This window comes from Arachis hypogaea, chromosome 5 (genome assembly GCF_003086295.3).
Source record: "Arachis hypogaea cultivar Tifrunner chromosome 5, arahy.Tifrunner.gnm2.J5K5, whole genome shotgun sequence".
NCBI lineage: Eukaryota > Viridiplantae > Streptophyta > Magnoliopsida > Fabales > Fabaceae > Arachis > Arachis hypogaea.
In genome coordinates, this window is record NC_092040.1 from 25,268,196 (window position 1) to 25,340,284 (window position 72,089).

Below are 72,089 nucleotides of genomic sequence, written 5' to 3' on the forward strand. Positions count from 1 at the left end.
CCCTTAACACTTGGTGATGCACCCTTAGTGGTGGGATGTGCATCAAGCCACCGAATCCCAAATCCCTCACAATTGTTTTTTTTTTCTCACTCATGTTTCTGAATTTATCACTTAAGAGATGTGTTGCACACTTAAGGTCTTTTGTTTGCTGTAAACAAAAATAAAATTATAGTCAGATATAATTCTATTATATAAAACTGATTTCATGTAAGACATATATTTGTTCTTACATTTCTTCTAGGTTGGTTTCTCGCTGCCATTTTCTCTGAAATGAAAAATACACCCAAAGATATCAGTAAGATACACCCATATATATAAGTCAGATACACCAATTGATAACAGTAAGATACACCCATAGATATGATTCAGATACACCCATATATATCAGTCAGATACACCCATAGATATGAATCAGATACACCCAACAATTTATGCCATATACACCTAACAAGTTACTCCATATACACCCACTAAATTATGCAATATACACCCAAGAACAACCAATATTTCAAGGACAAGAAATATCAGAATAGTTGCAACAATTGATTATATTACACTATATCAGTTCAGAAATTTACATCCAACAAATTATGCCATATACACCCAACAAATTACGCAATATACTCCTAAAAATCAGTTACGAGAAAAACTAGAACAAGAAGATCAGTAAAGCGTAGAATAACTAAGAAGAACAATAAAACCTAGAAGAACGTAGAAGAACATTAAAACGTAGAACAAGAAGAATATTAAAAACAGTAAAATGAGAGATAGAACAAGAATAACAGTAAAACCTAGAAGAACGTAGAAGAACAGTAAAACCTAGTTCTTCGATTTCGAAATGTGAAAAATCTATAAGATGAGTAAAAATAGTAACGTACCTTGAGTAATATTTCTTCGTTTTCTGTTGAAATTGTTGATTGAGAGTTCTATCTTTTGTTGAAGGTTTCTACTAATCTCTGCGACGAGTTCTATTTTTTCGGTTTGGAATGTTGCTCGAAGTTTGAAGGTTTGTGTTTTGTTCGAAGGAGAAGTGGAAGAGTGCGCCATAACGAGTGCCTTTTGCGAAGCGTAACGGTTGAGTTATGCGCGTGGCACTGACGCTCCATTCAAAGGGAGTGAGTGCGCGTGTCTTTATCTTGGGCTGGGCCAACTTGTAATACTTGTAAGCTTTTTTTGCTTGTATGTGTAGCATTTCTCAATTGTTTAAACCAACAAATTTGTTAAAAATATAAAAATTAAAATCTTCTATAGACAAGTAAAGTTTTATACGTTTAATATTGTTAAAAATTTTAAAATTAATTTATATTACAAATTTTAAAGACATTTATTAGCAAAATCTTAAAAATAACTATAAATATATAAAGTGTTGAAGGCAAAATCTTATTTGGGTTGACATAGACCGTTAAAAATGGTAACTGCCTTAATAAAGCCTCAACCAAGTCCAACTCAAACCTTTGTCGCTTCAACTTCTACAACTTCCTCACTCACTGGCCCCACTTTCCTTCCCAAAGAACTCGGATATTCTCTGCGGCTATTGCCTTAAAACGACGTCGCACTCCACTGCAATACCAATAGCCTCTTCTTTGTGTGCCACAAATGTAATGGGAAGTCCTACGTGGGAACTTGGCTTCTTAACATTTTCCACGCTCTTTCCGCTCGCGTCCTCTTCCTCACATTACTAGCCATTAGCCAACTAACCAACTAATTTTCCTAAATCCTGATATTTTTTGTTTCATAAAAAATGATCAGTTTTATATATTCAAATATTCAATTAAATAAAATAATAAATTCCCATAAATAAATAAATAACTATTTCGAGTGGTTCGGACTTTTTCTTACAAGTTTAGTTCAATTATTTAATTTTTTTTTTATGTAATAATCTTCTTAAACATACAAATTTGAAAAGTGCATTATACGCTCCGGGTTGCGGGGGCGCGAAGGAGGAAAGGGAATAAATAATCTAGCACGAACGCGAGATCTCCGAAGACATAAAAAACGCAGAAGGGTAAAAATGGAAACCGGAAAATTTCGTGGAGGTTGAATTGAATTGAAATCGAATAAAATGACTCGTTTTCCGTTTCAGTCCTCCGAAATTCACGAAGGTGTAAAAAAAAGCGCGTGAAATCGGAAAACGAGGAACGGAGCGGTTGAGGTAGGTCTCAACCACCGTCACCGTCATCGTCGTCGCCGCCGTCACCAACAAGGTCTTCGTTGTCTGCTTCACTCTTTAACAGATCGAGTTACGGAATGAGTCAGCCCGAGCGAATTCCGTCGTCTCGGACGGTTCGACTCGGAAGAGTTCAGCCGCAGTCGCCGGGTCACCGCACCATATACTGCAACGATCGCGAGGCCAATCTTCCTGTTCGATTCAAGGTTTTCCTTCTTCGTTTACTTAACTTGCTTTTTATGCACTGTGTTTTGCGATTATGCTATCTTGTTCCATTTCCACTGATTTTAGATTCAGGAACTTTGAGTGACTTCGTTTTTGGCTGTTTGTACTTGTTTTAGTTCAGATATTTGCTTTCTTTGTTCTTTCGAATAATCAAGCCATAGTAGTGTGCGCTAGAAATTTGTCACTTGTTGATTGAGTAGAAGTAAGGGATAATTTACTGTTTTTTTTTTTTATTTGGAGCAATTTTGCTGGAGCTGTGCTGTTAATATTTGCTTTATTTATGCTGATTGATCTATAGATATTTTGGTTTCAAACTGTGCTTCGCAACACAATTGATACGGCAATATTTGGGTTGCAACTGCATCACTGCGGCATGTTTCGAACTAGAATTTAAGGAGAATGGAACCAGGGAAACGGATGTGAATAATATTTTGAGAGAATTTACTTATAGTAATCTCAAAGATTACAATTCATTTTCCCCTATAGAAATTCAAATGACACTCTTCCCCAATTTGTAGTTGTGGCAAATATGTATCGTGGCAATTGCTGCCTGCTTCAACTACATTTTCCGTGGATTTAGCATAGGTAGCAGTAAGATGAAGTACATTATATGGAATGTTTGTTTTGTAAGGTATGTATAAACTTGAAACTTCGAAGTGAAAATTGGAGATAACAAGATTCAACAAGTCACGGAAATTAAGTATTTTGCTCCATTATCCAAAAAATAATGGGGGATAGTGGAAGACATAAATCATAATATTCAAGCTGGTTGCTGAAAATGAAGGAGTGTTCCAGATTTCTTTGCTGTAAAATGTACAACTAAAGTTTAGGGTTAAATTTGCTGCATTGTTATTTTAGAATGGTAATGTTGCAACTTGTATGAGACTACATGTTGACTATTAAAACCAATAGGGACATAAGTTTAATGTTATGAAGATGAAGATGCATAAATGGATGAGTGGGCTCGTTAGACTAGATATAATTACAAATTAATTGATTAGAGAGAGAGAGTCGAGGTAGCGCCAATCATAAGAAAGATATATGGCATGTTCGGAGAAGGCGCATATATGAATATTTTTTTTAAGTAATTTTCTTTTTGTTGCGTAGGAGTTCCGTGAGGTATGCAATTTCAGTTCAATTTAATATAAAAGACGGAGATGCCTGCATACAAACTAGTTTCTTTTGTCGAAGTGAAATATAATAGGAAGAAAAAGAAATAGGGGGATGATTTGAGTTTTACTTGCTTGTTCCTCTTGAAAGGAACGATCATAATAATATATTAATCTTCATTGAGATGAGATAAGGTTGTGGCTGAATTGCTGCTGTTGCCATTATTTTGTCTTAAATTTTATAAATGAATACAAATACAAAGGAAATTAGTGAACCTTATTCAAAAGGGTGGTAACCGACTAGAACTAGAAAGCTGATGCTGATGTCTTTTTTTTATAACGAGTTATATATAAGGAGTGTGCTTCCAATGTTATAGTTGGAATCAAACTAAGATTACTCAGGTGCAGGAGTGGTGCATTGGTATGCTGAGATGTTGGAATCTCGTGTAACATTAAATATTTAGCTTATTCATCCCACCTGTTTGAATCTTTTCTATCATCTAAGTTCAAGACTAAGAGCTTTATAGGAAAGATTTGTGATGTTTGACTCTGAAATGCCATACTTTTATAGGCCAGAACATGTTTAAATTGAAAAGTTAAGCTATAAATATTTCCCCCGTTTTATAAGTTTTCTTAAAGTAGCTATGGGTGTTAGTTGACCTGCGGTAAACTAAGCCATCATGTAGTTCCATCAACTGTTACTTTTTTGTGTGAACTGTAAACTCAAATTTAATCTTATTTCTGTGTTATGGTCACACCTTGAAACCAATTCTTTAGTGTTCTGTTTTTTCCCTCAACTTCCAGAAATTACGGATTTCTTTGCCTTGTCTGATATTGTATTACTGTAGTATATTTCACATTTCTTGATTTAAGGTTTTTGACTAATTAATATGTATCATATTAGGGGAATTCAATATCGACTACAAAGTACAACTTCTTCACTTTTTTGCCAAAAGGATTGTTTGAACAGGTAAGTACTCCAAGCTTTTCGCTTATTGAGACTGTGCACTGTGGAATGCATATGATTTATACTTTTTCAAATATTCTAAGTTTTGCCTACCACTATATGGGATTTTTAATGTATTTTCTCTAAAGAATATAAGGGTCTTGATTCTTGATTTAAAGTATGTGAAATGAATTTAGTATGCGCTCAAAATGGTTGATTTTTACCTTTTTTCTCTTTTTAAAACTAATATACTGCTTATTGAAGGTAAATAATATTTGTATTCTGTCGAAAGAAAAAAAGAGTTTGTAGATGATGATGCCAATCTGTTTCCTTCTAATCAATGTTTTCACTTAACTGAAGCTAAAAATACATGTCTTCGTTGCAGTTCAGGCGGGTTGCTAATCTCTACTTCCTTACAATCTCAATTTTGTCTACCACGCCAATCAGGTTTGCAAATGCTAGATAAATTTACGATCAAACCAGTTAGGTATTGTTTTACTACTATCAACCATAGCTTTGAAAAATAAGATCGTACCTACTGAAGAATAGTAACATTTTATTTCTTTAGTTTACTTGCTAACGACATGATATAGGTGGTAGCATTTTCAATCTAGGTATTTTTATTAGAAAGAATCATCATATGATATTAAGAAGTTTTATCTTTACATTCGGTTTTCTAGATGTTAATGCAGCCTGTGTCATTGGTTGTTATTAGTATTATTGTTGTTTTGATAAAATAAGAATATTGTTATGATGGAGAGAAGAATAATACAAGGAGATGGGCATCAAGAGGTCCTCCATACAATAGCAAACAACAATCAGAAGGACAGCTATCTATAAAGCATTGGTTTCTAATGTCTCAAAATATTTGAGAGGAAAAGTCCTTGAAAAAATCCACGGGCTTTACACTAAATAGATACCAAACTTCTGATTTCCTATAAAACTTGTTTGCCAGAAAATCTCTATTTAACTGTGTCAGTGGATTTTGTTACTTTGCTCTCATGTTTGATTGTTCCTTTTTGGATGGTTTTGAGTTTCCAATTTTATTTACAGATGCCTACATGTGTTTTAGCTGACAAATTGTTAATCCAACTACCTGATAACCTGAAATGGTCTATATGAAGCTTTGTTTGGTGTCATAGATTTTTCTTTGTTTTGATTATCGTTTGCTTATTGAGTTTATAGTATTTTGTTTCTTATTAGCAATGATTTGTTATTTTGATCTGTTATTCTTCAACTTTGCATTATGCTTCTCTGTCCTGATTTAATATGTGAAGGTGATTATCAGTAATATATACTTGAGCTGCAGATTTCTTCCTTTTATATGCTCTTTTCACCAGTTTTTAGTTTTATTGAGTCACAACTTGTCTAATCAGTAATTAGATATTTTCTGAAACTGCAGCCCGGTGTCTCCAATAACTAATGTGATTCCTCTATCTTTGGTGCTGCTCCTCTCACTTATTAAGGAAGCTTTTGAGGACTGGGTTAGATTTTTATTTACTCTTGAATTCTTGTACATTACTTCCTTGATTGTTTTTCCTATTCATGTTTTCTGGTAGTACTGCAATGTCAAATAAGGACCTATTAGAAAAAGTTGGCTAGATAAATATTTAGAATAAGCATATTATTATGCATTTTACTTATAAGCCTGTGAAAGATTGAGTGGGTTTTCTTAATAAATTGGCAACTGTGCTGATTTCATGTTCATTTTTTTTTCCGTTTTTCCCCCCTAGTTGAAAATTTCAACATCTTAGAATTGATTATGCCAGTGTGACTAATGTATTATTTGCATTGGTTTATCTTGTTAATTTTACAGAAGCGTTTTCAGAATGATATGTCCATAAACAATAATATGATAGATGTTTTACAAGACCAAAAGTGGGTGTCTATTCCATGGAAAAAGTTGCAAGTTGGTGATGTCATCAAGGTGAGAGTGGTTTATATCTGCATTTAATGTTGACATACTTTTATTTTAAACTGGTACTTATTTGGGTATTTCTTATAGGAATAACAATATTCTCTTAAATCTTATATTGGTTATCATGTTTTTGGCTGCATATCTTTTATCTGTGATGAAGTTTCTCAGTTCTATTATCTTTTAGGAGAAGCCCCCTTGTTATCATCACTTACCCCTTTTTGGTAGCAATTGTTATTCCTTATTTTCATAATCACTTGAGGAGTTTGACCATGCCTAATTCTCACTTGTGCCTGGTTTATCTCTGTTCAACTTCTCAGTATTGCTGACCAATTTATTCCAATGTGTAATGAGTTTGCGAACCTATTCCTATTTATCTTACATGACGATAGTTTAAGATGTATGCTTCTTCTTTTCCAATACATGTCTTGTTATAATAGATGTGCTTCATTCTCTATGAAACTTGCTTGCTGATTCCTCCCTTTATGCACTTGCTTATGTGTGGCTGCAGCAGTGTTAAGGTTTCATAGAGCAATGTGGTTGTAACTCTTGGTAATTTGTTGTATTCTTCTGGATTTTGAAAGTGGCTTTTGTTCTAAACATATTTTTCCATGCTGACTTCTCTTTTTTAATTGGAGATTCTAACTATAGTTATTAGTTTGGGTTGCGGATACCTATAGTCTGGAGACCACTAGGATTTTTAGTTTGCGGAGCCGGTAGTGCTGCTTCGATTGCTGGCTTCATTTTACAATGCTTGTTTCTTGTTTGTAGGTTAAGCAGGATGGATTCTTTCCTGCAGATCTGCTTTTTCTAGCTAGTACAAATGCGGACGGTGTTTGCTACATTGAGGTTGGTTTATTTGTTTTAATCTGAAAATAAGAGGTGCTTGACATTTCTTAGCCATACATTAATCATTGTTTGGATGACAGACTGCTAATTTGGATGGGGAAACCAATTTGAAGATCAGGAAAGCATTGGAAAAAACATGGGATTACTTGACTCCGGAGAAGGCATCTGAGTTCAAAGGTTTTGATTTTTTCATTGATTGACCCTCATTTCTTTAGCACTTTCTTCCTTTCTTATTGCAGTGAATGCACCATTGATTTGTTATTGAAGTTCTACTTTACTTGGTGACAACCTGTCGACAAATATTTTATCTCAGATGCATTTTATGTGATACATCTGTGGTTACTAGATAGATTTTTCTAATGTCAATGTTCTTTGGCTAATTTATGTGAGCACCTGATGCCTAAAAGCTTGGATTGGTTCTGCTGAGCAATTCAATATGTATGTCTACAGATTACAGAAATGTGCAGCCTCCTTTTTAGTTTCATCCTCTTGTTTTGTGTTTTTTTTCTTCTCCCTTCATGTGCTTATTGTATCATTCAGATCAATAATACTAGAATGGAAGAAGGGACAAAATTACACCTGAAAGTTCATACGCTGGACACAAATACACATAAATCATTTAATGAGTCATGCGTGTACAGTAATTATACACTCCGGCGGACACAATTACCATTCCGGCCATCAGCGTGTGGCGTGGTTAGTTTGAGTGGACACGCAATTCACTCCTTGCTGGCACGTTCAGATTGAGTGAGCTGACCATTTAGTGCCAACTCATAAATTACAATTTATTTTAAAAAAGAAAAAAGAATAAAAAGACATCCTTAACATGCAGCCCAAAGCGAAGCCATTGTTGTGTTGTGTTGTGTTGTATCATCTTCTCTCTCTTTCACCTCTTCATTGATTCACACCAAAAGCTTGAAACTTTGATTGATGGGGTACCTCAGTTTCTTTTGCAGAGCTGAATCCACAGTTTCAACCTCCAATTCTCTCACACCATCACCTTCTTTTTCTTCTTCTTCCACCACCACCACCTCAAAGAAACAGAACAACAAAGAAAAAGAAAAACCCATCAAGATCCAACACTTCCATTACAGTGACCTTGAAGCTGCCACCAATGGCTTCTCAGAGCGCAAGCTCCTCGGCGAAGGAAGCCATGGTTATGTCTATAAAGCTGTAATGGTTTCTTCTTCTTCTTCCTTTGCATCTGCACCAGAGTTCATCATCAGCAACAACGAGGTTGATAACGAGATCGATATCTTGTCCAAAATCCAGAGCAATAACAGCAAGCTTCCAAATTGGGGAAGAAGGGTTCGTTTGGCATTGCAAACTGCAAAGGAAATTGATACCCTTCATTCATCAACACCACCTGTGATCCACAGAGATATTAAATCAGCAAATGTTCTGATTGATAGAAACTTCAATGCAAGGTTAGGTGATCAATAATGCCCAAAAACCCAACTCCAAACAAATGCCCATAACCATATTCTTAATACACTTTATTTCACCCTTAATCATATTAACTGTCTTCTGTAACTGTTGCACATCTTCCAATTTGGTGGCACACTCTGTAAGCTCATTCATCTTCTGGTATGATTGTTTCAATGACCTTTCTTCAGATACAACCTTTGTCCCCACATTTCTTGTTTTTCCTTCTACTTCGTCCAGCCAAACAAAATACTCACAACGATCTGTCTGGATTCCACTCTGTTCTAGACTTGAGTACCACAGCTTCAATTCCGTACAAACACTTGCCATTGTTGTACTCAAACTTCTTCTTCTTCTTCTTGTTCTTCAACAACGAAGATCTGCCACCAACAGCGCTGCCACAATTTAGGGATAAAGAGCTCGATTTTTTCTGGAGTGAGCCCATATTCTTAGTTATTGGTTAAGGTGTTAGGGTTTCAACACATAGCATCTTCTTTCTAAAGATAAAAGAGAACGAAGGGTTTATTTTAATTAATCATTAAAATAAATTGTAATTTCTGAGTTGGCACTAAATGGCCAGCTCACTCAATCTGAACGTGCCAGCAAGGAGTGAATAGAGGCACATGTCCACTCAAACTAACCACGCCACACGCTGATAACCGGAATGGTGATTGTGTCCGCCGGAGTGTATAATTACTGTGCACGCGTGACTCATTAAATAATTTATGTGTATTTGTGTCCAGCGTATAAACTTTCAGGTGTAATTTTGTCCCTTCTTCCTACTAGAATATTCAGATCTCTCTTTATTCTCTCTATTTTGTCTCTAAATTCTCTCACGCTAATAGGATATTATCATCAATTATGCTTTAAATATTCGAATATACTGTCAACTGTAACAATAACGATTACTGATTCTTAGATACTGATTGTGATGTTAGACATTGGATGAACTTCTAATTAGCTCCTTTATTGACTACTATTACATAAAAATCATAGTTGGATGTTCAACCTGGAATATTTCTCTTGCATTATTTTCTACATTATACAGGGTATCCCCATCATAAGTGACCCAAGCCTGTTCATATCTTTTTGCCAACTTAAACTAGAACTTTTCTCCATGGTGTCTGTTTCTTGTGATTCTCTCCTTCCAATTGTCTGAATAGTTCTCTGGCTTCTGGGATCCTAGTTTTTCACATATTACTTATGCATTGACATGTTTATTTTTCTGTTTAATTACTCCTTTCTTTTAGTTACAAACTCTTGAATTGTGATTTTATGTAAAGGCAAATAGCTTTTCATGTATGATTGCTTTCCTTCCAATCTCCTTAGAATATTAATACTCACTCCATGTAATGGACAATCAATAACATTTTGATTAGTGTCCACTTTTGTGGTATGTGTGAAATTTGATCTGTGGCTTGTTTATCTTTTGTTATGACTGTCTTTTTTTTTCCCCTGCTACTTGCAGCTGAAGTTCAGTGTGAGCAGCCAAACAATTCATTGTATACCTTCACTGGCAATCTTATACTTCAAAATCAAACACTGCCTGTCAGCCCAAATCAACTTTTATTGCGAGTATGTTATGATTTCCTGTCTCTCGTTTGGCTCTTGTGAGCTCCATCGCCATTCATAAAATAGTCATAATTCTTGAGTTGATGGGATGTGTGAACTTTTGTTTTAATCATAGATTTATTAGACAGATATTGATCTATGGGTCACTCCTCTTTTGGGAAACTTACACTGGCCTTGACAGATTGAAATTTCCTACCTTTCAGGGTTGCAGTCTCAGGAATACAGAGTATATTGTTGGGGTGGTCATTTTTACTGGACATGAAACAAAGGTTTATTACCATAAAGTGATGCCTAATTATGATTCATGCATATGTCTTTCAACTTAACAATCCTTTGTGTTTCATGTAGCCTAACACAATTAAATATGTAAATTGTAGGCGTAGCAATGCATTGATTATTAAATGTGCTACCGGCACACAGTTCTTTTATTATTTACTAGTTTGATTTCATCATTATTATTGTTATTCATTAGCATTTATATTTTTAATTCTTGTGGGGTGGTATGATATGAAATGCTTGTGGATCTTCCCCCTTTTTTTCTGCAGCAGGGGCGGTGGTGGATGGGGATGGGGTGTCCAGGGAAGGAAGAAAAAGACCTGAAAATAAACTTTGATGTTGTGATGCTTGTGCTTGATTCTTATATTTATGGCTACTTCAAAAGTAGTACCCAACACATGCAGTGTTATTTTACTTAATTACGTGTCCATTTATTGGTGTTGATTTGTATTATTTTTGTTTGAGTTCTCCTTTTGGAAGCTTGGATTAGCTTAGGCTTGTGATTGAGTTGCACGGAGTTTCTTTCTGGCTGTAAATGCTTTTCTGAATGTTCTTTTCCTTATTATCACTGCATGTTTTCCTTTTGCATTTGTTCATGTTATCCAACACATTGCAGGTGATGATGAATGCTATGAATGTTCCTTCCAAAAGAAGTACATTAGAGAGGAAGCTTGACAAGCTCATTCTCACTCTTTTCGCAACTCTTTTTGTGATGTGTTTTATTGGAGCTGTTGGCAGGTTTGTGGGTAACACATTTAGTTTTCTTGCACATCATTGCTTTTGGCTAATGCTTTGGGAGCTTTATAATTGCTTGTCCTGGTACTGCTGGGAAGGGAAGGGTTTAGCTTTATTTCCACTCACAATGGATGTACTCTTCTTTGTTATTACTGTTATTAATTATTAATTAATTAACTATTAATGTAGAATTTTCTTGGATTTATGTAAATTGTAGTGCTGTCTTTGTAAACAAGAAGTATTTCTACCTACATCTTGAATCATCAGAGGAGGGCGGAGCACAGTTTGACCCAAGAAACAGATTTTTGGTACTAAATATTTCAATGTTAAGCTGGATGACTATCTCAACATAATTCTTTTTTAATTAACTTAATTCTGTTCTGCTTCTCATGTTTTCAGGTTTTCCTTCTGACTATGTTTACCCTCATCACGTTATACTCAACTATCATCCCAATTTCACTTTATGTGTCCATAGAGGTATGTTTGAGTCATTTATATAACCAAGAAAATGCCATTTTCATGAAAGGGGCGAAATTTATTTTTGGTTTATGTATCAGATGATTAAATTTATTCAATCCACTCAATTTATCAACAAGGACCTGCACATGTACCATCTTGAAACCAATACCCCGGCATTGGCCCGAACTTCCAATCTGAATGAAGAACTTGGGCAGGTAAGGTGATAACGCATTTTTTTTTACCTGACAAAACATTATTATTGACAAGGAAGACAGAAAGTGCAAGAGAGAACAAGACATGCTAGCATAAATTCAAGTCAGATCTTTTTTGTGTACAACAACAACAACAACAACAAAGCCTTGTCCCACTAAGTGGGGTCGGCTACATGAATCAAGCGACGCCATTGTGCTCTGTCATGTATCATGTCTACAGAGAGACCGTTTACATGTAGATCTCGTTTGACCACCTCATGGATGGTCTTCTTAGGTCTTCCTCTGCCTTTCGCCCTTTGTCCATCTTCCATCTCATCCACCCTCCTGACTGGATGTTCTATCGGTCTTCTTCTCACATGTCCAAACCACTTGAGACGCGATTCAACCATCTTTTCCACAATGGGTGCTACTCCAACTTTCTCCCTTATATCTTCATTCCTTATTTTATCCAATCGCGTATGACCACTCATCCATCTCAACATCTTCATCTCTGCCACACTCAGCTTATGTTCGTGCTCCCCTTTAGCCGCCCAACACTCCGTACCATACAGCATAGCCGGTCTTATAGCGGTGCGATAGAATTTACCTTTAAGTTTTAAAGGCACTTTTTTGTCGCATATAAAACCAGATGCACTCCGCCATTTTGACCAACCTGCTTGGATCCTATGATTTACATCATGTTCAATCTCTCCATTATCCTGTATGATGCACCCAAGATACTTAAAACTTGTAACTTTTCGTAGGATGTTCTCTCCAATTTTCACCTCTATATTTGAGTTTTCCCTTCTCAAACTGAACTTACATTCCATATATTCCGTCTTGCTACGGCTTATGCGCAGACCATACACTTCTAGCGCTTCTCTCCATAACTCCAACTTCTTATTTAAGTCTTCCCTTGACTCTCCCATAAGAACGATATCATCGGCAAAAAGCATGCACCATGGCACAGGCTTTTGGATGTGCTCTGTGAGTACTTCCAAGACTAATGTGAAAAGGTATGGACTTAAGGATGATCCCTGGTGTAATCCTATACCAATAGGGAATTCCTCTGTCACACCACCTTGAGTCTTCACACTAGTTGTGGCCCCATCATACATGTCTTTAATTGCCCGAATATATGCGATCCTTACTCTCCTCTTTTCTAAAATCTTCCATAAGACCTCCCTTGGTACCCTATCATACGCTTTTTCCAAATCAATAAACACCATGTGTAGATCCCTTTTATTACTACGATACCTCTCCATCATCCTTCTTAATAGGTATATCGCTTCAGTGGTAGATCTGCCTGGCATAAATCCAAATTGGTTCTTTGTTACTTGTGTCTCTTTTCTCAACTTCCGTTCTATCACCCTTTCCCATAACTTCATAGTATGACTCATAAGCTTAATCCCCCTATAATTTTCGCAACTTTGTATATCCCCCTTATTCTTGTAGATAGGTACCAAGGTGCTCTTTCTCCACTCATCAGGCATCTTCTTTGACCTTAAAATCTCATTAAAAAGCTTGGTTAACCAGTTGATGCCTTTTCCTCCAAGACCCTTCCAAACCTCAATCGGGATATTATCAGGTCCTACTGCCCTGCCATTTTTCATCTGCTTTAGAGCCTCTTTTACCTCGAAGTCTCGAATCCTTCGATAGTAGTCAAAGTTTTGATCTTCTTCCCTTGTGCACAATCGACCAAGGCTCGGAAGAGTCTTCTGTCCCTCATTAAATAACTCGTAGAAGTAGCTCTTCCACCTTTCATTAATCTTCTCCTCTTGAGCCAACACCTCTCCATCCTTATCCTTTATGCACTTAACCTGATCCAAATCTCTCATTCTTCTTTCCCGGCTCTTTGCAATTCTATATATACCTTTTTCTCCTTCTTTCGTGCCCAAAGACTGGTAGAGACCCTCATATGCTCTTGTTCTTGCTTCACTTACAGCCACTTTTGTCTCTTTCTTAGCCGCCTTATATTTTTCCCAGTTATCTGCATTGCGGCATAAAGACCACTCTTTAAAGCATTCCCTTTTTATCTTTATCTTTTCTTGTATACTCGCATTCCACCACTAGGACTCCTTGTCTCTTGGTCCTATTCCTTTAGATTCACCAAAACTTTCTTTTGCTGTTTTTCTAATAACTTCTGCCATCTCCCTCCACATCTCTTCCGCGCTTCCATTCCCATCCCACTTTGCCTCTTCTCCTACCCGTCTTAGGAAGCTTCTTTGTTCCTCACCTTTCATCCGCCACCACCTCGTCCTTGGGTTCTTCGTATGATGTCTTTTCCTCAACTTTTGCTCAACGCGAAAATCCATGACGAGCACCCTATGTTGTGTTGTCAAACTCTCTCCCGGGATAATTTTACAGTTAATGCAAAATTTCCGGTCGACTCTCCTCAACAAGAAGAAGTCGATTTGAGAGCTTGTCATGCCACTCTTATAGGTTATAAGATGCTCGTCTCTCTTTTTAAAACATGTATTTGCGATGAGAAGATCAAAAGTTGAGGAAAAGTCCAAAATAGTTTTACCCTCGGCATTGATCACCCCGAAACCATGGCCTCCGTGAATACTCCCATATCCAGTCACTTCTCTCCCAACATGGCCATTTAAATCTCCTCCTAAGAAAATCTTATCTCCCATAGGTATGCCTTGAACCAAACTCTCTAGATCCTCCCAAAACCTTATCTTGTGTTGTTCGTCCAAACCCACTTGCGGTGCATAGGCGCTAATCACATGGAAAGCACCTCCCTCCACCACAAGTTTGATAGAGATGATCCGATCTCCCACCCTCTTGACATCAACTACGTCCTTCTTCCACTGCTTATCCACAATTATTCCAACTCCATTCCTATTCTTCACTTTTCCTGTATACCAAAGTTTGAAACCAGAAGAATCCAACTCCCTAGCCTTTGCACCAACCCATTTCGTTTCTTGTAGGCACATAATGTTAATCTTCCTCCTTGTCATGGTGTCCACCACCTCCATGGACTTTCCTGTTAGAGTGCCTATGTTCCATGTCCCAAATCTCAACCTTTTGTCGCTTCGACCTTTACCTTTTCCTTTGTGAACTAGCTTATTTACCCTCGTCCGTTCACGAAAACGCGAGAACCCTTGCTCATTTAACACTACATCCGGGCACCGATGCAGCGGCTCTTGCTTTGACACCGTACTCGAGCCATACGGCGCGTTGCTTCCGGGCAACGACCTAGCTTTAGCGCAATAATGTCTTTGATTCATGTCATGGGGGTTCGGCTATATTTTTACGTTGGTTGCCGAAGACCTAACACAACCCTCCTCCTTTATCCGGGCTTGGGACCGGCTATGTACCGTACGTGTAACTTTTTTGTGTAGTGAATAGTAATTCCTCTGCCAAGAACAACCATCAAACTTACTCAAAGATTCATGTTCTGAAAACAATGAACAACCACCACCAAGTGTGTGGTGAAAACCTATTAACAAAATCCATCCTCAGTACCTGGATACTGTGAAAATATATTTTTTTCCCTTCCTGTGTTACCTAGATGGAAGGGGAGCCTTCGAGCAACGGTGGAGTTGTCACTGTGTCATCTCAAGGTCACGGGTTCAAGCCGTAGAAACAGCCACTGATGTGATGTAATTATTAGGTTAGCTGCGTATATCACACCCTTTGAGTGTTGCCCTTCCCCGAACCTTGTGTTAACATGGGATGCTTATGCACCGGGCTTCCCTTTTGTTTTATTGTGTTACCTAGATGCTCTAATAATTAGCAAGAGCAAATTTCACTTAGAAGATGTTTCCTTGAGGGTAGTAACCATGAATCGAGATGTGAGTTTGCATATTGATTTCATTGATTCATGGAACAAGAGATACGATTTCTTCCCTCCTAGACCGTGTCATACTTAAATAGATATATTGTCATGATTTATAGTCATGCCATTATCTCTTTGCTTCAAACTGTCCTTTACTTCAACCAGTCAATTCTACCATAGAAACTAAAATTTCGGTTCTCCTCGTGTATTCACCATATCATACTATGGAAGAGTCACATATCCTTCATTATATATCCTGTTCCATGACCAGAGTCTTGCCCTCCCATCCTTGATGCATGTCACCTGGTCTAAATATTGTCTCTTTCTCTCCATTTTGCGAAATTGTTAATACCTCTTTCCCCCGCTTTTTTGCCAAAAGTTTATACAACCCTTTGAGCACTAGTTCTTGGTTCGGTCACTGCCTTTTCTCCCTGTTTGTTGTCTTATACTTTTCCAAGTTTTCAGCGTTTAGCTATAATGACTGCTCTTTGAAACAGGTTATTTACCTTCTCTTGAACTTGGGTGTTACACCACCAAGATTCTTTACCTTTTAATTCTAAAACATCTTGATTCTGCATAATCTTCAAGTGTTTTTCTGGCTGCGTTACTAATCCCTTTTGTCATCTCATACCACATTTCATTTGCACATCTCTTTGCTTTTCACTAGCCATATGCCCCCACTTAATCCTCGAACTCTTGCATTTTTCTTCTGACGTTTCTCTCAACTCATATCTCTCCTTAACTAGGATATATGTTGGGTAGTCAAATTGTCTCCGGGGATAACATTTCAGTTTGCATTAAAAAAAAAAAGACACTAACACTTTGCAGCTTGTGCTAAGTTTTCTTTCCAATTATTTTCCAGAAGAAATTGATATATGGGCTTCTCGGTAGATGCTATTGAAATTGAAATATTTATAGTTCACAAGTGTACTTGCTGATTTGATTAGGTGGAATACATCTTCTCTGACAAAACTGGGACTCTAACAAGAAACTTAATGGAGTTCTTCAAGTGTTCAATTGGAGGAGAAGTCTATGGAACTGGTGTGACTGAAATTGAAAGGGGAATTGCTGAGCGTAGTGGCAAAAAAATTGAGGTAATACAGGTGTGCATTAAACTGAAGTAGCCAGATATCAGGGTCAAGAATAATGATTATACCTTGTCCACAGGAAAATATCTCATCCAATGCAGTGCGAGAGAAGGGTTTTAATTTTGATGATCCTAGGCTTATGAGAGGAGCTTGGAGGAATGAGCCTAATCCTGATAACTGCAAGGTAAGTCATTTAGCATAGCGTGAATTGGGTTATTATGCTTTTAATATGCCTTGGGTCTGTAAGATCATATTGTTGATGCTGACTTAGAAGGATTTTATCATATATACCCATGCAGTTCTCTTAACATATCTTTTTTAGTAATGTAAATTAATTGGATTTTACCCTTTGTTGTCTCATAATAGTTATTACGTAATATTAAGGGTTGTTCTATAAATGTATTTTATGAAATGGCAAAAATTACTTTACTGTTGCCAAGTGTTGTGAATTGCAGGCAAGATTTTAATATCTGGGCTGTTTATACATTGGAATTTTGCACTTCATGTAATGGTCCTTATCTAGAATATAGGCGCTTATGACTTTAATATCTGCATAATATATTATTGATACTAGCATTTTTGAATGGTTCTTTTTAGCATCAGTTTGCAATTTGAGTTTCCATATGTTCATGAAACATTGCATATTCCTCTTACTACTCTACATAGAAAATTTCTTATTCTATGATTTTCACTAGAAAAGGATCTAGACAGTTGTGCTGAATGATATGACTTGCCTGCCAATGTATTGCAGATGTTACTTTTCCTTCAATTTCATGGTTACCACTTATCAGTGAACTAATTTTTTTGAACTTCTTTAATCTTTAGAAAAAATATAAAATGCCTGATTGCTTAGAAGTAATTGCATCTTCTGTTTATTTGCAACTATATGAGTTTGCATAGCCTGGATAGAGGGCGATCCAGCTATGTCAATTTCTTACTTTCTCAAAGAAAATTTGATTGGTTTTGTTTGCCCACATTTCTCATAAGCTTTGTTCTCTTGTTTCTTTTGGTTAAGCACTTACAATTGTGTTTTCTGTATGCTTATACCATGATATAATAATAGTTCTCATCTTGTATTATGGTTATGGTATATATATATATATATATATATATATATATATATATTGGTTCTGTATGCTTACACCATGAAATAATAGTTCTCATCCTGTACCACAGCTTAGGTTGATATATATGTTGTTCTGTAGGAATTCTTTAGGTGCCTTGCTATCTGCCATACTGTGCTTCCTGAGGGTGATGAGTCCCCCGAGAAGATTAAATATCAAGCTGCTTCACCTGATGAGGCTGCTCTGGTTATTGCTGCAAAGAACTTCGGTTTCTTCTTTTATAGGTTCAAACAACTTCACTGTTTTCTACTGTATAGTTTATTGTATAATTGTTGTCTTGTTTTGCCTTACCTTTGTATGTTGCACACAACTCATCAAATTTTGTTGGGTATTTTGAAGTTCTAACTACACCACTCACATATAAATTGAATGTAGGCACACTATCCCTATTTTGTGTCACTCGTCCTATAAGTGATTGGTTGCCATGTGTACTGAGTTATCCTATCCTGAGTCATTTAAATTTGATTCAATCCAAATGCACCTTTGCTGTAGACTTAGGTCTAGCTTTCTGTGCTTAAACCAGCAGAAATGTGAGCAAATTTATGTTATGCTATACTTTATTCATGTAATTCATTGAAGGGAATGAGATCTAAAATTACCAAGTTATTGAGTTTCAAATTAGAAATGAAAATTTTCACCTTTTTTGTATTAATGGTGATAGCAGATCCCACTTAGTGTGACATGGTTTAGTTGTGAATTTGAGTCAATAGAAGGAAATGAGTGAGAGATACAGCTAAGAAGCCTCTGGACTCATTCGGGCTGACAATCTGATGGTGTCTTGATATTGGGTGAACCATGAATATGTGTGAAATTCTCACTTCCCTCTGTAGTTTTTGCATTTTCTCAGACAGAAGTTCTTCCAATGTTAAAAAAAAGGAGGGGTAAATCTTTCTTATCCTTCAAAAGCTGTGACTGATTTGAGCCTTCATTTGAAAAGCTCTGTGGCAACGTACTCCTTTTAATCTAAAATATGACCTTCTATTCTTGGATCTACTACTAGTTATTGGAGCTGCTAGGTTTTAGAGGCACCATTCTAGTTTGATCTGACCTAATAAATACTGTTGTTTCTCAGGCGAACACCAACAATGATATATGTCCGCGAATCACATGTTGAGAAGATGGGTAAAATTCAAGATGTTCCATATGAGATTTTGAATGTGCTTGAGTTTAATAGGTAACCATTTCTCCCTCTTAATGGGCACATAGTTTTAGACATTTTGGACAAAACTAGTAATCTTTGTTCCATTAATAGTACAAGGAAGCGCCAGTCTGTTGTATGTCGCTATCCTGATGGAAGGCTTGTATTGTACTGTAAGGTAATAATCTCTTTCAGTTTCAATACAATATTTATACTGCATGAATTTTTTTCTAGTAAGATAAATCTTTCAAGGAACTTGCTTTTCACAGGGTGCTGATACTGTAATCTATGAGAGGTTAGCTGATGGTAATAATGATATTAAGAAAGTGACTAGGGAGCATTTAGAACAGTTTGGATCATCTGGGCTACGTACATTATGCCTGGCTTACAAAGAATTGCATCCTGATGTTTATGAAAGCTGGAATGAGAAGTTTATTCAGGCGAAATCTTCTCTGCGTGATCGTGAAAGGAAGTTAGATGAGGTAAATTTGATTTGACTATGGTAGATGTTATGTTCTGTGGAACAGTTTGTGTTAGTTTAAGGTTTAGCTTCTTTAGAATCTACAATTTTTTATTGATTGTGGTCACACCCCAATGTTTTTGCCTGGTATCACTGCAAAGTGTGTCAGTTACATCAGTATCTCTAGCTAAGTTTGGTCAAGTGCATGCACCCCCTTTTTATCAGTGTTGTTCCGTCAAGTCCAAATGTGCATTTGCTTCCTCAAGGAACTTGTGAATCTCTCTCTCTCTCTCTCTCTCTCTCTCTCTCTCTCTCTCTCAAAACTTGCATCTCCTTCCCCATCCTTTTTTCCCCTGGTTTTAGCTGTATGATATAACTTTTTATTTGAAACTTAAAACTTTTTATTTGAATGATGTCCTTTCTTGTATAGTTCCAAATTCATGCATAGTTTTGTACGTGTAATTATTGTGTTCATTTTTATGCCTGAGAAATTAATACAGGTGGCAGAACTTATAGAGCATGATCTCATCTTGATTGGTAGTACTGCCATAGAAGACAAGCTCCAAGAAGGAGTACCAGCTTGCATAGAGACTCTTAAAAGAGCTGGCATTAAAATATGGGTACTTACAGGGGACAAGATTGAAACAGCTATTAATATTGGCTATGGTTAGTCTGCTTGATATTTCTGTGGCCAATAAATAAAATATAGTAGCTATTAACTTAATATTTTCTTTCCACTGTTTGGCTACAGCATGCAATTTAATAAACAATGAGATGAAGCAATTCATTATCAGCTCTGAAACTGATGCAATTAGAGAGGTTGAAGAAAGGGTAAGCCTCACCTGTAACTTTATGTTTAAATGCATAACTTTTAATATTTCTGATTTAGAATTTTATACCCTTTTAGTTAATTGCTTTGTAACCTTTTCTAGGGGGACCAAATAGAAATTGCACGGTTTATGAAAGAAGAAGTTAAAAAAGAACTGAAGAGCTGCCTTGAGGAGGCCCAAAGCTACTTTAGCTCTCTCTCTGGTCCTAAATTAGCACTTGTTATTGATGGAAAATGTCTAATGTATGCACTGGATCCAAGTTTGAGAGTCATGCTGCTGAATTTGAGTTTGAATTGTCATGCTGTTGTGTGCTGCCGAGTATCTCCTCTACAGAAAGCACAGGTAAACTTATTCCTGAAGGCAATTAAAGTCATTTTGCAATCCTTATTTTCGTTATGCAGAGAGCTTTTGTTTAGCATGATAGTCAATTTTGGATCAGTAAATTTGGGTCTAGTTAGTAGGAACTGGTCGGGGTAACATGCCTCAGTAGGATTGGTGGTGTTTGGATTTCAATTACGGTGCTTTACAGGTCACTAGTTTGGTCAAGAAAGGTGCTCAGAAAATAACACTTAGTATTGGTGATGGGGCCAATGATGTTAGCATGATTCAAGCTGCTCATGTTGGTGTTGGCATAAGTGGCTTGGAGGGGATGCAAGCTGTGATGGCCAGTGATTTTGCTATTGCCCAGTTTCGATATCTTGCCGACTTGCTTCTTGTTCATGGCCGGTGGTCATATCTTCGAATATGCAAGGTGTTATATTTTTGCTAATTATACAGTTGTTTGTGTGACTTTTTTCTCCCTGTTTCAGTGTTTGTAACACCCGTTAATTTGGTTGTTTCAGGTGGTGACATACTTCTTTTACAAGAATCTCACATTCACTCTAACCCAATTTTGGTTTACATTTCAAGCTGGGTTTTCTGGCCAGAGATTCTATGATGATTGGTTTCAGTCATTATATAATGTCATATTCACAGCACTGCCTGTGATCATTGTTGGACTATTTGACAAGGTGGCATATTATCTCCCTCATTACTTCTGATAACAACTTAACTTTCAGGAATAGAATTTTAGTAGCACTGTTTAGTGTAGAAACACACACCATTTGCTTGTTCCCATTGCCTAAACCTGTAATTTCATGCTTTGATTATTTACTTGTACCTTTGCCAGGATGTCAGCGCTTCTCTGTCCAAGAAGTATCCTGAACTATACATGGAGGGAATAAGAAACGTGTTTTTTAAGTGGAGAGTTGTGGCTATATGGGCCTTTTTTTCTCTCTACCAGTCTCTAATATTCTATTACTTTGTGAGTTCATCGAGTTTAAGTGGTAAAAATTCAGCAGGCAAAACATTTGGACTCTGGGATGTCAGTACAATGGCCTTCACATGTGTTGTAGTAACTGTCAACTTGCGACTTCTCATGATTTGTAATTCAATTACAAGATGGCACTATATTAGTGTTGGTGGAAGTATTTTAGCATGGTTTATTTTTATTTTCTTATATTCTGGGATCAGCACTCCTTATGATCGACAGGTGAGCTTTTCTCTGCATTCAGAAGCTGGTAATCTAATTATTCCCCGTTAGAAACATGGCTAACTCAAGCTTTATTCCAATTGCAGGAGAATATGTATTTTGTCATATATGTCTTGATGAGTACATTATATTTCTACCTCACACTACTACTTGTTCCTGTTGCTGCACTTTTCTGTGACTTTATTTACCAAGGGTAACGTCTGATTTGAAGAACACTCGGTTCATATCTTGTCTATGCATGCTATTTGTGGGAGATATCATTCCTCCATTGGGGATGCATGACTAGTTTACATAAGGTTGCATCACTTTGGCGTGAAGCATTACATACATTGATAGTCACAAAAAAGAGACCTTTAATCAAAATATCGATTTTATTACCAATTTCCACTTTCAAGAACGATATACATTTTACTATGGATGTTTAATTCGTGATAGTCTTTGCTGCATTTGCTTTAATGATAATCATGTAGTAAAAAATTAAGCACCTTCACAACATAACCTTTTTTATTTTCTTTTGTTTTTTCTTTTTGTCCTTTTTTCATTAATGGGCACTTGCATCTATGGTATGAATGGACTAAGAAGGAAGCCGACAACTGAAATTATTCATATAACTATATTACTATATCCCAGTGGTTTCTATGTCTATCCTGTCACCTATTTTTTGGGGTTTCTCCTTTATTTACTTTTTTTCCTTTTCATATTGTTACAGGGTTCAGAGATGGTTCTTCCCATATGATTATCAGATTATTCAAGAGATGCATAGACATGATGATACTGATACCAGCAGGGCACACCTGTTAGAAATAGGGAACAACCTTACACCAGCTGAGGCCAGGAGCCATGCCATATCTCAACTCCCACGTGAGATATCAAAGCACACTGGGTTTGCTTTCGACTCCCCTGGTTACGAGTCATTTTTTGCCGCACAGCTTGGTGTATTTGCTCCAACAAAGGCATGGGATGTTGCAAGACGTGCTAGCATGAAATCTCGGCCAAAGATTGGACATAAGTAATCAGACAACAAAGAAACTTGGAGGAAGATGTTTGTACATTGACCGTAGTTTTGCTTTTTCATTGAGAGGCAGCCTAGGAGATTTGTAACATCACCATGTACCATATTAAATATTCAGCGGTTTCATTTAGGTATATTTTGTGCTCTCTATCTCCCTAGCTTGGGGGGAAGTAGAGCAGATCTTTTAGTTTTAGGATTGTTACAGATGTATATTCCACTATTTTAGTTACTCACGTCCATATTTTCTCCCCCTAGAAAAAGAAAAGTGTGAATCAATTTTCATTTACGAAGTGTTCAATATTTTTCATTGTGTTTTTGACATATCTGGATATAGTATCATTTTTCAAATGCCAAGTGTTCAATATTTTTCTTTTCTTTTAGTGTTTTTTGCATATCTGGACATGGGTTGTATTGTATCATTGACAAAGAATGTACCTCATATACGTGTTTAATGTTTAGGTTTGCTTTTCTTTTCAAGTCAATACATCTAGGGTTCAAAAAACATGAGAAGATATGCCATAAGCAGATCAAAATTGGAAAGAATTCTTCAACATTCTTCAAAAATTGAGGTATCTTAAGTATAAATAGCTCAAAGCACACAAAAATGTCGCACTAAAAAGGATGGAACGAAGCCATGGGTCTGGAACTGTGCTTCTTGTTATACTCCTCCCGATCTCAAGTGGTTCATTTGACGTACTTGTATTCACATGCAAATGCGATCTCGGGCAATAACAAGAGTTGAAGAACTTGGCTAATTTTTGTGACACCGAATATTGGCTTTCATCTAGTGATTCTTCATCTCCTTCATAGTCATCATCACCTTCGAAGACCAAATGAATTCCGCAGCTCTTCAGCTTCAACTCCTGAACAAAGGGTGCATTCCGCTTTGTCAAATGCAAGGTGTATTTATCTTTCAACTGGTGAACCAATGAAGTATGAGCTCCAAATCTGTGCAAGAAGATGTGGTCTTCATTTGTCCTAGGTACACCTAACAGGCGAAACGTAGTGCTATATACATTATCAGTCAAATTGAAGACTTTTGCCTGAACATCCACTAACTGCAAGGCATCTCTTTGGTTTTCAGGTATACCGTCGAAAGAGAGTACACCGGCACAAATAATACCTTTAAGCTCACGGTTCCTTCTCTTGGAAAAGATAATTGATTCTCCTGAAATCCAATCTGGAATATCTTTGCTTCCAGGCATAATCAAAATCCGTAAATTTTTAAGCAGATCCTGTGACAAAAGTTATGCTTAGTATTAATATAACAAAAGAAAACATAAACTTGGTATTAAAGATGAGGTTGGAAAGGTCAGGTTGGAAGAATATATGAGTAATGATTTATCAGTCTAAACTCCTTATTAATTATCCTTCTCTTAATTCCAAAACAAGGAAAGTACCATATTCATTCAATATCACATAAGGCGGCATAAACACATTTTTTTTAACTTGGTGGAAATTAGAGATCTGATTAAGAGAAGAAATAACCATACAAACCTTGGAAAATCTTCTCATCGCAGCATGGGAGCATCCAATGCATCCACTCATGTACAATCTTCTCAAGGACTTTAAGTGCTCAATACCTGGTATGTCTTCCAGCTTTTCACAATTTGTAAGGTTCAACTCCTCTATGTTATCTAAGTTTGAAATATCAGATATGCGCTCTAATGCAATACAGTTCGCAACATCGACCTCTACTAAGCTAGAGGGAAGAGATGGCAGAAAAATGAGCTGAGTGCAATTTGACAACAAAAGCTTTTTTAGACAGGAAAGGCCTCTCATGCTGGCTGGAAGGCTGATAATATTATTGTGGCATAAATTTAGAGTTTCTAGTGATGACAACTTTTCAAAATCATCTGGGATTTTTCCAGCTATTCTCCATCCATGTGCATTTAGCTCTTGCAACAAGGTTAGTTTACAAAAACTTCTTAAGATTCCAACTGAATTGGGTTCTTCAGTATTCTTGTCTCCAACCATATTGAGGTAATACCTTCTTTCCATGTCTAATTTTACCAATCTTGAAAGCATCCCAAAGCTATCAGGTAGCTGTGTAACTGCTGTTTCCTTCATCTGTAACCAGCATAGAGATTTCAAATTTCCCAAGGATTTTGGAAGCCTTTTGAGCTCTTTGCACATGTCTATCCTCAAATGAATAAGATTTTCCAACATTCCAATTGACTCTGGCAATTCAGTAATATTAGTGTTATACATGTCCAAGGCAGTAAGGGCCGACATGTCTCCGATCGATGCAGGTAGAAACTTGAGATCTTTACAATTCGCCATCTCAAGCTTTTGTAGCATTTTCATGGCCCCTATATGTTCAGGCAAAATATTAATTGGTGTCTTATCTAAATGAAGCTCAACAAGAGAGAATAATGCCTTTATTGACATAGGCAATTCACCAAGAGAAGTGCAGCCACTAACAGACAATTGCCTTAGATATGATAAAGAACCAATAGAATCAGGCAACTCTTTGATTCCACTGACATCCAAAAACAAATGTGTCAATGAAATTAGTGTCCCTACAGAATCTGGAATAATAGAGAGGGACTTACACCCAACCAAACCAAGTTTCTCAAGATTCTGCAAACATCCAATAGAATCAGGTAATTCATCCAAAGCTGTATGGTTTAGTGATAATTCTCGCAGAGAACAGAGTTTCCCAATGCTGGTGGGTATCCTTCTCAAAAGACGGCAACCACTGCAACTCAACTTTTCCAGTTTGGTGAGGTGGAAGATGGAATCAGGTAACACAGTTATGGCAGTCTCATCAATGAGAAGCTTTCTTAAAGAGACCAAGCAGCTTAGGTCCTTTGGTAATGCTTTCAATTTCCAACATCCAGAAAGAATCAAGTCCTCGAGATGTTTCAACCCAGAGACATCACTAGGTAACTCAACAAGGTTATAGCATGTGCCTAAGTTCAAGTGAACCAGGGTACTTAAATTTCCAAGTGATTCATGAATCCTAGTTAAAGCAGTGCAGTTCTCCAATACAATCTTTTTTAGACAATGGTAACCAGTTAAATCCGGAATTGCAACTAAATGGTGGCAACTGGAGAGGTTTAAAACCATCAGGCACTCAGCTACCTGGAAAAAAAAAATCGTAGTTTCTTACAGTCATACTCATTAATAAAGACAAAGATGATAAAGATAGTAAATGAGTTTTTTTTTTTTCTCCCGTAAAGGCCTAAAAAATGACATCTCTTTAGCTTTCTCAAAAATTTGTTTATGTATTCCAATTTTCCTGAAAGTTTATAGTAATTTAATTTGGCAATCTTAGAAAATAATATTAGTGTACTCCATTAATCTCAAGCCAAAGAAAAAATTTAGTCAATAAATCTGATTGTCCAAATTTCGGAATAAAAGATTGATTGATCTAAACAATATTTAGAAAAACTAACTCATTATAGATTTTCAAGAGATGGCTTTGGAATAATAGTTAAGATGGATCCTTCATCTTCAGAGATCTCAATTGTGAAGTCATCAATAAGAGACTTATCCTGATAGGCCATATATTTTAAATAACATGGCAATCAAGGGAACATGATCTATTATTCCATGATTCATATTTGTTGAATCCTTTTTCACGTGAAAGAAATTCCGATGGATCTGACCTATTTTCTTGGGAATTCTTTTATGGAAAAAAGGTTTTTACAACTATAAATCTTAAAAGAATAGACCAGATTCCCTTGATTTTTTTTTTGGGTCACCAGATTCCCTTGATTGTCATATTCAAATTCTGAAAATGGCCCTATCAAAATAAGTCGTATTAATAATTGAGGAAGTATAGGGAGCTAATAGAGTATTTATACAATGTGTACAATGGGAATATATGGATGTTCGATTCAGTAGGATATCAGATGTTTATTATCCTGGTACGCAGATGATTATTCTGGATAGTATGGATGTATTGTGTTTGAGAAATTAGTAGTATTTTATTATGAATGTTCATTCTTTAATTCATAGGCCAAATAAATAGCCATTGTACATATTGTACAAATACTCCATTGACTCTCTAGCGGGATTCTTAATAATTTTAGTTGAGATATTAGTTTCTAACTTTCTATTTAAAATCATGAAACAATACACAGAAATAAACACTCTTTAAAGCTATTTTTATATGATATAAATAAAGGCCGGCGAATGAAATACCAAAAGTGAATGTTAAATCAATTAAAAGCAACATAATTAAATTTAGAATTACAGCCAATTCTTCAAAGATTTAATCAAATAGTTGGAAAAAAGAATCTTGGTGTCTGTTTTTTTGGAGTGAAAGAAACTTGGTCTTTTAAAAATAAAAAGACTAAAAGAACAATGTTAGCCAAAAACCTCAATAAAACAAATATCAAAATAATATATTTTGTTTTTAAATTACTCTTATACTTTTTTTTTACTTTTTTTTTTCATTCCTCTCAACACCACAATTTCATCCATTACCACTAGCCACCTACTATCACCGCCGACCATACCATCCTACCACCACCATCGATCATTGCTTGCCATCTGTTGCCGGTTACTCTCAATTCTAAACTCTAAATTTTAAATTAGATTTATTTTATTTCTTTTTTAGATATTTTTTTAGTTGAAATTTGGATGTTTTCATTTTTTTTTAATTTTAAATATTTCTTTTTAATGATGAATTATTGTCTATTTTATTAGTTGAAAAAAATTAGCTCCTAATACTTTCTCATACTAAAATAATGCCAATATATCAGTCCATGACGTGAAAAGAAAATTATTATTATTATTATTATTATTATTATTATTATTATTATTATTATTATTATTATTGTTAATGTAGCTAATAAAATCTTATTTTCATATGATATCTTGTCATAAAACAATCATTTTAAGGTGGTTTTTTTCAGTTATGAAATGACTTTAAAAAAAAATTAGAAAAGAGGGGGACTTAAATAGCATCAAAATTCAAAACAGTAGTATTCCTTTCATGTCAAAATTATCCCAACCAAATTTTACTTATAGGGACTTCAATAAAAAAATATAAGGCAAGCTAAGAACAAAAGTAAAATCTCAAAACACACGTGGAGATGAAAAATAAAAAATAAAAAGGATTCCATCAGTCAGTTCATCAGCTAACAAGAAATCAAACCTTGTTATGATGCTTTCCCCCCAGTGTTTCAATCTTGCTTTCCGAGAGATCAAGCACGGCAAGTTCCAATGGATAATAGGAAGAAGACATGTTCTTTAGAGGACATTGTTTCCATTGTAACCACTTTACTCCTTGAGGCAGAAATTTGCCCTGTCCTTCAAGTCTTGAATAATTAATTTGAAGCAACCTTAAGGAAACCATAGGTTGGAAGTCCTTTGTATCAAGTGTAAATTTTTTTGCTTTCTCTCCTCTATGCTCCACATAGTTCTTATACTTTGCCTTCATGTATGCTGATGCTGTTTTGTAACCTGGCATTTGTCGAAAATTGTCCCAGGTAATCTCTTCAGCAGTACGGTCTCTAGGTTTAGCCAGACTCCTCTTTACACAATCAAGGACAATACCTTCAACTTTTCTTGTTCCCTATAGATATTAGCTGCATTGTTAGATTTTCATTCTCAAAAAAATTGAATTGAATGAAAGGACTTCAACAACAACAATAACAAAGTTGTCTCGCAAGATAAAGGGTGTTATGTGATTAGTTTGATGCTGATAAGGCCCCATATTTAAAGATGGTGGTAGACAAGGTTTCACTAGGTTTTCTACAAATACTGATTATTTAGAGCTTATTAGTTATTATAATTCAATTCATATGTATTTTTTTAAACCTTAAATACTAAATCTAATTCATGTGTATGTAAACCCACTAAAAGATAGATAAGCTATTTAAAATAAGTTCATTGCAACTATTTTGAAGGAAAATATGTTTATACCCAACCCCCAAATAAAATGTAGACACCCATCAACTTCTAGGAGAAGTGCTGGAGAGAGTTCATAGAAGAAGTTGTGTTTTAGGAGTAATTAAAACCTTTAAAATTAGGTATTTATGAGATGTTTAAGATAGAAAAAAATGTTCGAGTATAGAATAAAATCACACTAGAATTTTAAAGATGGTAAAATGGATGTCGGACACAAAATACGATATTTAACTGTTTAGAAACCATTTTTTTAACAATAAAAAAAGTAACTTGGTAAACCATTAGAGTATTAGACATATACCAGACACCAAAGTTAAATAGCTGCAAGAGAGTAATTATTGTTTGATTCTTGAAAGAGTAGGGTTTTTTATTTCTTAATTAAAGGTTTTGCTTTTGCCGTTTTGGACTTAAATTTCTTTTAGAAAAAATATCATTAGGAGATTCTTATCCTTTCTAAAGACTTCATAAAGTTGAGTCAGATTAACTGTATTTTTAGTAAAAGACACGAATATTGTAATTCCACTTCCCATCAAAACTAAATAGCCAATAGGTAAACTAGGAGGGAAGTTCCAAAAATGCTATTCGTACAATTAGCCATTAAAATCAGCCACTAATATATTTGTGTATAAATTTTAAAGTGTATTTGTATTCCAACATGTATTTTATATTAGTGGTTGACTTTAGTAGCTTTTAGTGCACAGGTAGCATAGTCGGAGAAGTTCAACCAAGGTCTCCTACAATAGTTACCTTCTTATTCTTCAAGACACCCAAGATTTCATGACGATCCCATAACCTGCTACGTGAACCACAATCTAGAATACTTTGATTTTGAACAATTTGCCTTCCCATGTCTCTAACCTGATCATGCATCCACACTACACCATCCTTAATGATCTTAATTAAACACTTTGTAGTTAAGACCGTTATTGCAATCTCCCCTCTAAAACCACAACCATTCAGTATATCAACCACATCATCCCTCTTCATTTCCATTTGCACAAACAAGCAAGCAATGTCAAGGAACACACACTTGTCTTGTTCATCCAAGGCATCAAAGCTGATCTTCAGAGCACCTTGAAGTTTATCCGGTCGAATATCTTTAAGCTTCAACAGTGTGTCTTTCCATTCGTTAATCGTCCTCTTATCGAATAAGAATGAGCCGAAAACTTCCAAAGCCAGAGGCAATCCTCCTGTAAGAGACACAATTTGTTGAGAGAGATTGAGAAAACCATCAGCAGGAACCTTTCTTCTCATGGAATGGTAACAGAACAATTCCAGTGCTTGAGACTCTTTCAATTCCTTCACCTCATACTTCACATTAACATACCTCTCCTGTAAAACTGCTCTGTCCCGTGTAGTAATCACAACACAGCTTCCTTTAGAAAACCATTCTCTCTTACCAATTAATGAGTCAAGCTGTTTTACATCATCAACATCATCAAGAAAAACCAGAACTCGATTTTCCTCTACAATTCTTTTGATCGCAGAAATACCAGCATTAACATCATTGATGGGATTCTCAGTTCCAGGGGAAAGATCACCAAGAATTCTTCCCTGGAGTGAAACCATACCATCTTCATTGTTTGCAACTTCTCTAACATTTGAGATGAAGCTGCGTCTATCAAAATGATCAACAAGGCTGTTGAAGAGTCCCTTGGCCAGAGTTGTCTTACCGACCCCTCCCATTCCATACAATCCTATCACTTTGACATCACTGGATCTTACGTCAACTAACTTCCTTAACTCTGCAACTCTGTCATCAAGCCCAACTGTATACTGTGCCACTGTCAATGGAGTATTCCTCATCTGCTTCAAAACCGTTTGCACCAAAACTCGAATTAACTGATCCTTGTTGCTGTCCAAACATAAAACACAGTTGGAAAATCAGCCAAAAAAAGAGATTCATACCTTATATACAACAATTAATGAATAAAGATAAGCCAGTTTGGCTATACATTGATATAACTGTTTACTTTCATATCACAAGAACTAATTACTGGAAATACCGGAATAAAAGAGGTGATGATTCCAAAAACATATAGAAACAGACCAAATGCTCTATTTTTGAGAGTGGATTAGATGGAAGGAAGCCTTACAACTAGAGGTAGTTCCGAGTGCAAGAAACTAAGGAAGAAATTATTGAAAAAAAAATTAAATATAAATATGATGATATATGATAATGCAATAGCATATATTATCATTTTGGATCAGTATTTGACTAATAATAATTTACACCTATATTTACAAAGATTTGCTCACAAAAATCATATAATTTGTACTTATAATCAAAGTTTACACACATGAATTAATACCGTTTATACTCACATTTATCAAAATTTCCATATATAAACTAATAAAATTTATTTGCTTAAAATAAATTAGCAATGTACTAGCTAAATGCGGGTCAAAATTGCTAAAAATGGCTGACTACAAAAAAATTTTATAATGCAAAGGCATAAATCTATATAGTAAACTTCACTTAATTAGTATGACAGTTTATGTTGTGGAATGGAAATATACAAAAATCAATGCTTGTGTCAAAGGCATCAAAGGCATTTGAAGAAGAACGTTTGTTGAACATATTAATTTTGAATCTTTTATATTTGATTATCATGGATTCATCCATTTTTGTGTAAAAGGAGGTCACATCCCATTTAACGGTGGATGATTTTGTGTAGCAGTATAATGATGGGCATGATGGGCGATGGCTTTAATCTTAAAACAAATAAAGCATAGCAAGAAAACTATAAACAATAAGTAACGCTAAATTAATTACGTAGAATCAATCAACCACGATTGACACAAGTATTTAAATACTTGTTAAAGTATTAAGTCAACCAGATTAGAATAGAAAGCTCGAAACTGAAAGATATAATATAATATTTTCCAAAAATGATATATCTATACCTATTATGATCACCAAAAACCCAACCAGCAATTCCACCAACTTTGTTCATAGCACTCCTCCAACTGGCAACCTTATTCCTAAACCTCTCACTCTCTTCGTGCAACCGAAACGCCTTCTCGAAAGGTCCCTTCTGTTTTCGGACATGAGACGGGTCAACCCGGTAGAAAACGGGCAGCACCAGCTTCCAACCGCACTCGCAGATCTTCGCCAGCTCCTCAAGGCACCAGTGCGAGGAAGCGTAGTCGGGCGAGAGAATAACAATGGCGGCGGCGGAATCCGCGATTGCTTCCACCAGACTCGGCGAGATCGAGTCGCCACGCTGTAATCCTTCGTTGTCGATGAAGGCGCGCACGCCAGCGGCTTCGAGAGCGCCGTGGAGGTCCTCCGTGAAGGCCTCCCTGGTGTCGGAGCCGCGGAAGCTCAGGAACACATCCCACCGTAGACGGAAAGATGCCGGAGATGGCATCGTGATGTCACTTTCCGGCGACATGGATCTCCTTTAATTTGTTTTTAAGTTTTGATAATAAAATGAGGGAAAATGAGGAAGGTGCTTAAATTTTAAGTGAAGTTGGAAATTGGAATGTAAATGGAATCGGATTGGATTGCTTTGATTTAATGATTTTGGTTTAGGGTTGACTAAAGGTCAATGGTTGCTGTACGTGCATGATTAAAGTTAAAGGGCTCCACCCCGAATTTTTGGAACTTAATTATCGGCAAAGAAAAGAAGGAAACAAAACACGTGATTGACTTCACTGTTTTCGGGTCTATGCTACTTGATTCCCACGCAGCCCCAGATACCACACAAACCCAACTAAACTCATTATAATGTTCTCTCTACTCTCTGAAATTGAATACGATTCATCATTTAAGATGTTTTACTTGGTATCTTTCTCCTCCTAACAAGATAAGAAAAGAAAGAGAGGAAAACCAGCTAAGCAACCATGTGTACAGAAATTTCATCAACACCAGGAGCTTTTAGACTCCGTTGGGACGTGTTCTTGAGTTTCAGGGGACCAGACACGCGCCACTCCTTCATAGCACCACTCTACGACGCGCTCCAATTGCGTGGCGTTCGAGTCTTTCGCGACGACGATGGATTGGAACGCGGCGACGAAATTGCTCCTACTCTGCTCGAAGCCATTGACGATTCTGCCGCCTCCATTGTTGTTCTCTCGCCTAACTATGCAGGATCCCGGTGGTGCCTTGAGGAGCTGGCAAAGATCTGTGACTCTGACAAGCTCATTCTCCCTGTGTTCTATGGTGTTGATCCAAGAGATGTTAGGAAACAAATCGGTCCCTTTGAAGAGGCTTTTAGGATCAAAGAAAAGAAGTTTGATGCAGTTAAGGTTTCGAGGTGGAGGAAGGCCATGACGAGAGTGGGTAACCGAGCTGGTCTTCTTCTTGATGATCAAACCAGGTGCTTGCTTCTTTTCTCTATTTGATCATCTTCCTTCAAAGTTTAATGCTCAAAATTTATTTACCCTAAGATCACTCCTCCCTATAAATAAATATTTTTCTCTTAAATATCTCAGTAACTGTATAATACACAAACATTTTCTTAATGACGGTATATGGAATGGCAATAAAATGTGCAAGTTGGTGTCACATGTTGATGAAGCTCGTGCAGTTTTTGACTTCGAAATATTGTGAATTTTAAATGTTCAGCAACTTACATCATGTATTGGCCGTGATGATAACATGCAGCCTTGTATTATAAATTTTTATTTAACAATCCTGCAATGTTTACATTAAAAAAATCAACTATTCTTATATGTTAAAACTATAAAATATATATTAAAAATAAATTAAAAAATATATATTTATATATAAATATATAATAATTAATTTAATGATTATTTTTTTGTGTTGGTATATATTTTTGTTTATTTAATTACTAACGTTTGCTTAAAACTTGGTAAAAATTCAGTTGATTTCACGTAAAATTGATAGCTGTCTAGCTGAGAGTAGTTAAATAATTCAACTTATTTGACTAATTTTTCATCCAACCACTCTCAGTTATCAACTTCACGTAAAGTCGATTGCACCTGAATTTTTACCACCATCATCGGTAAGAAGTCCATTTCACTCTAAATGCCGTGTTGATTTGGATTAAAATAAGTTTATAAGGTTTGCAACTTTGTATTTTTTACACTGAGTATAAGTTTTATTTTAGATGTGATTTTACAGTCCTTGTTCTGCAGAGAACTATTTATTCTATGAAGAGTAATAACAGCAAGAGTTAAGTGTCCCTTAGCAAAATAAAATATGTGAAAATAAAATTATGAATAAATATGAAATATTAATTTTAATTAATTAATATTAGTTAATTTATTTTATTATTATAAAACAATTTTTTTGAGAATTTAGAATTAAAATTTAAAATAAGAGATTTAATAATTAAAATTTGATATAAAAATGTAATTTCAAAAGAGTTGGCTTATATCGGTTAAAGAGAGTTAATAACCTAGTTGAAATCTAAAATTATTTATCGTTAAAATTTTTTTTGAACAAATTTTTCTACATCGAGGAAATTGACAAAGAGAGATATACCATATCTTTCCCTATTAATTTTTTATCACGTGACAAATTGATACAAATTCAATAGTAAGAGATGTGATGTGTATTCTCAAACCCATTCCTACAAGCTTTTGTATCATCACTAGCATTTTGATGTCAGCATCTTGAACTCCAAATACTATTTACAAAACACTGCTAGTTGATGTCAATTTGGTTTTAAAAAATGTGCATACTATAAAAAATCAGCTGTCAAATCAATTTATAAATATTTTGAATTTAAATCTTTTAAATTTTAAATTTTTATTTTAGAAAGTAAAATGTGTTTTTTCATTTTTAAAGAGGTTTTTTTTTATATTTTCTCTTGATCTCTCCTATAAAATAAGGAGACTACTTCAATAAAAATATTAAAAATATTTTTTTTAAAAATGTTTACATGTGTCATGATATTATTAAATATTTTTATTAAACCAGTTAATAATTTATTTTTTAATAAATTAGAATAAAATCGATTTATTATAACAACAATAATAAACCCAATTGTTCGTACTATAATTATTAGACCCAATTTGATCCGATTGATTAACACAATTTAAACCGAATCATGTTTAAATTTTTTGATAAAAAGATAAATATATCTCTGATTTTTTATTGTTATTGTTATAAAAAATCGGTTTTATTTTAGTTTGTTAAAAAAATTCAAAAATAACCGGTTCATTAATACATAATAAATTAATAATACGACACATAAGTGTCTTTACAAAAAGACGTTTTGGGCGTTTTTATAGGAGCATTTTCCATAAAATAAATGATGAGAGATCATACTTTACCTTCTAAAATAAAATACAAAATTTAGAGAATCCAAATCAAAATATTTTTTTGTATGAATTCATAATTTCTTTAAGGAAATTTGCCTCCCTTTTGTACTTATTTTATATTTTCAATTTCTTGTTTGGTGTGTTACTGATGTGATCCGCTTTGTAACAGTGCTGAACGCCGAGCTACTTTGTTAAGAGAATTGGTGACAAAGGTTTTGAAAGAACTGAGCAACACTCCCTTAGGTGTTGCTCCATTTACAGTTGGGCTCGATCGCCGTGTCGAAGAGTTGCTAAATTCGTTAGAGCTCAAATCCAACGGTTTCAAATTGTTTGGGCTATATGGCATGGGCGGTGTTGGAAAAACAACTCTTGCCAAGACTCTCTACAACAACCTCGTTGCTAATTTTGAACACCGCACCTTCATTGCAAACGTCAGAGAAGCTTCGTCAAAAGATAATGGCTTGGTTTCTCTTCAAAAGAGAATCATTGGTGATCTAAAACCCGATTCTTCCAACTCCATCCAAATCAATGACATAAATTCAGGCATTGCTGCAATCAAAAGGTTAGTTGAAGAAAACAGAGTGCTAATAGTCTTAGACGATGTTGATGATACAGAACAGCTTCATTCTCTGTTTGGAAAAAAGGAATGGTTTTACGAAGGAAGCCGCGTTATCATCACTACAAGGGATAGGAAACTCTTACTTGATAACAATGTTGATTTGGTTTATGAGGTTAAAGAATTGAGTTCAACTGAATCATTGCAACTATTCAGTAATCACTCTTTTAAAAGAAAGCATCCTCCAACACAAGAATTTCTTGGGCTATCGGAACAAATAGTGAAGCTAACTGGAGGATTACCATTGGCACTAGAAGTGTATGGTTCGTTCTTGTTTGACAAAAGAAGGGTGGAAGAATGGGTGGATGAACTCGAAAAGCTGAAGCGGATTCAGCCCAAGAACCTCCAAGATGTGCTCAAGATAAGCTACGATGGGTTGGATGAAGAAGAGAAAACGGTGTTCTTGGACATTGCTTGTTTGTTGGTGCAAATGGAGATGAAGAGAGATGAAGTGGTTGATGTTGAAAGAGGTTGTGGTTTTAGTGCAGAGGTAGCAATCACCGTTCTTACGTTAAGGTGTTTGATTAAGATCGGTGAGGACAATACTGTAATTGTGCATGATCAAATCAAAGACATGGGAAGGCAAATTGTTGGAGATGAAGGGCGTGTTGATGGTGGAATGCGAAGCAGGTTGTGGAAACGTGATGAAATATTGAACGTTTTGCGTGGGAATAAGGTATGACTCAAACAGAAATTCTAGATTATCAACACAATTTTTTTTGTCTTATTTTAAATTCAAATACGTTATTTACACTAAACTCAACTACTAATATATTTATATATAAATACATATTCGGTTTAATTTATTTTTAATCTGTATTTATATTTTAACATATATTTTATACTAATAACTAATTTTGATAACTGATTTTAATGTACAAATAACATAACTAATTTAAATTAATATTAATTAACACTTTTTTCATTAAAAATGTTGACCATCTAGCATTCTTAAAGAATTATAGCAAGATGAATAAATTGATTTAGATATTTAGTTATAGTATCTTTCTTCAACTCTTTTTTTTCTTTTTCTTTTGTCATTATTGGGAGGATATTAAACATTAAATCATTTAAAAGGAGTAAGCTACTATCTTTATTCACGAAAGTATAAAACATTGACATATTTACTTATAGAAAAAGAAAATTATCATTTATACTCATAAAATATGGGTTTCGTACAATAAAATTATTCAAATTCTAAAAAATCACTTAAAAATTTTAAATTACCCTTATCTTTACCACTATTTTTCTAATCTCAAATCTCAACACCACCCAAACTCTTTTTCACCACCATTCTCATCTCCAACTACCACTATCACTGCAGTCATCCAAAATCTACAAGCTTCTTGGACTGGTTAGCGCAAAACGACGGTGCGGTGGAGAGGTCGGCTTCGCTGTTGCGCCGCCGCCTAACCTCAACCATTACTACCATCTCCGAAAGCAAGCCTTTGTGATTTTGAACTCCAAGTATTCTATAAGTATATTATAGTACGAATTTGTACTGTATCATAGAAATTAGGAATTCAAACAGGAATGCAAATTAAAATAGATAGATTAATGAAAATGTGAAATTAGATCAGTAGAGAGAGATAGAGGAAGCTTGAGTGGGTGAAGAACAACATAGCGTTGTTGGTGGTGTCTAATTTCTTCTTCTCCATTTCCAAATTCAAAACCCTAACTTTTACTATTGTCGTTAGTTTCTTACCCTATCGCACTACTCTGCTATTAGGGCTGGAAGTGAGTCGAGCTAGACCAAGCTCAAGCTCGACTCACGAAAATTGAGCTTGGCTCATGGCTCGACTCATTAACAATCGAGCTTATTTTTTAAGCTCAAACTCGGCTTACCGAAAGCTCACGAGTTGGCTCAATTAACAGAAATATAATCTATAGTTCTATATTAAAATTTTAACAAAATAAAAACATTCAATCTTATACCTATTAATTATCAATTTTTGAATATTTATTTGATAACTTAAATTGGTAATCCAATCTCCAGAAAGCTATATATATATATATATATATATATATATATATATATATATATATATATATATATATATATTTGAGTTAGCTCACGAGCTAATGAGCTGAGCTTATCTAAACTCAAGCTCAACTCATTTAATTTATGAGCTCAATTCCAAGCTCAAGCTTGGCTCACTAGCTCACGAGTTCAACTTATCGAGCTATTAACGAGTCGAGTTCAAGTTGGCTCATGAGCTGGCTTGACTCACTTCCAACCCTATCTGTTATTGCACTCAGATCCCCAAATTTTTCACGCTGCAACCACCAACCTAAAATTTCCGTAATATTTTATTCTGATTTCAACAATAACCTAGTCCAGAGCAACATCCATAAATACGATGGACATAGAAGGATTATCGCTAATCTGCACTCCCCTGGGCATCGTCGAGGAGGATGACCATAGCAACGGCATAGGCTACATCAAAGGCATATGTTGATTCCAGAACTTGTTCAATCGCTTCTTGGACGGCTTCGATATGCCTTCGAACTCAAATTTTCGGGCGTAGGTTGGTTCAAGCTGAAACGTGCTATAAAAGAGCCGGTTGTGAGCGTCACTGGAAGAATTTTACGCGGCGAGGTAATTGGATTTCCGACAAAAAACGTAGGGATATACGAAGCGAGGGAAGACTAGAAGCGGCGGGTTAGCATCGTTGTCTCTGAAACGTTCGTCGGAGGCATGGGAGACATTTTGAATGATGGTGGTAGTTGGGAATGAGAGTGGTGGTAAAGAAAGGTTCGGGAGTGTCGAGTAAGAGAAGTTAGATACGGATTATATTAGAGGATAATTTGAGAATTTTAAATAATTTTTTTGGATTTGGATAATTTTATTAGCAAAAATTCATATCTCATAAATATAAATGATAATTTTTTTTTCTATAGGTAAATACGTCAGTATTTTTTACTTTCATAAATAAAAATAATAATTTACTCCATTTGAAAGCCTAAAAACAAAAATTTTTAATAAAAAACAATTATAATGTACTTTATTTAATATTTAATAATGATTGCGATAATTAATAAATATTAAATAAAATAAAGTCCAACTATTTTTTTCCCTCGAACATTAAATCATTTGAAAGCCTAAAAGCAAAAGGCATTAGTTATTACTTATTACACGATCAAGGGAGTCTACTACAAGAATAACAAAACTTTATGTCAATGGGTCGGGTTGACTAAGATAAAGGTGTCTAATTTGTTAATTAATATTTTACTTTTAAATATATTTAATAATAATAAATACAAGAGTAGTTAAAATAATAATTTTTTTTTTAACAAATGATGAAATGATCTTATATTTAAATTTTTAAAAATAGAAATATTTATATATTTTAAGAAAAAAATCATATATCAAACCCTAGGTATAATATTATAGAATCGGGTTTTTTCTTTTATTCCAATTTTGATTAAGATACATTCAATTAGTTTAATACCATACGAAAATTGTTGTTATTGTATTTAAAATTGTGCGACACGTTAACTTAAGAAAGTAATGAATCATAGTTAACAACAATTTATTATGGTGACTATCCCTATCATAATTTGTCACCATCTTTTATTTTAAAATTTATTTTATTTATTTATTTTAGAAAAAAAGACAGATAAGTCCTGACTTTTCAAACTTTTGATAAATACATTCCTGACAAAATTTAAATACAAAAAAGTCCCTGACTTTAACAAACGGAGGACAATTTAGTCCTTCCGTCTATTTGCCACTCATACACCTAACGGAACTGGCTGACGTGGCTGAAACGGTGTACATGTGTCCGTTATGGTGCCACGTTGGAAGGGGAAAAAAGTTCAAAGGACAAATAAGTCTTTGACGTCATTTTACAAATAAAGTTCGAAGGACAAATAGGTCCTTGAGAATTTTTTTTTTCATTATACTTCTATTATGCTTCTATTATGAGAATTTAGTTTATAAAATTAGTCTAATTTTTTTTTGTATGGAAAAAATATTGGTGTTTTTGTTGAAAATGGGAGAATGTAGTGTAATTATAGATGGGTGGATTTTTTTTGTGGGAAGTCAACACGTGGGGGGCGTGGTGCAACACGTGGGGGGTGTGGTGAACACGTGGCATTATTCTGGCCAACACGTGGGGGGCGTATTGAACACGTGGCAGCATCTTAGCCAACACGTGGGGGCGTGTTGAATAATTTCCACAATACTGTAATACACTTCAAATGTCAATATTCAACCAAAACACCAATTTTCTTTTCATATTAAAAATAATTTCTGATAAAATTATGCTTGTATTTTGAAATCTACTTAACTTGTTTTATTCTACAATTTAAATTATTTGTATTAAAATTGTAGAAATTGGGCTTGTTATGTTTCTACTCTTTTTTCTTAAATTGCATTAGTTTAGTTTTAGTGCATTTGTGTATTATATTAGAATTTGTTAAATTGCATTATCATTAGTTAGCATCAGTTCATTTATGCATCAAGTTAGCATTAGTTCATTTGTGCATCATTCATGTATTAAGTTAGCATTAGTGCATCTGTGTATTATATTAGAACTAGTATTTTTATGCATAATAATATTACGAGAATATATTTTTTTTAAATTATAGTTCACTTTGTTCTAACAGTATAAATTATGCATGACACAAAAGATTTATAAAATCAAACCACTTTTACAAAAAAGTCATAAGTTGACAAAAGTTTTTGACTAAGAAGACCAAGATATCTGCAGATAAAAAATTAAATAATAAGATTTTTAGTTATTATTTTTATATGAAAAAATCTAATTTTTTATTAGTAATTAATTTTAATATTCGTTATCTAAAATTTAAAATAATTTAATGTGTATAATTTTACATTTAAAATATTTTAATTGTAAAAAAATATCGAATGACATATTTTAATTTGTCAAATTACTAATATAAAATATAATTATATATAGAGTAAAAATAGTAGAGAGAAATATAAAAATGGAGAGAGGTAGATGAGAGAATTTAGGAAATGAGTTTATTAATTTTGAAAAAAAAAATTGTCAAGGACCTATTTGTCCTTCGAATTTTATTTGTAAAATGACGTCAAGGACTTATTTGTCCTTCGAACTTTTTTCCCCTTCCAACGTGGCACTGTAACGGACACCTGGACACCGTTTCAGCCACGTCAGCCAGTTCCGTTAGGTGTATGAGAGGTAAATAGACGGAATGACTAAATTGTCCTCTGTTTGTTAAAATCAGGGACTTTTTTGTATTTAAATTTTGTCAGGGATGTATTTGTCAAAAGTTTGAAAAGTCAGGGACCTATTTGTCTTTTTCCCTTTATTTTATTATAACAGGTTAGTACAAATGAACTTAAGCAGAAGAGTTGGAAAAACTATTAGCTTTTCAATTTCTCTGTAGATATTCTCTAGTAATTGGTCGATGTATAACTACCTTTTTCAGTTCCTTACATGGCATGCTACTCATACACCAGAAAAATATATTGATGAAATATAAACGTTATTCTTTTTTATAGGGAACAAGATTTACACAAGGGATCACCCTCGATTTTCAGGGAAAATATATTCTCAATGATGCAGAAGCTGAAACAATTTTGAGGCACAAACTTCAATGCACGTCCATCATAACAAATCCATCAGCATTTTTTAAATCAATCCTTGCCAAGAAAGAAAAAGGGCTTACACTCCAGACAAAATCATTTAAATCAATGGTGAACTTGAGACTACTTGAGATCAATAATTTGAGAATGGAAGGGAAGTTTCAATTTCTTCCCTCTGAAATCAAATGGCTACAGTGGCAAGGATGTTCTTTCAAAACCCTGCCTTCTGACTTTTGGTCACAGAAATTCACTGTCCTTGATCTCTCACACAGCAATATTGAAAGCTTGTGGGGCTTGAGAACCAAAAAGGTATGTATTATCAAATTTATGAATGAATAATTTATTTATATAAATGTTAGATTGGAAATTCTTGCATACTCCTATTGAAAGTATTTTAGTATACAGATCAAAATATGCAATATGAAGCAGAAAGCTACTACACTTCACTCTTTGATATCCATCATACACTAAAATGAACACTCTTTAGCAGGTGCCAGAGAATTTGAAGGTTCTGAATCTCTCCCTCTGTAGGAATCTAACCTCAATTCCTGATTTATCTTCTTGTGCAAGTTTAGACAAGCTTGTACTTGAAAGATGCACTTCTCTAACAAGCATTCATGAGTCAATTGGGAGCCTCAGTGCATTACACGATTTGAATTTGAGCTACTGTTCAAATCTTAAGGAACTTCCCTACGACGTATCTGGGCTGAAAAATCTAGAGAACATGTTGCTCACCGGCTGTGCGAAACTAAAAGCCTTGCCATCAAACATGGGCCACATGAAGTCACTGAGAAAACTACTTGCTGATAACACTGCCATTGCTGAGATACCTGAATCAATCTTCAGCCTGGAAAGACTTGAAATGCTTGTATTAGATGGTTGCCAAAATCTGAAAAGGCTTCCGAATTGTATCGGAAACCTGACTTCTCTGCAAGTACTCTCCCTTGATCAGTCTGCATTAGAAGAACTACCTAACTCAGTTGGGTCACTTGCAAGCCTTGAGATACTTAGTTTGAGGTGGTGTCAATCTCTCACTGCAATTCCTGAAACTATTGGCAATCTCATATCATTGACAAGACTTTCAGTTAATTGTAGTGAAATCAAAGAACTCCCTTCTTCTATTGGTTCATTATCATCTTTGAAGGAGCTATCAGCTGGACAATGCAAGCTTCTCGGTCAATTGCCGGACACAATTAACGGCTTAGCTTCAGTAGTTGAGCTTCAGTTAGATGGTACAGCGATTGCGAATTTGCCGGATCAGATTGGAGCTATGATAATATTAAGGAAATTTGAAATGAGGAATTGCATTAATCTTAAATCATTGCCTGAATCTATTGGCAGATTAGCAGCACTAACTACTTTAAACATAAGTAATTCAACTATAGAGGAACTTCCAGAGTCCATTGGCTTGCTGGAGAATCTTGTTACATTAAATATGAACAAATGCAGAATGCTCAAAGAGCTTCCAACATCAATTGGAAAATTGAAGGAATTGCACCACTTGATGATGGAGGAAACTGCACTAACAAAGTTACCTGAAACATTTGGTTTGCTCTCAAGCTTGATGACACTGGAAATGGCGAAACGACCACATTTGGTTGCGAATGATGATAGATTTCCTGCAGAGGAAGAAAATGCTCATCATTCTTTTCAACTTCCAACTAACTTCTGTGATCTGACTCTGTTAAATGTATTGGATGCTCGAGCTTGGCGAATATCGGGGGAAATTCCCAATGATTTTGAGAAACTATCATCATTAGAAAAATTGGATTTATCTCAAAACAATTTTCACAGCCTTCCATGTAGCTTGAAGGGACTCTCAATCCTCAAAAGGCTTTACTTGCGAGATTGCATTCAGTTGAGATCTCTGCCTTCTCTTCCTTCAAGCTTGATTGAGTTGAATGCTGAAAACTGCACCTTGTTGGAAAATGTATCTGAGGTTACAGACTTAGAGTGCTTACAAGAGTTAGATCTCACAAACTGCGTGAAAGTGGTGGATATTCCAGGGCTTGAAAGCTTGAAATCTTTGAGAAGAATGTATTTAGGTGGCTGTATTGCATGCTCCTCTCAAGTAAGGAAAAGACTTTCAAAGGTTAGTTTCCCACATCATTATAAAATCTTGTCTCGCTGAGTAGGTCAATTACATAAATGTTATAGTTTTCTATCACAAAAAGTGAGCGTTTAAAAAAAATAATTTTAACATTAAACAAAAAATCGAATTGTTAACTAATAAAATGTTAGTTCCTTATACAGTTTCAAACTGTTTCTATGTTTGAACTTATGTCTGTTTCTCATCATCCTCTTTCTTTCTAATTTCATTTTTCTCTTACAATCACATATACGAATAGATATAAATTGTGTGATACATGTTCTGAAATGTGACTTACAATGAGAATTTGAATAACAGGTTGCATTAAGGAATATAAGAAACTTGAGCATGCCGGGAACCAAATTTCCCGAATGGTTTTCGAGACAATCTGTGAACTTTACCAAGCACAAAAACCGTGAGCTAAAAGGTATTGTTATATGCATTGTTCTTTCCATCAACCATAGCATTCCCAATAATGGCATGATGCCTGGAATTGTCGATGTTGTGGCAACTGTTCTCAAATCGGGCAAACAAGTGTATAGTACTTCAGTATACCTACGTGGGGTGCCAAAAACAAACCAAGAACACATGCACATGTGTCGCTTTGCAGATTTTCATCCATTAGTGCATTTTATGAGAGATGGAGGTACATTATGTGTGACTACGAGAAACCCTCTCGTAGATAAGAGGTTGGACCTGAAAGATTCTGGAATTCATTTGATCTTAGAAGGGGATGATGATTATGGGGGAGATGAGAGTTCTGTGGAGCCAAGCTTGAAATCTGTCTCAGAAAAAATGGCAGAGTTTTTTAATTCTGTAGAAGATGCATATGACCCTGAACCTGGTGGTGCAAATGAGTCTGAAGATTAGTGCCAGAGCTAGTAACTTGCCATGCAGGAAAAATTCATCAGGTGTCACAAGTATAATTATTGTTTGTGTTTTATTTGTGCCTCAAATAAATGCCAACTGATATATTGTTTAGCATCCTCATCCTCCATAATGGCTACTCTTGCACTTGTAGTGATATGTTAATTCATTTTTCGTTTATTAATTTAGGACTTGTTACTTATATGACGATGGAAAAGTATATCCCAGTTAAGGCTAACAATTCACCCTATAGTAAGTAACTAACAAAAGATTCATGCATCTCACGGAACGCAAAAATAGATTGGCCAGATCAGTCTATCGACTAAAAATATCTTGCAATATTACATTATCATATGACATGAATCTATTCTTAATATATAAAAATAGATATATAAATATGGACTATATTATTTTTGAGACATTTTTTTTTTATTAATGCCATATCAATAATATTGTTTACTTGGCACAATTTTAGAATCAACCACTCAATTCTTGTCAAATCAATTATTATTTCTAAATCAACGAAAAAATAAAATATACAAATAAAAAACTAAAAAATAGAATCCAATAACTTTGTAACTTTCAAATATATTGAATCCATATTCCTATATTTATTATATCTTACCGTTATAAACGATACAATAAATTTATAACCGCAATAATTAATTTATAAATTAAAAGTTTAAAAAATGAAAATTATATTTTATTATTATAATTATGTTTATTATAATCATTTTAATTTTTGCCAATGAGTTATACCTCAAATAGTATAGTCTCCTATATTGGTCGCGAGTTCGAGTCTCTGTATCTTTGGTAAAAAAATAATTATTTTAATTTTTAGAAGTAACACTAGATATAAAGAACTATTATTGTAGTTTTTATTAATTATTAAAAACAAATTCTATTTTATTTTACCAATATAAATTTTGAAAAGAATATTTGAAAACTAAAAAAAAAAACAAATTTATTAAAAGAGTATCAAAACGAAACCAAAAAATATGATATTAGACATACATTTTTATATTAGATACAAATAAAAAACTAAAAAATAGAATCCAATAAATTTGTAACATCTAAATACATTGAATTTATATTCTTATATTTATTATATCTTACCGTTATAAACAATACAATAAATTTATAACCGCAACAATTAATTTATTAATTTTTATAAATAACTCACTAAAGGTAATAAACATCCATATACCTAATAATATTATTAATCATAATAAATTTTACATTATAAGTATTTAAATTTCATACCATTTAAACTACATATATAAGTCTCTTATATCACTATTCATTCACATAACATCAAATTTAGCACAAAAAAAATTTATTTTCAAACAGCAATGAGAATCTGATGATCAGGTATGACAAAAAATATCACAACATGCATCATACATTCATACTTACTCAAATACCATATACCTAATGATAACATAAATTGAATATTGGAATAGAAAAAGATCTTCACAATTTTAGCAACTATAAACGAAATTGATGACAAATTAGGATGAAACTATGTTAAATGTAAAAAGTGTCAGAAGAAAGCATATATAAAAAAAGAAACAACTACATTTGTGGCACATGTAATCAAACACCACAATATCCAACAATAAGGTAACTCTATATACTTTTCATAATCTCATCTATCAAATTATTAGTTGCTAGCCCAATACTTATTTTAGGTTCAGAATTCAATTAAAGGTTTTAGATCAAAGTGTTGCAACAACTTTTGTAATATTTTATGGCGACGCAAAAAATTTATTAGGCACAACTGTTTAAAATCTAATGACATTTCAGAAAAATAATGACATTGAAGCACGCACCACCCTATCAAGAGATTAAGGAGAAAGAAAACCATACAAATTCAAGACACATCTTCGAAAGAAGAACATACATTCAAAGATTGAACCAATTAACACAATAGAAAGTGCATCAAACTCAACAATTCATAAAGAACATGTCTTCGCAAACCTACGACAAAAAGAAGAAAGCACCAACTCTAACAACCAACAAAAAAAAGGAGGACGAGCGCCATATAAGATGACTAAGTCCATCAACTAAAACAAATGTAAAAATCAAACCATCAAATAAAAATGTCACTTTGTACAACTATAACATCCAAATCTTTTGTACTACAAATTATTTAAAATAAAACATCGTTTAAATTTAGTTTCAATTTACACATTTAATTTATTTCTACAAAATATAATAATTTTTAATATTTATTATATACTATCATTAATTTACCGTCCCACGCATCGCGCGGGTCTCATTCTAGTATTATTTAAAAGGGGACGTCTCTTGTGGCTGAAATAGTAAGGGTGGGGAACAAATCTGAATTGGACATGTGGTAGCGATTGGCTTGAATGAAGGATAGTGTAACTTTATTAATTGGTATTAAACCTGTGCGATGCGCTTACTTTTTAATTTGACAATCAAAAATAATATTTTATAATTATAAATTTTTCGAATTTAGTATAACATTATCATTGTTACGTACTCAATATGTTGTTTTATTTTTATTCAAAATAACATATAAATAGAAGAGTTTGAAATCTATAATATTCTTAAATCATAAAGAAAGTGACCTAAAAAAATAAGAACATATATAATTGGCATAGTAGTTAGTAGAATGTCAATTTTACACTAAATTTTATATCAAAAGGCTAATGAAAATTTATCGACAACCTAATATTTTACTAACCTCATTAGAAAAGAAATTGGCATATGGTGTTGTGCTCCTTGTTACACATTTCATTTCAAATCTAAAAGTTTATAGATAAATTAGTTATATCTGCAGTAAATATTTGTACAAAAGTATATAAATGTTATTAAAATAAAAATACGATTTTTCTTATCTAAATATTATTAAAAAAAATTTTGAATACGACATTTGTTATTGATGACTTTGGATTACTATTTTTGTCCAGAATTAGAATCTTGAGGCTACTGCGACTCTTAACTCTTGACAAAGCAACGTAAAATTGTTCATGAGTGAACACTAATTTTGACAAGAAAATCCCTACATGTGATAATGATTGACCCTGACTCTTGTTGATGGTCATTGTAAAGCACACTATTAATGGAAATTGTCTCCGTTGAAACTTAAATGGCAATCCTAAATTAGAAAGGATCCAGTTCATTCTTGGAATGTACACTTCGTTGCCAATATTTCTACCAGTCACTACCGTCGCTCCAATTACGTTATTGTCAAATTCGTTAACTATTAACATTGTCCTGTTGCATAAACTTGAAATTTGGTCTATGTTTCGTAGTAGTAATATAACGACTCCTTACTTCAAAGTCAACTTGTGGTTGGGTAGTCTCAAATATTTGATATCATTTAGGAACTCTGGTGTGACTCTTGTCATACATCTTCATTCTTATCATCTTGATATGTTGTGTCAGAGTTTAGATACTCCTTTTTCATCCCTAGGAAGATTGTCAAAACGAAATCATTTACCTTCTCGACACTCTCAAGCATGAGTGCAAGAATTGTCCTACTCTAAAAATACCTATAATCTGACATGTTTTGCAATAAATTTGGATGTGCAAAGTCTATCGAATAAGAGAGAGGGTCATCAGTAATTGTAGTTATCAGATTATCTGAAATTTTAACTTCTTACTCATCACTAACAACAGAACTAATATTTTCAATTCCAACATCAAGTATCCAATTAACAAATCTTTTCATTTCACCTTCATGTTGATCTAAAGAAGATATTAGAAATCTTGTAAGAACCGGCAAACCGTTTTAATAAAAATACTAATTTTAAGTGCCCAAAATAGATTTGAAATTTAGAAGTTTTAATTTGAAAATATAAATGTGAAATTTGATTTCAATAAATTTTTTTGAGTTGGAAAATGTATCTTTTTCGAAAGATTTTTGTAAAAATGCGTACTGGCGCTTAAGCTGGCAGTACCGGCTCTAGTATGTCAAGTACCGCATATTTTGGGAAAATAAGATTTTAAAAATTGATTTGTTGTTTTGAAAATATAAAAATAATTTAGAATTGAAAATCGGGCACTAATCTTAAAGATTTTGGCCCAAAGTGGGCCAAACGAACCTAAAACGCTAACGGGTTGGACCGAACCCAAATTGGTCCCAAGACCCAACATATATATACATGTTTAATAAGCTTTCAGCTCATTTCTAACCTCCAAAAGAGAGAGAGCTGCGGATTAAGAGAGAAGGGAGAAGGAAGGGGGTGACACTATTCATCTCTATCTTCCGAGAGCCATAACTTTTGATCCGGAACTCCGATTGACGAGCTCTTTGTGGCCACGCGAAGCTCTCGACGAGCTCTTCATTTCTATCTAAAAAAATCTGGTAAGATTTTGAAACTTACCCTCCAGTTTCCTACCCTAAATTTCTGCGTTTTGGGGGGTTAAGGTTTTGAGTAGATTTTATGATTTTGCTTGTTTAGGTGATCTCTAGTAGCGGGTAATTGTTAGATTTTATCCTTAATCTCATTGGGTAAGGTAAAGTTTCACTAAACCCTTGTGTTTAGTTATTTTGTGTATCTTAAGTTTTGATTTTGGTGATATATGTGTTGTTAGTTTGAACTTTGGTGTTTGTTGGAGTTGGTTGAGGCTTTGGATCAAGCTTGGTGGCTTTGTTTTGGTGTTTGGTGCATTTGAAAATAGGCCAAGGTATGATTTTGATTTTCTTTACGTAATATGTAATGTTTCTGGACACTTAGACTAGTTAACCTTAAGATAGGATTGAATGTTTTGGGTGTATGTTTAATTATATGTGATTTTGATGTTTGAGAATAACTTGTATGATAGTGATGATGATATAGAGTTTTGGTATGAAGAGTATATGAGTTTGATGATGATTGTTGGTATTTAATGATGATGAAGGTTGATGATAAATGTGTGATTTAATTGAAATTGATGAGGATTTGTAGTGATTATTAATATTGTTGATGGTTGATATAGATTATGAGTGTTATATATGATGGTTGTTGATGTTGAGAAAATTGAGGATGAATATTGATATTTGTTATGGTTGTTGAGAGTTGTTGGTATTGTTGATGATTATTGATGAGTTGTGTTGATTATGGTAAATGATGGTGTTGGTGTATGATATGGAAACTGGATAATGATGATTTTGAGGATTGTTAATGATTGATGGGGTTTGTTGATGTTGATAGAGGAGTGTGGAATGATAGTTTGTGATATAAATTGTTAGGATTTGAGTTTACAAGTAGAAATTGGTATATGGAATTGATGATCTTTATGTGTTGCTAAGTTACGAATTGAAGGAAAGGTATATGAATATGAATTAGGTACCTTGAGACTATTTTTGAATGTGGAATAAGTGATTTTAGATTGAGAGTTTGGTAAAGTTGAGGTTTAAAGGCTTTTGATAAAAGCTGGTTTTTGGTGAACTTTGTCTGATCATAACCTATGCCTCGATTTTCAAAACTTGTTGAAACTGGTTTAGAATTAAAGTTTATTAAAAACTCTTCGAATCGATATAAAGTTTGTAAAATTTGAAATTTTGTAGAGGGAGTTATGATCATTCAAAATCTGGTGTCAAAATCTGAAATTCTGCAAAGTTGCCGAATTTTGTGATTTCTGGTATGTGCGCACGCACAACCTTGTGCACTTACACAACCCTGTGAAATTTTAATTCTGTGCGCACGCACAGCCTTGTGCCAAGCAGGGAAAGGCTTGTTGGTGAGAGCGCTAGCACAACCTGTACGCGCACGTATCCAATGGAGTATTACAACCTGTGCATACGCATAGCTCTGTGCGCACGCACACGTTGGGAAGGTCAGTCTGTTGGGGGCGCTCGCATGCCTTGTGCGAGTGAACAGAATTGCAAAATTTGGTATCTGTGCGTATGCACACCCTTATGCATACGCACACATTTTAAAACTTCTCTTGGACGTGCGCATGCACACCCCTGTGCGTACGCACACGCCCTATTTCTCAAACTTAAACTTTTTTTCAACTATTTCACCTTCCCAACAAGTTTGTAAGCTTCTGTGACACCATTTTAAGACTCTTGGGTTTATTTTCGGGTATCAAAACATGGAAAAGGTCATAGGAGATTTAATTTGGATTTCACTTTGAAAAGTTAGAAAATGAAGGTTTAGGTTTCTGGTGTACTGATAATGAGTTTGGTTAAGGGAGAAGGAAGAGTAGTGAATTTGGTAATTTCTGGCAATGAATTGAGAAACTGATGAACCAATGAGTTCGGGATGGAATATTTATGATATTGATGATGGTTGTGATGAGTTGAGAACTTGGAAAGGAATGATTATGGTTAATGGGATGAGTATGAGAGGAAGGGTGCTATAAGCACTGGCCACTAAGATTGAGTTTGTGATTATGATATGCGTTGTGTTCTGTCATAGGGGCACTCTCCCTCGGAACATTTCCCTCTGAAAGGAGAAGGTGGTAGGGCACTTATTCCTGAAAATTATTCCTCCTGAGTATGTGCAACAGAGAGACTAATCCGGGAGTTGCCGTCCAGATTTTCTGTCAGGTTTGGCACATTAACCGACATGTGATATCACAGCCAATAGGACAGATATTCATCATGTGCATCTTCTATATGTTTGCTTGCTTTGATTACTTGAGTTTGCCTAATTGTATAATATGCTACTTGCTTCTTGAATTACTCGTATATACATGAATATTATCTGTGTTTTACTTGTTTGCATTAATTGTGATTGTCTGGTGCTGAGGAGGTTAGGTAGGTGGTGGCGATGGGATCGCACGGAGGTAAGGGTGACGAAAGCTGTGGCATACAGAGGTGTGATTAATATTAGTTAGAATTTTCCTAAGTTTAGATAACCCAGTCTATGGTTTAAGCTCTTTATTTATTTATTTTGTTCTAAGCTTGAATATCCCGTTTTTGATGTGAAGTTCTAGGATTGCCTTCGGCATCCCGGAGTCTTGCATCTTACATATTGGGCACTATTACCATACTGAGAACCTCCGGTTCTCATTCCATACTTTGTTGTTGTTTTTCAGATGCAGGTCGTAATTCACCTCGGTGAAATTGCAGATATGGTGACAGAGTGGAGTATGGTTCCTCCTTAGTTTATTTCTGTTTTACTTGTTGTAGTTACTCTCACATCTCTTTGTATTCTTTTATCTTTATGGCCTTAGAGGCTTATTTGAGAGATAAGTTGTATAAGCTGCTTTAATTCCAAAACTCTGTATTTCTCTATTTGTAACTAGTCGGCTTAAACTCCGCAAGCTACGACTAGTTCCCTATGAGTTATTATAATATTATATATATATATATATGTTCTATTCTCTTGCTTCTATACCTTGTGTCTTGTGCGATAGCTTCGTGTAAACGTTTCGCGCTTTTGTAATTCTGTTTTGAGCTTAATCCTTCATCGGAGTTCTAGAATATATTATTTCCTTCTATATATATATATATATATATATATATATATATATATATATATATATATATGTATAAGCCTTAGGATTGTCGTAATCTCTGATTAACCTTTGTTTTACAGCTAGAGGTAAGGCTTAGGGTAATTAGGGTGTTACATTTAGTAGTATCAGAGCGGTTCGTCCTCGTGAGCCTGAGGGATGGACCGATTGTGCTTCATTGCACACTTTGGGTCATTTTTCTTTCATGCTATTTTGGTTATCTATTTGATATTTCATAGCATGCTTGTTTGTGAGTGCCTTTTTGGATAATTGAAGCACTAGACTTTTGATATTGAGATTGATCACCTTGATATCGATTGTTTGGTGTGAAAAGAAAACCTGAATAGGCAACTCACGGACGAGGTCGATCACCTTAACGGAGAGGCAGTGAGGAAGACTACCCTAGCCTATGCGTTACGAGCTCAACATATTCCAGAAAACTAGTTCGTGGAGTTGCGGCGTATCAGTTGATGGGTGAGACTCAACACTGGTGGCAACAGAACATCTGACTATTTCTTTTGCAGTTTTTAGTTAAGATTTTTAGTTTCTAACTGATATGGTCTTGAATCCTGTCAACAAATTTTTAAAGCTTAGAATGATTTTGAAAAATTTGCTTTGGAACTTTGGTTTGAATGATTTGGTTTTGAAAATAAGTCAGCCATTTTTGATTTCATGATATGATTTAAAAGAAAAATTGAGTTCTATGATTTTGTTTATTTGCAAATTTAGTTTCCAATTTATCTTACCAAAAGGGATTCAATTTCAAAAGTTTTTATTTAAGAAAACCGTGATTTCAAGTATTTGACTTACGAGTAAGTGATTTTTTGTTTACTCTTTTGAGAAAAGGCTTTAACGATGAACTGGTTTAGAATAAACTTGTTTTGAATGTTTTGAAAAAAAGTTACAAAAATCGGTATTTGTTTTAAGGAAAATTTCAGATTCTTGACGATGATAATCAGAGTGACGTAGCGGAAGGCGAGATGGAACATCGAGACGGTAGAACGCTTCGAGGAAGATATATCGCATAATTCGAATTTCGAGGACGAAAATTTTATTAGGAGGGAGGATGTAAGAAATGGCAAAAGCGTTTTAATAAAAATACTAATTTTAAGTGCTCGAGATAGATTCAAAATTTAGAAATTTTAATTTGAAAATATAAATGAAAAATTTGATTTCAGTGAATATTTCTGAGTTGGAAAATATATCTTTTTCGAAAGATTTTTGTAAAAATGCGTACTGGCGCTTAAGGTGGCAGTACCTGATCTAGTCTGTCAAGTACCGCGTATTTTGGAAAAATAAGATTTTGAAAATTGATTTGTTGTTTTGAAAAGATAAAAATAATTTAGAATTAAAAACCGGGCACTAATCTTAAAGGTTTTGGCCTAAAGTGGGCCAAATGGTCCTAAAACGCTAACGGGTTGGACCAGGCCCAAATTGGGCCCAATGCTCAACATATATATACATGTTTAATACACTATTCACCTCTACCTTCCGGGAGCCATAACTTTTAATCCGGAGTTTCAATTGACGAGCCGTTTGTGGTCACGCGAAGCTCTCGACGTGCTCTTTTTTTCTACCTAGAGAAAATCTGGTAAGATTTTGAAACTTACCCTCCAGTTTTCTACCCTAAGTTTCTGTGTTTTTGGGGGATAAGGTTTTGAGTAGATTTTGTGATTTTGCTTCTTTAGGTGATCTCTAATAGCGGATAATTGTTGGATTTTATCCCTAATCTCGTTAGGTAAGGTAAGGTTTCACTAAACCCTTGTGTTTAGTTATTTTGTGTATCTTAGGTTTTGATTTTGGTGATATATGTGTTGTTAGTTTGAGCTTTGGTGTTTGTTAGAGTTGGTTGAGGCTTTAGATCAAGCTTGGTGGCTTCATTTTGGTGTTTGGTGCATTTGGAAATCGGCCAAGGTATGGTTTTAGTTTCTTTTATGTAATATGTAATATTTCTGGACACTTAGACTAGTTGAAATTAAGATAGGATTGAATGTTTTGGATGTATGTTTAATTGTAAGTGATTTTGATGTTTGAGGATAACTTGTATGATAGTGATGATGATATGGAGTTTTGGTATGAGGAGTATATGAGTTTGATGATGATTGTTAGTATTTAATGATGATGAAGGTTGATGATGAGTGTGTGATTTAATTGTAATTGATAAGGGATTGATGATTATTGAAATTGATGAGGATTTATAGTGATTGTTAATATTGTTGATGGTTGATATAGATTATGAGTGTTATGATGGTTGTTGATATTGAGAAAATTGAGGATGAATGTTGATATTTGTTATGGTTGTTGAGATTTGTTGATATTGTTGATGATTATTGATGAGTTGTGTTGATTATGGTAAATGATGGTGTTGGTGTATGATGTGAGAATTGGGTAATGATGATTTTTGAGGATTGTTAATGATTGATAGGGTTTGTTGATGTTGATAGAGGAGTGTGGAATGATAGTTTGTGGTATAAATTGTTGGGATTTGAGTTTACAAGTAGAAATTGGTATATGGAATTGATGATCTTTATGTGTTGCTAAGTTATAGATTGAAGAAAAGGTATATAAATATGAATTAGGTACCTTGAGACTATTTTTGAATGTGGAATAAGTGATTTTAGATTGAGAGTTTGGTAAAGTTGAGGTTTAAAGGCTTTTGGTAAAAGCTGGTTTTTTGTGAACTTTGTCTGATCATAACCTATGCCTTGGTTTTCAAACCTTGTTGAAACTAGTTTAGAATTAAAGTCTACTGAAAACACTTAGAATCGATATAAAATTTGTAAAATTTAGAATTTTGTAGAGGGAGTTATGATCATTCAAAATCTGGTGTCAAAATCTGAATTCTGCAGAGTTGCAGAATTTTGTGATTTCTGGTATGTGCGCACGCACAGCCTTGTGCACACGCACAACCCTGCGAAATTTTAATCCTGTGTGCACGCACAAGCAGGTAAAGGCTTGCTGGTGAGAGTACTAGCACAACCTGTGCATGCACATATCCAATGGAGTATTACAACCTGTGTGTACACACAGTTCTGTGCGCACGCACATATTGGGAAGGTCAGTCTATTGGGGGCGCTCACACGCCTTGTGCGAGTGAATAGAATTGCCAAATTTGATACCTGTACGTACGCACACCCCTATGCGTACGCACACATTTTAAAACTTCTCTTGGGCGTGCACACGCACACCCCTGTGCGTATGCGCATGCCTTGTTTCTCAAACTTAAACTTTGTTTTCAACTATTTCACCTTCCCAACAAGCTTGTAAGTTTCTGTGACACCATTTTAAGACTCTTGGGTTTATTTTCGGGTATCAAAACATGGGAAAGGTCCTAGAAAATTTAATTTAGGTTTTACTTTGAAAAGTTAGAAAATGGAGGTTTAGGTTTCTGGTGTACTGATGATGAGTTTAGTTGAGGGAGAAGGAAGAGTAGTGAATTTGGTGATTTCTGGCAATGAATTGAGAAACTGATGAACTAATGAGTTCAAAATGGAATATTTATGATATTGGTGATGGTTGTGATGATTTGAGAACTTGGAAAGGAATGATTATGGTTAATGGGATGAGTATGAGTGGAAGGGTTCTATGAGCACTGGCCTCTGAGATTGAGTATGTGATTATGATATGCATTGTGTTCCATCGTAGGGGCTGTGGCAGTCTCCTGCCTACGTTTGGATGTGAGGCGTGAACCTGGGATTGTCACTCATATTTGTTGCTCAAGTGGATGGTGGTAGGGCACTCTCCCTCAGAATGTTTCCCTCTGAAAGGAGAAGGTGGTAGGGCACTTATCCTTCAGAATTATTCTTCCTGAGCATGGTTTCTCTTTGGTTGCAAGGTGGTAGGGCACTAACCCATGGAATTATGCGGCATCCAGAGGATGGTGGTAGGGCACTCTCCCTTGGAACGTTTCCCTCTGAAAGGAGAAGGTGGTAGGGCACTTATCCCTGGGAATTATTCCTCCTGAGTAAGCACAACAGAGAGACTAATCCGGGAGTTGCCATCCAGATTTTCTGTCAAATTTGGCACATTAACCGACATGTGATATCATAGCCAATGGGATAGATATTCATCATGTGCATCTTCTATATGTTTTCTTGCTTTGATTACATGAGTTTGCCTAATTGTATAGTATGCCTACTCTCTTCTTGAATTACTTGTATATACATGAATATTATCTATGTTTTACTTGTTTGCACTAAATGTGATTGTCTGGTGCTGAGGAGGTTAGGTAGGTGGTGGCGATGGAATCGCACGGAGGTTAGGGTGGTGAAGGCTGTGGGATACAGCGGTGTGATTAGTATTAGTTAGAATTCCCGTAAGTTTAGATAACCCAGTCTATGGTATAAGCTCTTTATTTATTTATTTTGTTCTAAACTTGAATATCCTGTTTTTGATGTGAAGTTCTAGGATTGCCTTCGGCATCCCGGAGCCTTACATCTTACATATTGGGCACTATTACCATAATGAAAACCTCCGGTTCTCATTCCATACTTTATTGTTGTTTTTCAGATGCAGATCGTAATTCACCTCGGTGAAATTGCAGATATGGTGACAGAGCGGAGTATGGTTCCTCTTTAGTTTATTTCTGTTTTACTTGTTGTAGTTACTCTCACATCTCTTTGTATTTTTTTATCTTTATGGCCTTAGAGGCTTACTTGAGAGATAAGTTGTATAAGCTGTTTTAATTCCAAAACTCTGTATTTTTCTATTTGTAACTAGTCGGCTTAAACTCCGCAAGCTGCGGCTAGTTTCCTATGATATATATATATATATATGTTCTATTCTCTTACATCTATATCTTGTATCTTGTGCGATATCTTCATGTAAACGTTTCGCGCTTTTGTAATTCTGTTTTGAGGTTAATCCTTCATCGGGCTTTTAGAATATATTATTTCTTTATATATATATATATATATATATATATATATATATATATATATATATATATATATATATATATATATATCTGTATGTATGTATGTATAAGCCTTAGGATTGTTGTAACCTCTAATTAACCTTTGCTTTACGGCTATAGGTAAGGTTTAGGGTAATTAGGGTGTTACGAAACTCATGTTCATATGCAGCATTAGAATCTTAAATAATTGTGCAAATTTTGGCCTTTATCCCTCAATTGGCACCAAACTTTCAATTATGTGATAGTTTTATCTACTCACAATGAACTGGGGAGGACCTGTTTCATCATTGATGGAGGTCTCAATTTTATCACCCAAAGACATGGTAGAAAATATATTATTATAAGTTCTTATATTATCATTAAAGTATTTGTTTCTTTGGTCTGTTCTAGATATTAAATCTTGTAAGAGCTAAGGTCGACGTTGCATAAACCACAGTTGTACATTCCTTCGCATATAACATATTGAGAACTCCATATTGGATCCTGATTTGGACTTTTCTAATCTCTCCTGATACCACATCATAGCATCACAATACCGACAAAAAATTCTGGGACACTAATATCTATCACATCTAATAATCACCAAGATAGTAAATTCTGTTTTAGTTATATATGTAACAAATACTTTATATAAACATATACCTTTTCTTCACTATGTGAAGTATAAAAATAATATCTACTAAAAACTATTAATAACTGCAATCTATGGATTAAAAAAGATGAAAAATTTTTTAACTTAGTATTGTCCATAATTTTATCACTCGTATACGTACACACAAATTCTAAACTGTAGGATTGATCTCAACAATTTTGTAAACACGAACTACCATTAAAAAAAGATCGAAAAAATTTAAATAAGGTAAATATATATGCAAAGAAAGTAATTGATTGTACTAAGGTTTGGTTTGGTAAAATTTTTTGGAGAAGAGCTTGTACTTTTTAAAAGCACAAACACCACATTTTGTATTTGATAAATTAAAAACTCACTGTGCTTATGTTTGTAGCTTTTAAAAGTTATGAGTGCTTTTAAAAGCATTTAAGGGAGAGCTTTTCAAAGTTGGCTTGTACTTATCAAAATTAAAAAGTCTAATATAACTCTGTATAATAATAAATTTCTAAAATTATTCTTATTAATTATTAGCACAAAAAAGTAATTATTCTTTATAACATTTTGAACATGAAACTATTGAATTTTATATTTCATAATCGTGCTGGGCTTTTTTTTTTGAATTCCATACAAATTAATAATTTTTTAAACAAAGAAATTAAAAATGAATAGCTTGTAATCAAAATAAAAGAGAAAGAATATTTTTATTGTACAGAGACAACCTAAAAAATAACAATATGAATTGAATAAAGAAAGAACTTTATAGATATAACAAATTAAAAAGTTTAAATTTAAATTAGAAACAATTAAAAAGTCACTTAATTAGGAATTAATATTAGAATTTTAAATTTTAAATTTTAAATAAATTTTTTTAATTAACAAATACAAATTTTAAATTTTTAAATAAAATTTTTTAATTAAATGCTTGTTATTCATTAAAAATATAGGAATTTAAATTTAAAAATATCTTATTTAATTGCATCAATAGTATATTAATGTTAATTTTCTTATGACCTTTTAATTTTAATTGTTTGCCTTTAATCTAATTGAAAGTGTGATTCACTTGATTTCTTGGATTATGGATTTCTAGTTGGACACAAATTTTGGTTCACAAATACAAAACCTTTGCTTTTTGACAATGTGAATAGGAATGTTAAATTTATTAAACTAACACAAGATATTAGTAGCAAATTACGCAAGAAATTTGTTAAATTAGGAATGATTTTTTTATTTTATCATAAATGGTATTAATTCTATTATTTATCGATAAAAATAAATAAAATAAAATAAATTTAAAAATTAACAACCATATAAATTATGTAAATAAAAAAATATTTTAAATATTTTCAAAATACAAATTTAATTCAATTTTATAGGAACAACATTAGAAATAGAATTAAGTATAAAGAAATGTCAAATTTAATTTTTCTTTTAAATAGTATAAATAACCTCACATTTTAATAAAATTGATAATTCTATTTAATTGAATGTAATATTTTGTAATTAGCACATTTGTTTATAAATTATATAAATTTTTTTAAAATATTCTTAAACACAATTGTTTACTTAAGAATTCAAAAAATATATATTTTAAATTTAAATTTTAAATTTTAAACATAGTACTTTAATTAGAAATTAGAATTAATTTTTTTTAAATAATTTCACATTAAAAATTATCAACTTAATTGTATCAACAATAATTCATATGAAAAATTTAGAACTTTGTGATATTAAATACTAAATTAAAAATTAAGAAAATATCAACGGTGTGAATTGGAAAATAAAATAACAAATAATAATCAAATAACTTCAACTTATATTGTAAAAAATTTCTAAATACCAAACAAAAAAATTCAAAAGAACAAAAAAAAACTCAAGAAAAATAATATTTTCACCAGAACAAACATATATTTGGCATTATTCTATTAGATAGACTCTAAAAAGGGATTCCAAAACATATCCATCCAAATTTTTATTTTCATTCTCAATCTTGATCATCTTGCAAGTTGAGGAATCTCCTTCTGCCTCCAAATCTTTCGATTCCGAAGATAGTCGCTTGGTTGGCGTAATAGCACTTTTTAACACTTTCGATTCACCATTGTCCGTAATCTCATTGGAGAATTCAAGCAATAAATTTTGCATAAAATACTATGTTATATTAAAGACATCATTCTCACCTTTTCTTGTAAAACCCGGTTAATTAACGACTAATTAGTCTATAAATGAAAATTTATTCTAGAAAGTCTAAAATGTAATTTTTATGGCTAAATGTGATAGAGGAGACTGAGACGAGAATTTCGGTACCAATTTTATAGAATTCGGACCAAGATTGGACCGAACGGGTCAAACCGGGCCAACCGGACCCAAAGTGGGCCCTTGGCCCAACATAACTAAACCAAAACCCTAGTTTTCAACATTCTCTCTCCTCACCAAACACACTCACATGCTGAAAATGGAGACCATGGAGGGAAGAACACTCTCTCAAGTTCTTTCTCTCACTTGATCTTCAAACCACCATAACTTTTGATCTAGAGCTCCGATTGCCGCTCCGTTTGTGGCCACGCGTTCACCGCGGAGAGCTCTACAAAACCCATACAATTAATCTTGAGGTAAGCCACATTTTGCTCTTCGAAATTCCAGCCTTGTTTTCGAGTTTTATGAGTAAAAATGTTGAGATTTTAGGCTCTTTGATGTTATAGGACCCAACTCTCTTGAAGGAGAAGGTTAATCTTGTCTCCTTGGACCTTGGGTGTGGTAAGATTCTCAACCCTAGTGTAATTTGTTGTTCTATAATGTTTGGGTATTGAGATGTTGTGTATGGGTATGATGATTGTGGCTTAGGTTGTGTATATGTGAATATTGGAGCTTGAGTGGTGATTTTGAAAAGCTTGAAAAAGGGATTTGGTGGTGAAAAATCTGTTCTTGGAGGTATTAAGGCCTTGAGAGCTTGTGGATAAGTGGTTTGGAAGTGCTCCGGTTGAGCTTGGGAAATCGGCTAAGGTATGGTTTCGGTTTCCCGTATCTAATATGTAATGTGGTAGGAAATACTTAGGCTAGAGGCCATAAGATAGGCATTGAATGGTTGATGTTGTTGAATGATTGAGATATATGATGTGGTCATATATGTGATGATGATTATTGATGCCTTGGTGGTATATTGTATGAGAAATATGCATGTTGTGATATATGCTTGATGATTGGTTATGGTTGAATTGTGGGTTGAACCATGTTGATGGTGAGTATGATATTGATTGTGTACAATGATGATTTATTGTAATTGGTGTTGTTGAGAATTGGCATGAGGAAGAGTATATGATATGTCAATATGTTTGAGTTTGAGCCACTTGGGTGAAGTGGGTTAAAATGATGAGATAGTGATTTTGTAAATTATGGTAATGTGTCAATGTGTGAGTTGAGGAGGCTTGATGTTGAATTTGATATATATATTGATTGATTTCAAAGAAAAGGGATGAAATTGGCATGTTTTGATTGGTTTTGAAAAGAGTTGAAAATGGCCTGTTTGAAAATGACACTTTGTGGTTTTTATGAAAAACATGGTTTTTGGGCATACTTTGACGGGACATAACTTGGACTACGGATCTCTATTTTGTGCCAAATCTATTTAGAAATGAAATTGGATCCGGGATGTCCATGCCGTTTGAAGAACGGGTGAAAAATGATTTAAAATGAGGAAGTTATGTCCGTTGGAAGATTGGGGTTTAAATCTGTGAATTCTGCAGCTTTTAACTTAGAAAATTTTTAGCAGAATGACCCCTCGCGCGTAGGCGCACTTGGCGCGTACATGCCGATCTTCCAGAAAATGCCATCCACGCGTGCGCGTGATGTGCGCGGGTGCGCCGATTGTGCTGCACCTAATGCCCAGCCATTTTCCAGAGAGTTGTGTGAAAACTGTGCCAGCTTTGTGCCTGTGGCACGAGAGTACCCACGCGTACGCGTGGTTGACGCGTGCGCGTCGTTTGGCTATTTTTCAATCCATGTGTTAGCGTGCATGACGCTTACGCGTCGATGAGTTTTTGAGGCCATCCACGCGTGCGCATGGAGTGCGCGTACGCGTGGCCCTGTTTTCATCCCAAAGTTGATTTTTGAGTTTTAAAAGCCAAATCTCATACTTCTAAGCCTCCGATCTCACCACTTATATCTTAAATCATTATGATATGTCTAGCTATGAGAAGAAAGGCTAGTGAATGTGGTAACTTGCGAGTGAAGCAAGGGGAAAATGAATGATCAATGAGGATCAAGCATGATTATGTGAGATGCGGAGGATGGTAGTGGAAGTGCTTGTTATGCCATAGGCCGAAAGGCTGTAATTGTTAATGAAACGGCTAGTTATGGATTTAACCGTGAGCCGGATGGCTGGATTATTGCCGTGTTACGGCGGAGCCATGATTATGGCTATGTATAAATGCATTTATATGCTGTTGAATGAATTGTGAATGTTGCACTTCCATTATCGGAGATGAGAGTTTCCCTGGGTGAAAGCAGTGGCTAGCCACCATGTGCTCCAGGTCGAGACTTGAAGCTCTGTTGACCCTATGTCGTCAGGGTGGCCGGGCACTGTGAAATTCCCAGACGAGCTCACCCCCAAAAATATTCACCAGTGATGGTGATGGATAAATATTCACCAGTGATGGTGATGGATAAATATTCACCAGTGAGGGTGATGGATATGGATCATGATTATGATCAAGTTATAATGAGCATGACTCAAGTTGGGGAGACACGACAGAGGGACAGTCCAATGGTTAACTGCCAGGACTTGTCGGGTTGGCTCTATAACCGACAGATGATATCATCAGCCACTAGGGACAGGCATTCATCATATGCATACTATATGAATTGTTTGAGATTGCCTATTTGACTGCATATTACTTGCTAATTGTCTAAATGCCTTACTTATTCCTAATTGTATATTTCTTGCTTGATATAACTATGTTTGCTACATTATACTCCTGCTGGTGGTTGGGAGGTCTGAAGGAATTGGAAAGGGAAGTATTAGTTAGACTGAAGAATCTTTAGTCAGATGCCCTTTATGGTTTAGCCTGTTTATAAGCTTTGATATTATCTGGAGGAAGTTCTAGGATTGCCTTCGGCTTTCCTCTATTATTATGTATTATATATGTGGAAGCTGTTACCATGCTGGGGACCTCTGGTTCTCACCCATGCGGATTTTGTGGTTTTCAGATGCAGGACGTGAGGTTTCCCGCTGAGGCATGCTGGAGACTTCTAGATTTGCGAAGATCCTTTGTTCTCGGGACTATGTTTTGGTTTATATGTTTTGCTTAGATACTTTTATCTCCATTAAATAATACAAACTGTGATGACTCCTCTTATGGGAGATTTTGGAGAATAGGTTTTATGTATTTGTGTCCCTTTGGGTTTCCTTTGGGGTTTTCCTTATTTTATCATATGTATATATTGTTATGCTCGGACCGGTTATCTTCGCAGCCGGATCTTGAGTCTTGATATTCCTGTTTTTGACACTCCTTTGTATATATATAATCTCGCGTTGGTTTATCCTTGCTCGTTACGTTGTTGAACGGAGTGTTGCGCTTTAGAGTTTCAATTTTTTTTTTGTTTACCCCTTTTTCTACAAAGGCTCCTAGTTATAATCAGTCATTCATACTACTATACGTACTAATTTTTATTTTAGAGGTCGTAATACCTTGCCATCTCTGAATTATGACTTAAGCATAAGACTCTGTATGGTAGGGTGTTACATTTCTTTTAACTCAATAGTCTTTTTTGAATAAAATTAGGGTTCAACTTTAAAAAAACAAATAAACAAAAAATTATTTTTTTTAATAAATATCTTGGCACCTTCTACTTCCTCCTCTTTAATGACTGAGGATGTTTTTGAGGGTGGAAATAAACCACTGGTGTAGTGAACATCCTGAGATTATAATTAATTATTAATTATTTTATATAAATTATATACTACTAATGACCAAGGAAGCAAAAAGTGAATTGATAAAAGTATGCGCACGTTGGTACATTGGTTTAAATTAACCACATACTCATGATATGTAGTCTTGAAGTTACCTACATTGAACCCAACACTAAAATATCTTATTTGATAAGATATTCATTCTCTTAGCAAATTCACAAATTGAGACACAAGAGCCTTCTTAATTGTTGTGCTATACATGTCTCATAACTTATACTTTTATAGCTGACTCATAGTTAAGATTTTTTAAACTTGATTGACTTTAATTTGAATTTGAATTAAATTTGTAGATAAAATAAATATATTTAAAATATAAATCCTAACAACATATAAATATTCAAAGTTTCAAACGTAGCGGTTGAATTTGAATTAAATTTGTAGATAAAATACATATATAAATATAAATTCTAACAACATACAAATATTCAAAGTTTCAAATGCAAGAATATTGTTAAAGTAGGAATGATTTTATTTAATATTGTTAGATTTGGAATGATTTTATTTAAAAAGTATTTAAAATTTTAAAATATATAACAACCTAAGTAAATAATAAGTTATAATTTATAGATAAAATTTTAAAATTTTTCTGGTAACGACACTTAAACAATTCTTCTCAAAATCAATGTATGAGCGCCACGTCAGTATAAGAGCTTTCCATTTGTAACCAGGGTTTTCTAAATTTGATTGACTTTAATTTGAATTTAAATTAAATTTGTAGATAAAATAAATATATAAATATATTTAAAATATAAATGTTAACAAACACAAATATTCAAAGTTTTAAACATAGCGATTGAATTTGAATTAAATTTGTAGAAAAAATAAATATAAATATAGTAAATATATCTAAAATATAAATTCTAACCAACACAAATATTTAAAATTTCAAAAGCAAGAATATTGTTAGATTAGGAATGATTTTATTTAAAAAATATTAAAAAATTTAAAAAATTTAAAATATATAACAACTAAAGCAAACAATAAGTTATAGTTTATAAATAAAATTTTAAAATTTTTTACCGATGATACCTAAGCAAATTTTTTTCAAACTCAATGTATAAACACTACGTTAGCATAAAAGCTTTTTATTTGTATTACTATAAAGATAAAGATTGTATTACTATAAAGATGAAGATGAAGATGACGGTAACTCAGCTAATGATCCTAGGTAATGTTTTTGGATCTTTAAACAATAATTATTAACAAGTTAAACATAGGACAAATTATTTGAGACAACTCTGTAAATTTCCAACTTTCAAAGCCAGCAAGATTGGCAAGTTGGAAGCACGATTGGATGGAGAAGCAATGCAATATTGAAAAAGTGGTAGTGTGAACCATCGAGGATGAACTAGTGTTCCATGTGTTGTTGTTGACTAAGTTGCCTAAGGCAGTGGGCGATTTCCGGCGTGCAGTCATTGGTGGAAGCCCTGCCGGAGAAGAGCAGCGGCATTCGTTGCTTGCTTTGAAGGGTTGCATTTCTAAGAGGAGAAGAGGAGGTATTCGTCGGCGTCAGAGGCAGGCGAACCGAAGAGGATTAGGGACAGAGTTTCTCGTATACCTTGCTAGCCCAGAATGCATTTCTTCCGACTCTGATTATTGTAAAGGTCAGATTGTGGTGTCTGTTTAGCAGGATAGGAGGCAATAGACTGCGTTTGGTTAGTGTATACCAAAGGACATAGACACTGAGATATAAATAAAGAAGACATAGACACAAAATACATGTATACATATTTTCTGTTTGGAACATAAACACACAAGACACATAAATTATTAAAAAGTCTATAAAATCCTCATCATCTACCTTCACTACCCCCATTACCAGACTCTTCATCAACTCCAAAAAATAAATAACAAAAAATGTCAATAATTTTAACAATAAATTCAACTATCAATGACAGCAAGAGCTCTATTTAATAATCAATTCAACATTTTTTAAGAAAAAAATTAAAACAAATCTGGAAAAGAGTGGACAAAGAGAAAGAGTAGGAGAGATGCGGCAGGGGAGAAGCGGAAGTGGCGGACGCGAAGAGGGAGAAGAAGAACTGCTAATCTGAAGATAACGTGAAAAACAGATATGTAGACAACCATGGCAAAAGGCGACGGCGGCGGTGATAGAATAGAAGCGAAGAACAAAGAAAAAAGAGAAAAAGGAAGGAGGGAAGGAAGAGAGGCAACAGTTATTTGGTTGGAGAAAGGGAGGAGAAAGGTGAAGATGGTGGTTTGGGCGTCAGGGAGAAAAGGAAGAAGATCTGATGCAGAGAGAGGTAAAGCGTGAAAAATGAAAGAAAGAGAAAGAAGACCTGTAAGGGGGCATAATTGAAAAAAAATGGAAAAAAATTGTGTCTATGTCCAAACATTTGTGTTCCACCCCTTGGTCCAGTACACAAATTTTGTGTATTTGTGTACTTGCGTGTCTATCCGTGTTTACTAAAAATTTGTGTCTCAGCAAACAAATAATGAACGTATACTATCATGTCTATGTCTCTCAAACCAAACGCTGCCATACTTCTTTTCTAACTATGTCAGACTCATTAGGCATATGTGAACTTTTTTAATTTTACTTGTCTTTCAATTTTTGGTTTCCTCTTTGCTGTTGTTTAGGACTCAGTGAAGGTGTGTTCTAGTTTGACCATGCTCACTCAAAGGAACAATCAATGTAGGGTCTTATTCTATAAAAGTCTTGAAGAACTGTGTTTCCTTTGCTCCATGTTCAATGTGCCTCTTGTTTTTGTTTCTCTCGGATTTGTTTCAAAACACAACCTCTTGACTCCCGGTGCGATTCAATTTTCACCCCAAAACCAAAATTTTACCTTATTATGATGTACAGACACTTACACGAATACGATACTGGACATGCTGATATGCGAATTTTAAAATCTTACACGACACGAGGGTATGCATACATATAAAATATAAATTATTTTTTAGATAAATCGTAATGATATTTTGATATTTTATTGATATTAAAATATAAATTAAAATTTTTAATTACTTTTAATATCTTATTTTAATTATATCAAGTATTTAAAATATTTTTTATTTTAATAAATAATAATATATACTATATCTAAATTTATTTTAAGAATATATGTTAAGAATAAGACTGGACACTGTGGCACGTGATGGTATTTAGGTGTGTCCAAGCATGTCCAGAGAAGAATTATTTATTTTTTATTAAGACATGGTTGGACACAACAGACACGCATGTCAAATGAGTGTCGGTGAGTGTCGTATCTGAAATGTGTCCGACATGCAGACACGGCAACTCAGTGAAGTGTTTGTACTTCATAGATTATAACATATATATTGTTAACACAAATTTATATTAGAAAAATATTAGAAACTATTAAAATTTATTATTTTTTACCATCACTTAACTGTCAACTCAATTCTTTTAATCTAACAACATATTTTATCTCATGCTTTAATTTTAAACATTAATAACTAACTGATGACCAAAAACAATTAATTCTAATAGTCTTTTAACATTTTTCTTTATATTATTATGTTAAACTAGTATATTTAATCCTTACGTTTGCACATAATTTTAACATAATATTTATACAATAAATTAGAAATGTTAACGATTTATTTTTGTTCATACCCTGGCCCAACAGATAAAAACCAGGCACAATAACACAAAAAAGTTCGCCAATAAAGGTGGCCTTCACAAATTATCCGACCCCTTTAAAGAGGTCAGACACCGACTTAAAGGGGCTAAAGTTCTACCTGCCCAAAGCAGGTAACTGCCTCCATAAATCTCTCTTACTATCTCTACCTCCTCTAGAAGGTAGATTCCAATAAACTCTCAAGATAAAGGAAACACTTATCCATCCTAAAAGATGGAACTACTCCAATAAAGATGGTTATCAATTTTGCTATAAATACACTGGCACCCCCAAGTATAAGACATGTTCTAATCTACAAAAAACCTGCCTAAAGTCCCTGCTAACTTAAGTATCGGAGTTTCTTGCAGATACCACCCCCACCTCCTCACGAGAAACTTAGACAGGTGGCACCTCAGCCCCAACAAGTCGGATGTTACCACTCAAAGAGACATGGACCTCACGTTCAGGCCCAAATCAACGTTTCAGGTAATCCTCGAAACATTGACGCCATTGCCAGGGACCTGAAATTCATCCCAAAACAATGGTTGACAATCAAATGGAAGACGGTCATACTACATTTGAATATGAACAAGAAGTTCAGCCAGATGGCCAAGCTATTGTACTCCCTCCTCTACCATAAAACAATGAAGGGCCCATGGGAGGGAACATGGGGAAATCTCCATCCACGAAAAATCTATTCTGAAGTGCATCATCTTGAGGATGAGGATCACCCTTAGGCAACAGAAATACTGGACATGGTCCATGGCCAGCAAGATCAGCTAAGGAAACTCAAACACGAGACTAAGCGACAGCAGAAAGTAGAACGAGAATTACGAAGAGAAGTGAGACGATGTAGGGAGCTAGAAGAAAAACTCAAAAAGCTAGAGGATGATCTTCGAAGCCGGACCAATAGGTCGGACTGAGAAGATAGCCCCCTAGGAGGAGATGATCCGTTCACAAAAGAGATAATGAAGGCCAAAGTTCCCAGAAATTTCAAATCACCTGACATGGATCTCTATTATGGAATATCTGATCCGATACACCATCTTAGCAATTTCAAAAGTCGGATGTACCTGGTAGACACCTCTGACACCACTCGTTGCAAAGCCTTCCCTACCACTCTGACTAAAGTGGCATTGAAGTGGTTCGACAGCCTACCCCCGAGGTTGATCGCCAGCTTCGACGACCTGGCTAGAAAATTCCTAACTAGGTTCTCCATCCAAAAGGACAAAATGAAGCACGCCCCGAGCTTGCTTGGAGTAAAACAAGAGGTCGGAGAAACCCTTCGTGACTACATGAAAAGATTCAATAAATCTTGCTTGGAGATTCAGAATCTACCAACCTAAGCCGTAATTATGGGTTTGGTCAATGGTCTCAAAGAAAGGCCATTCTCCAATCAATATCCAAGAAGTACCCGACTTCTTTAAACGAAGTTCAGGAAAGAGCAGAGAAATACATTAACATGGAGGAAAATTCCCGACTCAGAGAACCTCACTTGTGATCATATCTTCCCTATTAACCTCAAGATAAAGAAAGGGAACCCAATAAGAAAGAGGAGCAAAATGTAGAGAAGTATAAAAAATATTACAACTACACTCCTCTTAGGGTCTCCCTGGTGAACATGTACCGAGAGATATGTCACATGGTGAAGCTTCCACCTCCTTGTCTGATTAAGCACAAGAAAGTTGGAAGTCAGACCGAATATTGTGAGTATCATAAAATCTATGGATATTTCACTAATGAATGTTACGACTTGAAGAATGTCATAGAAAAGTTAGTTAGAGAAGGTCGACTTGATAGATATCTAGCCGACGAGTCAGATGACCCGAGAAAAAGAAGACGGGATGAAGAAGGAGGCTGACTAGAACGTCCTCCTCACACTCTAGACCGACATATACACATGATCAATGGTGCGTTTGCAGGAGGAGGAATAACAAAATTCTCATGAAAAAGACACCTCAAGGAGGTATATTAAGTCGGGAAAGACAGCCAATCAACCGAGCTACCCACTATTTCATTCACTAAAAAAGATTCTCAAGGAATATTACCAGGGCACGATGACCTAGTAGTAATAACCATGATCTTGGCAAATGCTAACCTCCACCGAACCTTGGTAGACTAAGATAGCTCGGCTGATATCTTGTTCAAACCCGCTTTTGACAAGCTCAGGTTAGAAGAAAAAGATCTAAAGGCATTACCCTGATAGCCTCTTCAGACTGGGTGATGTCCCAATCCGACCTCTTGGTTACATTTCATTATACACCATTTTGGAAAGGGTACCAGGTCAAAGACACTAAGCATCGACTACATCATGGTCAACATAAACTTGGCCTACAATGCTCTAATAGGTCGGACAACCTTGAACGACTTGCAGCTGTTGTCTCCACTCCTCACCTCTGTATGAAGTTTCCTATAGCTGAAGGAATTGCCACCATCAAGGGGGATAAAAAATTAGTTAAGAAGTGCTATAATGAAAGCCTTATTTTGAAAAGCAATTTGGGAGGGGGGGTAAAGAAGTCAATACCATTGAGTTAGGGGGAGTTCGATTTTGTGAAGAGTTACGTCCTCAACCCGAGGGCAAAACAAAAGAGGTACAAATTGGAGGCCATCCCCACAAGATAACGAGTATAGGGGCAAACCTAGAGGGAAGCCTGAAGGAACAACTCGTTAACTTATTAAGAAAAAAATCCGACCTCTTTGTCTGAAAAGCTTTCGACATGCCCGGGATAGATCCTGACCTGATGTCCCATAAACTTGCAGTATATCCTAGTTCCCGACCTGTTCAATAGAAACGCAGGAAACTCGAACAAGAAAGGACATAGGTCATAGAAGAGCAAGTACAAGCCTTCCTAGAGGCAGGGTTTATAAGGGAGGTGAAATATCCACTGTGAGCCAATGTTGTATTGGTGAAAAAACAAAACAAAAAGTGGAGAATGTGTGTTGATTATACCAACCTCAATAAAGCATGCCTAAGGATCCTTACCCACTCCCCAGCATTGGTGCTCTGGTCGATTCTGCCTCAGGCTACAGATATTTGTCCTTCATAGATGCCTATCGGGATACAATCAAATCCTGATGTATAAGCCGGACCAAGAAAAGACATAGTTCATAATCCCAAAGGCTAACTATTGCTATATAGTAATGCCTTTTGGATTAAAGAACGCAGGAGCTACATACCAGAAATTGATGAACAAAGTATTTTCCTTTCACATAGAAAAACTCATGGAGATACATGTGGACGACATGCTCGTTAAAACCAAAGAGGATGTGACACTATTGCTCGACCTTTCCGAAGTATTGTCCACTATAACAAAGCATGAAATGAGGTTAAATCCCTCAAAATGCACCTTTGCAGTAGAAGTTGGGAAGTTCCTAGGCTTCATGTTGATCCAAAGAGGCATAAAAGTAAATCCAGACAAATGTCAAGCTTGTGTTAAAGAGGTCCAACAGCTAAATAGAAGGTTGGCAGCTCTATCCAGATTCTTAGCCAGGTCAGCCCTGAAATCACTTCTCCTTTACTCAATCCTAAGGAAAGGAAAGCAATTCGAATTGACCCCAGAATATGAACATGCCTTCCAAGACTTTAAAGCATTCTTGGGGCATCCACCTATACTTACCCGACCTATCTAGGGGGAAGAACTCGTGCTATACCTGTCAGCAGGAAGCCGAGCTATAGCTTCAGTCTTGGTCCGAGAAGACAAAAAGGGACAGCGACCTATCTATTTCATAAGCAAAGCCCTACAAAGGGGCAGAATTGAACTATCAAAAAATAGAAAAGTTTTTTTATGCCCTTATTCTCTCATCTCGAAGGCTTCGACCCTACTTACAGGCTCATACCATCAAAGCTCGTACCAACCAACCAATGAAACACATCCTACAAAAAATGAACTTGGCCAAAAGAATGCTACAATGAGCAGTGGAGTTGTCCGAATTTGACCTAAGGTACGAAGCTCGAACAACCATTAAATCATAATACCTAGCCGACTTCATCACTGAATACACTGAAAGCTCGAGAAATCCCGTTATATGGAGTTTGTATGTAGATGGGTCATCAAACATGGCTGGAAGTGGAGCTGGTGTTATCCTAGAAAGTGATCAAGGAACTCGGATAGAGCTATCCTTAAAGTTCTAATTCCTTGCCTCCAACAACCAAGCAAAGTATGAAGCCTTACTTGCTTGCTTGAAGCTGGCTAAGGAATTGGGAGCGGGAAAAATGATGGTGTTTAGTGATTCGCAAGTAATAATTTCACAAATTAATGGCACCTACTAAGCTAAAGACCCTATTATGAAGAAATATTTGGATAAAACCCAAGAGTAGCTGACACACTTTTCAGAAAGTGAGGTCCAACACATAACCCAGGAATCCAATGCCCGACCTGATGCCCTTTCTAAGTTAGCCAGCACCAAGCTAGGGGGCAATAGTAGAAGCCTTATCCAAGGGACCCTACTTTCACCATCCATCTCAAAAAAGGAAGAAGTATTGACCATATCCAATCAGCATTTAGGATGGATGACTCCTATAGTCAACTACCTCAAATTTGACGTCCTTTCCAAAGATGCAAAGGAAGCCAAAAGGCTCGTAAAAGAGGCACAAAATTACACAATGGTCCACAATATCTTATGTAAAAGAGGGATCTCAACACCCCTCTTAAAATGCGTCCTGATCTCCAACACAAAGGAAGTTCTAGAGGATATAGTAGCATATATGGAAATCACTTAGGATCTTGGTCACTGGCCAAGAAAGTTATCCGAGCGGCTTTTTTTGGCCAACCTTACAGAAGGAGGCTGCCGAGTTTGTTAAGACATGTCTACCTTGTCAGAAACATGCTAATTTCCGCGTGGCACGTCCTGAAAAACTCATCAGTGTTACCTCACCATGGCCATTCATGAAATAGGGGCTCGATCTACTCAGACCTTTTCCACAAGCACCAGGCCAAATTAAATACCTCATTGTAGGAATTGACTGCTTTACTAAATTGATTAACGTAGAACCCTTAGCAACAATCACTACTCAAAGAAGTCAAAAATTCTTGTATAAGAATATTGTCACAAGGTTTGGAGTTCTACACTCTATCACCACGGACAATGGGACCTAGTTTACCGACTCGACCTTCAGAAACTTGGTGGCCGACCTAAAAATAAAACACCAGTTTACATCAGTAGAACACCCCCAGGCCAATGGACAGGCTGAGGTAGCCAACAAAGTCATATTGGCCAGGTAAAAATACCAATTGCAAGATGCAAAAGGAACTTGGACAAACGAGCTCCCTCAAGTCTTATGGGCATATCGGTCTACCTCACATTCCACAATGAGTAAATCACCTTTTTGACTTTTTTACAGAATGAAAGCAATGATCCCTATAGAAGTAGCTGAAGAATCACCTAGAGTCATATTTTACAATGAAAGAGCCAACACCCAGGCAAAAAAAGAAGAGCTTGATCTTCTTCCCAAAGTCCGAGAAAGAGCTCGGATTAAGGAGG

The 72,089-nt window shown here is 34.9% G+C and overlaps 3 protein-coding genes across 5 annotated transcripts; 2 read left to right on the forward strand and 1 right to left on the reverse strand.

Annotated features, from left to right (window-relative positions):
• Positions 1 to 1,625: 1,625 nt before the first annotated feature.
• LOC112800992 (phospholipid-transporting ATPase 3) lies at positions 1,626 to 23,187 on the forward strand. Of its 3 annotated transcripts, none has more exons than XM_025843464.3 (27): positions 1,626 to 2,373; positions 4,406 to 4,471; positions 4,833 to 4,894; positions 5,850 to 5,931; positions 6,264 to 6,374; positions 7,134 to 7,211; positions 7,292 to 7,388; positions 10,105 to 10,211; positions 10,412 to 10,477; positions 11,101 to 11,222; positions 11,437 to 11,527; positions 11,619 to 11,696; positions 11,777 to 11,893; positions 16,604 to 16,750; positions 16,824 to 16,928; positions 17,950 to 18,092; positions 18,941 to 19,042; positions 19,121 to 19,184; positions 19,276 to 19,488; positions 19,967 to 20,132; positions 20,218 to 20,297; positions 20,399 to 20,638; positions 20,826 to 21,047; positions 21,139 to 21,306; positions 21,465 to 21,827; positions 21,914 to 22,020; positions 22,537 to 23,187. In XM_025843464.3, exons 1-27 carry the CDS (start codon positions 2,248 to 2,250, stop codon positions 22,838 to 22,840), a joined length of 3,627 nt encoding a protein of 1,208 aa, XP_025699249.1. In that variant the 5' UTR covers positions 1,626 to 2,247; the 3' UTR covers positions 22,841 to 23,187. The 3 variants fall into 3 exon arrangements, with proteins under 3 accessions (XP_025699249.1, XP_072093012.1, XP_072093011.1); XM_072236911.1 differs by having other exon boundaries at positions 1,927 to 2,373; positions 4,838 to 4,894; XM_072236910.1 differs by having other exon boundaries at positions 1,983 to 2,373; positions 2,691 to 4,471; positions 4,838 to 4,894.
• Positions 23,188 to 23,245: 58 nt separating this feature from the next.
• On the reverse strand, positions 23,246 to 32,386 carry LOC112800990 (uncharacterized). Its single transcript, XM_025843462.3, has 5 exons — positions 31,612 to 32,386; positions 29,452 to 30,559; positions 27,950 to 28,369; positions 24,337 to 25,926; positions 23,246 to 24,074 (listed from the first exon to the last, which is right to left on the reverse strand). The coding sequence occupies exons 1-5, from the start codon at positions 32,100 to 32,102 to the stop codon at positions 23,397 to 23,399; spliced, it is 4,287 nt and encodes a 1,428-aa protein (XP_025699247.1). The 5' UTR covers positions 32,103 to 32,386; the 3' UTR covers positions 23,246 to 23,396.
• A 77-nt stretch (positions 32,387 to 32,463) lies between these two features.
• LOC112800991 (uncharacterized) lies at positions 32,464 to 44,275 on the forward strand. Its single transcript, XM_025843463.2, has 5 exons — positions 32,464 to 33,029; positions 35,114 to 36,236; positions 41,052 to 41,444; positions 41,626 to 43,227; positions 43,543 to 44,275. Exons 1-5 carry the CDS (start codon positions 32,554 to 32,556, stop codon positions 44,092 to 44,094), a joined length of 4,146 nt encoding a protein of 1,381 aa, XP_025699248.1. The 5' UTR covers positions 32,464 to 32,553; the 3' UTR covers positions 44,095 to 44,275.
• Positions 44,276 to 72,089: the final 27,814 nt, after the last annotated feature.

Bases quoted from the DNA above. Each gene is read 5' to 3' on its own strand.
- LOC112800992 (XM_025843464.3), top strand. From the start codon at position 2,248: ATGAGTCAGCCCGAGCGAATTCCGTCGTCTCGGACGGTTCGACTCGGA. The intron at 4,895-5,849 runs GTTTGCAAATGC...CTGAAACTGCAG, and splicing joins TTGTCTACCACGCCAATCAG to CCCGGTGTCTCCAATAACTA. The intron at 19,043-19,120 runs GTAACCATTTCT...TTCCATTAATAG, and splicing joins AATGTGCTTGAGTTTAATAG to TACAAGGAAGCGCCAGTCTG.
- LOC112800990 (XM_025843462.3), bottom strand. From the start codon at position 32,102: ATGTCGCCGGAAAGTGACATCACGATGCCATCTCCGGCATCTTTCCGT. The intron at 28,370-29,451 runs GTAACTATTGTA...TAATATCTATAG, and splicing joins GTGTCTTGAAGAATAAGAAG to GGAACAAGAAAAGTTGAAGG. The intron at 25,927-27,949 runs GTTTGATTTCTT...TTTTTTTTCCAG, and splicing joins GGGGAAAGCATCATAACAAG to GTAGCTGAGTGCCTGATGGT.
- LOC112800991 (XM_025843463.2), top strand. From the start codon at position 32,554: ATGTGTACAGAAATTTCATCAACACCAGGAGCTTTTAGACTCCGTTGG. The intron at 33,030-35,113 runs GTGCTTGCTTCT...GCTTTGTAACAG, and splicing joins CTTCTTGATGATCAAACCAG to TGCTGAACGCCGAGCTACTT. The intron at 36,237-41,051 runs GTATGACTCAAA...TCTTTTTTATAG, and splicing joins ACGTTTTGCGTGGGAATAAG to GGAACAAGATTTACACAAGG.